The following is a 72,089-nucleotide window of genomic DNA, read 5'->3' as shown; positions in this document are numbered from 1 at the left end:
AGGAAAGAAGGAAGGGAGGAAGGGAGGAGAGAGGGAGGAAAGGAGGAAGGAGGGAGAGAGGGAGGAAAAGGAGGAAGGACAGAAGGAAGGAAGAAAGGGGGATGGAGGGAGGAAAGAGAGAGGAAGGAAAGAAAGAGAGAAGGAGGGAGGGAGGAAGAACAGACGGAAGGAAAGAAGGGAGAAAAGAAGGAACAGTCAAAACAGACGGGGTCAATTTGACCCGAGAGGACGACACGAAGGTTAATGGACTGTATATGGAGCACGTTGTTAGCAAAAGTCATATTCAGTTGCATCTTATTGTAAAAATGTTGCTGTACTTTTCTCGACCTCAATAACATCTGTTCAATTTTCAAATGTCTATTTACGCTTTGCTTTGATTTATTTAGTTTTTCTCAGATTTACGACATTTTAGTTTCTTTAATGTAGTTCAGCTTTGTTTGCTTGTCATCTTAACCTTCATTAGTTTGTTGTTATTGAGATGAGAGCATTTAATATTCCCTTCACACTTTTCATTCTATTATTCTCGTTATTTAACATAAATGAACCTAAACTCAGCTTTAAACTCTCTTATTTGTCCTTTACAAAAACTTTGAGGCAAACAACTTTGAAACATTTATTTCAGCTAACTCCAGTACTTCCCCTCTTCACAGATGTCATTCTCTTTCCCCCCCCCCCTTGTTGTCTAGTCTTTTATAGATCGTCAGATTGCTCTCAAAAATACTCAGCCGCCTGCGGTAGTGGAGTGGAGTGGTGTTGTGTTGTGTGAAGAACCAGTCAGGTGTCCATTGTGCTGTGGATAACAGGCTAGGATCTAAAGCATTACCTTACTGGGCTGAACTACTCCACATCTCCGCCACAATGCGACTGCTTCAGTTGTTTCACCTTCTGCTGAGAAAATTATATTTTGTGTCTGTTTTTTTAGCTGTAGGTTCCTTCAAAATAGCGGTACAACATTTTGTTATGCACATCCCTTCAGCACAGAGGGTAAATACAATATGCTGCAAGAGTGTGTGAAAATGGGGATTTGTTGTGAGGTGTTGTTTTTCTATCCCTGTGAGAAATAGTTGGTAGGTTCTCAGTTTGAAATATTTTAAAATAACATTATATTTCATTGCAGTTTCTTCTTGCTCTGGTTGGTTGTGACAGTGGTTTGTGAGTAAACAGTCACATACCAGCACTTAATGGAGGTAATTGAGACCAAATCAAAGCTTCTGGGTGGCCAGAAACAAGACTCCAAATATATGCTAATGATGGTCTTTATCTTTTTGGATAGGCATCTGGCAGAAATCTGCTCCGATCTTTGTCATTATGACTTTATAAGGCAATAATGACAGGGGTGTGTTGGCTTGTTTTTGAGTTGTTCTTCTGCCAAGTAGCCAAAAAGCTATTAACGTTAGAATTTGGGGGAAAACAGCACATCATGGCCTTGTTGATGCTGTTTTCTGCTCCCTTTGGTGATTTTGGAAACAACAAAACACTCCAATTGTCGCTGTCCTGTGGAACTGTGTATCTCCAAAAGATCAACTTTTCATGAGATACGAAAAACAGCTCTGTCTACAGCTTTGTGGAAATGCATTTTACAGAAAATCTGATGCTTTTTGAATGCTCTATTTAGGTTAAGAAGTAGGAGAATTTTCCCAATCCTTAAAGGATGTGTGCCAGTGCAAAAGCTGTTCTGCTGATGGGAAATAAATCATCAATAACTAAGATATTAAAATGTGCACTTGTACATGTACAATAGATTTAAAAATATAGATGCTCACCTATGTTATAGCATGGTTTCTCTGTGTTTCTCCATTCTCAGAGATGGTGCACACACCACAAAAATGCTGAGCTAAACTCAATTCCAACCATAACTTTACAGCCAATTATTAAAGGAGCAGTGTGTAGGATTTAATGGGATCTAGAAACAAGGTTAAAGATTGCAACAGACTCAATATCTCTCCCCTTCCCTCTCCTCTCCTTCTAAGTGTGCAGGAGAACCTACAGTGGATGCAAAACTGGCAAATAGCACAAAAAAGGCCCTCTCTATAGCTGGTGTTTACTTCTTACTTGTCCATTTTGGGTTACTGCAGAAACATGGCAATGCAACATGGTGGGCTCCATGGAAGAGGACCTGCTCCATCTGTAGATATAAAGGGCTCATTCTGAACACTATTCTTATTTCAGGTGATTATACACTAATTAAAACATACTCTGTATATACTCTATTTCTGCCAAGTGCGTTCTGCTAGATGCCACTAAATTCTACACACTGCACCTTTAAACGTCGTTAACAGCCTCAGCAAACAAAGTGTGCTCACTTTACAAAACTGTCTTCACACTTAAAAGGTAAAAGTTCAAAGATATTCACACTCACAAACACTCACTCTAACATCTCAGCGAACGTTGTCTTCTAACAAGTCCTTACTGATTCACACTCTTACACAAGTAACTTCAAGGTTGAAATACAATGACAGTAATTGTAACAGATCACCTGCCAATGTGAGCAGTATTTCAGCAGGTGGTGGCAGCTGAAATGGCTGGAGAGTGTGTGTCTGTGAGAGAGAGGGGGAGGGGGGGGGTCTACGTGGTCTCTCTCCATTCGTCTCCATTCGTCTCATGTTTGCTCAAGTCACATGCACGTCCAACTCAACTATAAGTCCAGTGAAGACAAATGAACTCAGCATTTACTTCCACTCAGTCTACCTGATGAATGAGCTGACAGATGGCTGTTGATTGATGGCTGATCAGTGATTCCAGTATAGACCCATCCATTTCTAGCGTCCCTCAGTGATAAGCTTCACTGTTCCAAGGATAACCTTGAGAACGATCAATTCGGGTGACTAAATCCCCAAATTTCAACAGAAATCTGCACACAAACACAGTCAAATGTGTGATACAACCCCTTGTTTAGGCTGCATTAATGTCATTTTGCCCCTTAAGGAGTATATTTAAGTGATCAACAAGCGACTTAAAACATCAGAGGACTTGCACATTATGTTCTGTGGTGTTTTTTTCACTACAACACAGATATTTTAAGTTTTTCTGCAAGTATTATCTTATAATTTTGTTGTGAAATCCTACTGTAGAGACTCTAAAGAATATAACTACAGTATCTGGGTTTCATGGTAATTTAATGCATAAGTCAAGTTAACTTATAGAAGCAAATGCAAGTATAGCACAAATTATCTGAACTGTTGGAAAAGGTAATTCACAGTAAGCAAAGCATTGTTGTTATGTAAGACCCAATTCAAAAACTTTATGCTAACATAGCAGAACCCAAAAAGTAGAAAGATAACAAAAACAAAAAAGGCTATTGCCACAAAGGATGAAATTTTCTTCCGAAAACTGACATTCACATCAGTCAGGAACGCCCCAGAATCAGCACCATGGACAGCGGTCGTGACACTGCTATGTTTCACTAACAGCTAGCATCTCTGGAAGCCACATGCACCCCACGACAAATGTTATACTTTAAAATGATTTAGCCTCATAAGCCTTCCTTATCCAAAATAATGTTCAGTACTAGTTGGAGATCAACAGTAAAGTGTTTTCAGCTTTTTGTGTACTCGTGCTCTGCGTCACACTGATCCCATTACATTGATTTATAACATTGAGTTTCTCAGTGCCGCTGCAGCTTCACACTGAGCAGCCAGATATTGCTTGTTTTGGAAAGAAACAGTCTGCATTATGCGTTCACTCTCTTTTCCCATAGCTTCCCAGCATGCTTCAGAGTCCAACCAACGTCATAAGGCCGTAATTCTAACCACTCAGCTTCTGCTGCCCCCTCAACTTTTTTCCGCTTGACCTAACATGTTCCTAATAATGAACAACATGATGCTGTTTCTCTAAATGTCACAGGATACTTTCAAGCCTTATGAGCTGAAGAAAGATCCATGTGGTCGTGCTGGCAGATTTTTTTTTATTTTTATGGTGCCAATGTGATATCCTGCTTGTGTTTTTCTGCTTTGTTCCTCCATGTTCAGTTTGTCCAGCTGCTTCATTTCCTACTTTAGTTCTTTATGATGTAGACAAATGTACCAATCAGGTGCAGTCTCTCCTAATTATTCTCCACTCACTGTTCGGTGTCAGGCTGGGACCTACCCCTTTCTTTCGTTGATGGCACCGATTGTAAATTCAACTTGTTCTTTTTTGTTTGCTTTTCTGTTTATTGCAGGCTTTCATCATTGACTACTGGCAGACGATCTGAGGACGAACTCACGGTAATTATTCACATTGTCTCTGTAGAGGCACAGACTGATGCATGGAGATGACACACACCTGCATTACACAGAGGCGCACCTCAGGACCTTAGTTTCTCCACCATAATGAGCATATTGTGACATCTATAGGAGTTTTTCCTTTAGAGTGACATCATGTCGCCATTAGTCACACTAATGCTACAGAAAGAAATTTGCTACGGCCGCTAAAGTGACCGTCCTGCAGACTCGGAGATCATCAGGTCAGTTCCCATAGCAGCCAGAGGATCCATCTTTGTCAGTGTGTCCTTGACCAAGACATATGGGACCATTTCTGCTGTGAGGGTGCTGATCCTTCAGTCTCTTGGGTGACGTTAATAACACGTTTATGAGAGCTGAAACCTACGGCCGCATTATGCAACCTTTTGCACATTAACATAACATGTACATACATATTCATACATCAGGCAATATGGTGGCACAATGTTAGTTATGTTGCAGTGTTTTCTCCTTGAGAAAGAGTTTGTTTTTTCCTTCAAAAATTGTCCTTACAATCTTGTAATTGTGAATTAATGTCAGCTGGGAGCAAATATTCTGCCTTTATTTCTGAATAGGTCCTGTTGGGAGAGACACTAAAGTTTATATTTTGACAGGATGAGAATTACAATTACACATCCTGCAGATGTTACAGTATCTGCATGCCTCAGTGTCACCATATCTTACTCAGTGGATTTTACTGAAATGCACAGAATTTCAATCTGGAATTAGCACATTTTGATCAGGTAGATCCCGCAATTACTATTGTGGGATGAAATGAATGGCATGTGCAGTGCATGTGCTATGTCTGCTGTGTGTAACAGCTGATAATACTCCGAGATACTGATTAAAATGATGTGAAGAATTATGCTCTCAGGCATGAACAGAATGGTGAAATTGTTTTGAGGCTTACAATTTCATAGAAGATAAAATAACAGACAGGTGGGGAAAAAAATCTGTGATTACTTTAATGTGAGTCTGAGTGGACATCTGTAGCACTAGAGCACTTCAAGAGCATATTTTCCTGAGCGTGCAAAAACAAAACAAACAAACAAACAAACAAACAAACAAAACGACTTTTAGATTAATTCCAAAGACGAGAACACAACATTGATTTTAGCCTACTGATATACTGTAGTGATACATTACATTTACTTATGTATAGTGCAGATACTGTATATTTGAACTCTTGCACCCAATCTCAGTGAATACCAGCATCAATTTGATTAATACTCTGCAATAGGTTTTTGTAAATATGTATTTGATTTTCTTAACTAAATCCATATTGATGCATGTAAATGGTGATTTGATGTGACAAGTGTCAGGTGATGTGTTCTAAACTAAAAGAGTCACACATGCGGCTCTGTACAGCTGTACTTCAGTGTCCCTTGAGCTAAATGTTAACGTCAGTGTGCTGACATGGTCACAGGGACAGTGCTGATATTTAGCAGGTTTAATGTCTGTCTGCCATGTTAACTATAATAGTTCATGGTGTCAGCTTACTTACATTTGCTAACTGGTACTTTACACAAAGTATTGCACTGCTGAGGCTGATGTAAATGTCATTACCTTTGCAGTTGTTTGGTGACAAACTAAATTATTACAATTCGTACCGTGGAGAATATGAATGTCTGAATCGATTTTCATAACAACACGTCACCTAGGTGTTAAGATATTTCACTTACGATGGCACGGCAGGGAAAGTCAGGGGTTCATCAAAGTCAATAGAATTCATGATTTGGGCACCACAGACACATGGGCAATAAAGTTCATGACAATCCATCCAATACAGGACCAAAGTGGACCACCAACAGGCTGATACTGCCATCCCTTCAGCCATGTCAGTAGTATGGCTAAAAATAGAGCGGCTGGTCCATCACAACCACCGAGGCTGAACAAACACATTGCTGAAGACAAATTCAAAGAGAAAAGAGATAAAAAGATAAAGTCCATAGTGGCCTTAGTATTTGATTGACAAGTGATCTTTAAGGAGTTAAGTATAATGTTGCCTAAATGAAAGAAGTGAGAACCTCTCAGATTACTACTCTAAATGTCAAAAGCAGAAATACAAATGACATTTAATGACCCCCTGTCCTGCCTATAATAGATATGTAGCATTTTGGAATGAGTCGACTTCATACATTGATCTCTATAATTTTCTTTCTCCTTGAAGCAGTGACAGCATTTGTCACCTGCGTTGACAGGCCCTCTGTTGTGTCATATTCCCTGGTGTGACAGATGTGTGTATCGGCCCCCAGTGTGTCGCTCCCAGTAGGCAGCTGAGCCCCATTGATCTGCTGCTATTGAGCTACAATTGCACTAATTAGTGAAGGTTTGAAACAGCATCCAAACTGAAAATAAAGAGAGAGGAAGCGGCAGATTTCAACCATCAGCCAGCAAAGGCAGATCAGGTGTCCCTACATGAGAGGAAGTGAAGTTATTCTAAACTGAGGGTGTCGGACTGAAAACCAAGAACATGCTTGAAGCAAATACAGACCTCGATATGCAGTTGAAATTTTTAATCTTTTTCAATGTATAAAAGATGCTCTCCTGCAGTGTTGTGGAAATCTTGGGGGACAGACGCGTCTGTTGGAGGGTTGGAAACCAGAACACGTTTCCGTCAAAGAGACAATAATGACCTTCCTCAGCTCTTTTTTTTGAGTTATTTTAACTCAAAAATATAACTTCCCCATACTGCCTTAAAATGGTGACTCGACTGAAGTAGTCCAGAGTTTTTCAAAGTTTGTTCATTTGTTGTTGTAATGAAATTCCCATTGAGAGTTAAGTTTAATAAAAATGCAAATGACAGAGGTGTTAAGGGCAAAGCCAGCGTAACAAGACTAAAAACAAAATAATAACTAGGGTTGGGTACCTGATAACTTTTAAAAAAGTATGTTGAAATAAAACAGTACCGAGTAGAAACTTCTCCAGTCAAACAACACATGCATTCAATCTTTTTTGTACTCAGATAAAGGGAAAAATATGGATTTGTATGGTTTTGCTCACAGCCAATCATCCCGAGTGATTAGTTTAATGCAATGTGTGATTGGCTGACCAGCGCAGCAGCTACAACCCATACAATATGTGGTGATAATAATTCATTTAACAATTTTGTAGCGTTATATAATGCATATTTCAATCATTTGAACAGAATGTATTCATGTAAAAATCATTAGGACGGGGAGGAGGGGAGAGATTTTATGCAACTGAATGCTTTCATTTGCATGGATGGGTATCTAATGAAGTAGAAAAAAAAGGTATTAAATAAAGTATTCTGTTGGTATCGGTTTATCACTTTAAGGGTAATGGTACTGGTAATGTAATGTAATTATTTTCAAACAATACCCACCCCTAAAAAAAAAAGTTAATAACAAATTGTGCAGTTTGTAAAGTGCAATGCCTTGTTGTATTTCTGTGTCATGAACACAGCAGGTGACGCATAATTCAGCAGCACTGCTTCAAAATACAATCATTGTTGACTGGTAGCCTAAATAGCTGACTTTTTTTTTGTATTATCCCTTCAGGATGCAATGAAGAAACTTTACAAACATCAAAATGGAAAAGACAGAGCTTGAGAAATACCTGTACTATTCTGCCTTGTTCAATTTGTGTGATAGGGATAAGCACATTTAAGGGAAATGCTATTTCAAAGTACTGAATGGAGTAGACCGATACAAAAGAGAGAGATATAAAACGTCTGTGTTTTTGGCCGACTGCACCAGTTTACTGACGTGAAATTGCAGGCCTTTCAGTTCAGTCAAGAGCTATTAAGATATATTGACAACTATTATGTAATCAGAAACCCTTACACAACTGAGGCAAGCAAGCAGATTGCTCATAAAAATGGAAATATGAAGAAATGGGGGGAAAAAAACTCTGAGATTAAAGAGTAAGGGCAGATAATCCAAACCTTCACATGGATAATATAGTTGTTGTTTTTTTTTTTTTTTTTTGGGGGGGGGGGGGGGGGGGGGGGGGTTATAAAAAAGTGGGATTTTGTATAATAAGAAATCTCCACGATGTAACTTTCTTTAAACTAATCAAAATAAGACTTTCCATAAAGGATTCATTTAAAACCAAGAAGCCAAGAAATATGCAATACGTTCAATGCTCAAACGTCAAGTCACAAGATTTAATGATAATGAGTTCTATAATAAGACATTCATCTGAAAATTGTAATTGGAAAGTTTAAGTTGACTACAATATGACAAACTTATGTATTTATAATAATTTATATAAGATAAAACTTTAGTACGATAAGTAAGTTTACTTGATATCGCTAAATTTCAAATATAAGTTTTATAGTGTAGAAATTGTAATTATTTAACCCTCCTGTTGTCCTCAAGTCAAGGAAGGAAGGAAGAAAGGGAGGAAGGAAGGGAGGAAGAAGGAAGGAAAGGAGGAGGAAGGAAGGAAGGAAGGAAAGGAGGGAGGAAGGATGGTAGGGAGCAAGGAAGGAAGGTAGGAGGGAGGGATGAAAGAAGGAAGGAGGGAGGGAGGAAGGTAGGAAGGTAATGTAGAAAGGAAGGAAAGAAGGAAGGAAGGGGGATGGAGGAAGGAAGGAAAGAAAGAGAGAAGGAGGGAGGGAAGAAGGAAGTAAGGAAAGAGGGGGATAGAGGAAGGGAAGAAGGAAGGAAGGAGGGAAGGAAGGACAGAAGGAGGGAGGGAGGAAGTAAAGAAGGAAGGGAGGAAAGAGAGAGGAAGGAAACAAAGAGGGAAGGAGGGAAGGAGGAAGGACAGAAGGAAGGAACCGTCAAAACAGCCGGGGTCAATTTGACCCGGGAGGACGACACAAAGGTTAAACACACATAATACATTTAAAGGAGAGAGACACACACTTTGGTTGTAAGACAGGTGAGCAAGATTTGAGTATGTTTAAGAGAACCAGGGGAGACAAAGAAGAAGAAGAAAGACATGAGGGAAGGTGGGAAGAGAAAGATGGAGGAGAAAGAGAAAGAAAGAGTCAAACAGCACACAGAGAAAGAGAGAGAAAGGGTAATTTGCTTGTCGTGCTGCTGTCATCCTGCCAAGGCAACTCGGAATATTGGCTTGTCTATTTTTAGCATCAAACGATAGCGAGAACCTCACGCACACACACACACACACACACACACACACACACACACACACACACACACACACACACACACACACACACACACCCACACACACACACACACACACCACACACACACATTTACACAAACACACTTACTAGGTAGAACAGTGATTTGCAGCAAGACCCGGGATCAAAACGGCATGGTCAGCTGTATCTTTTCCACGCACACACTGGCTGGTTGTTGACAGTTGGGTCTGAAGTGGATTGTGCTCATTAGGTGGGGTTGCAGATTGGTTTCTATTTATAGAGCCAGCAGGCAGCAGGCTCAGCAGTAGCAGCAGCAGCAGCAGCAGCATGAGGTGTTTGAAGTAGCACAGGCCTCCAGTGGGCCGTGCTAACGAGATGCATCCGGAGCTGAATCGCTCTCTGAGCTGCAGGAGTTAGGCTCTGATAGTTAGCATGGTGTGGATTAGCATGATTCAGGTCAGTTATTTATAGCCTAGTTTTTTTACATGATATGATTCTAGACGTGATATATGATATAGCATCCTACAGATAATCCATCTTGAGATCCGTCATGGTCTGGTACACTGTTGCAGATATCGCGATATGTTGTACTGTTGCTATGCTGAAGATTTCCCTTCTTTTCCTATAACAGACATTTGAACTCTGAACTTTTCTGCTCTCTGACAGTTCAGATTTTTGCCAGTTTGACATTTACATGAAGGAATATGTGCACATGTTGCTTTTGTTTTGAAAGGCTTGTTTCCTTCCACTTTGGGGTTTAACAGATGGTGTGATGTATGGATTTCTGTAAGATGGATGGCAAAGAAAAGAAAAAAAAAGAAACAAACAGAAAAGCATTAAGTGTCTCAACCATGAGCCGCCGGATCAGCTTCAGTACTTCTTGGCATAGCTTCTCAAAGTCTATGAATAATAAAAGATATTCCATCCATTTTTTTTGTCTTTATGGCAGAGAGAGCTGTCCTACACAATGCTTCACAATCTCACAGTTGGGTTTTAAAAGTGCAAAATCAGAGTATTTGCTCTCTTCTGGTCCTTTTGGTTTGTACCTTGGTTGAAGTGTTTAAACAACACCCAGAGAACACAATTTCCATCTTTTGTCATATTTATTTTCCATACTCATTTAAACACCTCTATGTTACGTTTAACAAAGGAATTGTTGTCACTGGTTGATGTAAGATGAGCTGACATCAGGACATCAAATTAAAAGGACATCAGAATTAACTTAAAGTTACCGTATTTCAGCGGTCAAAAACCATGTGGCCACAAAATTAAAAGAGCGCCTGCAACTTCCACCTCCACACATACATACCAGCTGATAAAAGGGAGTTTTTTCTTGCCATTGTCGCCAAGTGCTTGCTCATGTGGGAATGTTGGGTCTCTTTAAAATTAAACCTGAATAGTACGGTTTATACCTGCTCTATGTGTAAAGTGCCTTGAGATGACTTTGTTGTGATTTGGCGCTATACAAATAAAGATTGATTGATTGATTGACTGATACTACCTGCAATTAGTTGCCACTTCAATCAGCTGGCTGATTATCAAAGGGAGACTCAATCAGCTGATTGTCAAAGTGCCTGACAGACAGGGAGCGCCCACCCTAAAACTTTACGACAGCAATTGACAAGAACAATAACTCTGTGAATCCCTTCATTTATTTATTTTTCTTTTGTTGTTGTTTTTAAAAGCATAATTCATCAAATTACAATTTTGGCTCCAATAGGTTTAAATCTGGTGACTATGAAGACCATAATGTAAAATTGACGATATTAAGTGATGCTTGTATCAAAACTTTTGGAATTGTCATGTTTTACGGTTCATTTATTCAGGTTTGTCCTTTAAGTTGTCACTAGCCTGTCAGACATTGCTTATATTATCATACCATCAATATCTGTAGTACACTATCATTTAATGTGGATATGTGTCAAGTGGCTGAGAGTGAAATGATTGAAGCTAATGGCATGTGCCATCAATGTGTGAATGTGTGTCAATGATTGGATCCTCCTGATGAGCAGGTTGGCACTTTGCATGGCAGCCTGCCATCAGTGTGTGTGTGTGTGTATGTGTGTGTTTTTGTGTGGATGCTTATGACAAAAATGACAAAAACACTATATAAATACAGTCCATGTACCATAAAAAGAATATAAGGAGGGGTGAACACATGAATCAGAAAATAATGTATGAATGCAAGCAATGTGGCATACAAATGTGTTTGGACCATAACGTATAACTACACAAAGGCTAATAATCATGGCTGTTGAATATGAACCTTTGTCTAGATGACTGTATAATTACTTTTCAAATGTCATTAATCATGAAAAGCAGAGACTGCGGATTAATTCAATCATTAACTGTGTGATCTCTACATAACATTAGATTTGGTGAATGAATAAGGCTTTAAAGCTCACAGTCTGAGGAGATTGCATTGAACACTTGTCAAAGACTATACTGAGCCTGCACTTTTCACACTCTTCGTGCCAGGATTTTGGCATTCACTTTGTTGGCAGTGTTGACACCCAGAGGCGACATGCCTCCATGGTATTACCTGTTGACAGGAACATCAATTGCACAAGCCAGGAAACATAGTTTTTACTCTTAAGTTCACAGTTGTGAATCAGTCCAAAAAAATGAAGAAAAAGTTTGTGATACCAAAGTTGTTACACCCTTACACTGGTGGTGTGTTTTTGGGCTCTGATTCTTTTTAAAGCTGCATGTATGCATAAATCATCTATGCCACCCACCCAAACACATTATTTCCTCCGATTAGAGACCCGTACCCAGTCAAACATTACCATTACTTCTCAGTGGAATATATGTAAGCCTGATATATGGTAGTATATTACGCTGAAGTAGGCTGGTTTTCGAATAAATAAACATTTATTTAAAGGAAAAGAGCTGCTTATGACAAATTGATTCCGCAATTGGTGCAATGAGCGTCTAGTCTGGTAATGCCTGATGAAAAATGAAGCTTTAAATATGTTCATTTTTATAAAGTGTAATTAATATTTTCCTCATTAATTATGTATTATTATTTCATCCACCCACCACCCATCTGCTATTAATAATTCATCATATTTTATGACTCAGCCCACCCGATCCACATATTAACTACTACTAACTACTACTTGACAGCTATCGAAAAAAGTGTGCTAAATGAAGCCAAATGCAAATATGTGCCTTTAACCCTCCTGTTGTCCTCGAGTCAAGGAAAGAAGGAAGGAAAGGAGGGGGGGAAGGAAGGAGGGAAGGGAGGGAGGAAGGAAGGATGGAAGGGAGGAAGAAGGAAGGAAAAGGAGGAAGGAAGGGAGCAAGGAAGGGAGGAAGAAGGAAGGGAGGAAAGGAAAGAAGGAAGGGAGGAAGGAAAGGAAGGATGGACGGAGGAAAGAAGGAAGGATGGACGGAGGAAAGAAGGAAGGAAGGTAGGAGGGAGGGAAGGAGAAAGGAAAAGAGGAAGGGAGGAAGGAAGGAAAGAAGGACAGAGGAAAGAAGGAAGGGAGGAAGGTAGGGGGGAGGAAAGAAAGAGAGAAGGAGGGAGGGAGGAAAAAGGGAAGGAAGGGAGGAGGGAAGGAAAGAAGGAGGGAGGGAGGAAGGAAGGACAGAAGGATGGAAGAAAGGGGGATGGAGGAAGGAAAGAAGGAAGGGTGGAAGGAAGGAAAGGAAGGTAGGAGGGGGGAAGGAAAGAAGGAGGGAGGGAGGGAGGAAGGAAGGACAGTAGGATGGAAGAAAGGTGGAAGGGAGGAAAGAGAGAGGAAGGAAAGAAAGAGAGAAGGAGGGAGGGAGGAAGGACAGACGGAAGGAAGGAAGGAAGGGAGGAAAGAAGGAACAGTCAAAACAGACAGGGTCAATTTGACCCGGGAGGACGACACAAAGGTTAATCTAGTGACATTTAAAAGAAAATAATAATCTTATCATATTAAGATTTTAGCACAATGCAAAATACAACAAAACAGGAAAAAAAACTGCTACTTTTTCTCTCCCTAGGAATCACAGTAAACCTTTCTCATGCGTCAAAAAAAAGGTTGTCAGATTTCATCATTTACATGTGCTCTTTGTGAGAATTCAATTCGAGAGCAGTCTACCTGTTTGCCCCGTGGCTTGTCTGCTCTATTCAAACTTCACCATTACCTGCCATCTTTTGTCTGTCTGTCATTCCCCCATCTTACCGAAATGATTACAAAGCCATCCCACTTTCCTTCTCCATTGTCTTCAGTGCTCAGGTATTCTGAAAGCATTTGCACTACAATGTGTATAACTTTAGTTACAACACCGAGTTTGAAAGGTACTCCCTCCCTCTCTCTCTCTGTGTGTGAATGCATATATTCACTTGCTTGAGTAGCTGCATTCTCACTTCTCGGTAGCAGTGCCAACAGCTGTTCTGTAAAGCTGCTAATTGGCTTGTTTTCAGAAAGGTGAAAAAAAAAAGACACTGACTACTCTCAGTGTTGGTTTATAGAATAAGTATATAAGTCCAAATATTTCTATAATCATTATGTCCTTAATATCTATTTTATCTCCTATAAAAAGTGTGACATAATTGATGGTAGTGTATAGATTTCAGATCTCAACAACCAACCACAGTGAAGCTACTTGGTGTCAAACATTAACCCTCCTGTTGTCCTCGAGTCAAGGAAAGAAGGAAGGAAAGGAGGGAGGAAGGAAGGAGGGAAGGGAGGGAGGAAGGAAGGATGGAAGGGAGGAAGAAGGAAGGAAAATGAGGAAGGAAGGGAGGAAGAAGTAAGGGAGGAAAGGAAAGAAGAAAGGGAGGAAGGAAAGGAATGAAGGAAGGATGGAGGAAAGAAGGAAGGAAGGTAAGAGGGAGGGAAGGAGAAAGGAAAGAGGAAAGGAGGAAGGAAGGAAAGAAGGACAGAGGAAAGAAGGAAGGGATGAAGGTAGGGGGGAGGAAAGAAAGAGAGAAGGAGGAAAGAAGGGAGGAAGGAAGGAGGGAAGGAAAGAAGGACAGAAGGATGGAAGAAAGGAAAGGAAGGTAGGAGGGGGGAAGGAAAGAAGGAGGGAGGGAGGGAGGAAGGAAGGACAGTAGAATGGAAGAAAGGTGGAAGGAGGAAGGAAAGAAGGAAGGGAGGAAAGAGAGAGGAAGGAAAGAAAGAGAGAAGGAGGGAGGGAGAAAGGACAGACGGAAGGAAGGAAGGAACGAAGGGAGGAAAGAAGGAACAGTCAAAACAGACGGGGTCAATTTGACCCGGGAGGACGACACAAAGGTTAAAACAATAGTCTGTGGGTGTGTTGGGTAACCGCCAATTTACTATTTAACAAACTGTTAGGGTCGATTAGGGTAATATGGGACACTGACTAATGTGGGACAAATAAGCTCTATAGTGCATTCATCTCTTTTTCAATTCAATTCAATTACTTTAAAACTAGCTAGTATATGCGTACTGTGTAATTATTTAAAATAACACGTGAACATACAGGCTACTAGTTTTTTAGCTTAAAAACTGCGGGTACGCACATTTCAAAAATGTATGTCCCAGATTACAAAATCTACAAATTCAGAAACAATTTGGCACAAGAATATGTACAATATACAAAAATTGTGTTCTAATTTAACAAGGAAACATCTCAGGGATTTCATAATGATATAAGGTGTTGATATAATGTATTGTATTTATATTTAAATAAGGTAGAAAAGTCAGAATTGCAAAACGTGTCCCACATCAGATTTTGGATTGAAACAATAAATTACCAATAATTTTTTTTTTTTTTTTTTTGATTTGTACTGCTGTTAAGAAATGAAAAAGAGGATCAAACTATGAGCCAAATATATAAAATAGGTTTAATTCCCAGTCAGACCACAACCTCACAGACCTGAGGATACATAGATGATCATTTTCCAGGCAGTTGAAATTTAGCATAGTTGCATATTATGCTGTGAACGTGAACTAAAAGGTTGAATTTTTCTTTTTTTTTTTTTCCCTATGTCACTTTAACCCAACTGGTGTTTAAGTGGTAATGACCATTTCCCATTTCAATGACTCACTTGCACCGGAGCATTTGAGCTTGAGTGGTCTTATTTTTGGACCCATCATGAGGTCTGCCAGGGCTTTCTGGGTGAGGGCCCTTTGTTTGCTCAGCGCTATTTTGTTAGAGCATTGTGAGTCTGCCTAAAAGGCCTGAGAGTGAAAAAGAAAAAGCCTGCGGTAGACTGATGTCAGTATAAGAGTCAGGGTCCAGCGAAAGAAACGCTTGACATCTTAACCATCACAATCATTTTTTCATCATCATTTTTTCCCGTTTCTGTAATTCTTCTTGCCCTCTCGACGTTGCTATTTTATCTTCTCCTTCACCCCTTGCCTTTTCCCCATCTCTCTACATCCACTTCACTCAACTTTTAAGGGATCTTAAACTGTCCCTCTCCACCCAACCCAGTCATCGTTTTTTTTTATCACATCACTTTAGGGTCTCCTCCTCTGTCACCACTCTCCCTCTCAACCTAGTTGGTATCAAAATAAATCACCCACAGTGTGCAAACTCTCCATCTGATACAAAGCTAGAAAACCTGATAAGAGTGTGGAATTTACAAGGTATTAAAGTTTCCCCTTCTCCTTCTACTGCACATAACCTCTTCTCTACAGGACTTGCTAATCCCTGCTCTGCCTCAGGGGCCGATAAGGGATGAGATAGGAGAGGGGATAAGATGGGGATGAAGCTTTACACTGCACCTTTGCACACCAAACGCTCAGTACATATAGAACGAGCTGATAAGGTCAAATACTTTTCACTGAATCCTTGTACCGAAGAAGTGAGGACGAGTCAAGGTTGCTGAAAAAAAAAATTCTGAAAAAGGGAAGTAATTAGTTAATGTTGTATTATTATTTCAAATAGTCGTGTACTTGCAATTTCTTACAACTCCTGCTTTTAAAATAATTAGAAACACAAGTCATTAGACACAATTTTCTTTACTCAACTTTCACACAAACTTTTTAATTAGCTTTGAGCCACATTTCACAGTCTTTATCTGTGAATTGAAGTCGGATCAACTGCTCAGAGCTGTTTTACACCAATGTGTTTGAAATAAAAAAAGAACTGTCAGATGCATTTGAAAAGTCTGGAAAAAGTTACCTTAAGTTCAGATACTTTTGTTAAACTACTATTCCCAAAGTCAAGAATGAATTTTGACGCTTAAAAAGGAAAATATGTTGAACTCTTATATTATTATGCAGCTGCCAATATATAAAAAAGACACATATGTTCTCAGTCTATAATGCACGGCATGTCAAATGATCTCGAAAATGTGTATGATAAAACACAAACTGCTTTGGTATCCTACAGCTGTTGTGAACAGCAGGACATTGTAGCTCCAAAGTAAAAGCTGGTCCATCATTCACGGCTGTCCTGAGCTGATGCAAAGTATTGTGAAACTGAATATTAGTTTTTAAGATATTTAACTAGTTTTTTCTTGCTTCCTCTGAGGACCTTGACTCTCCTGCATGCCATTATACATCACAGGCTTGCTTGAGAGCTTCTGTATGTTTGCCAACAATTGAGTTTGTATTGAGAAGTCAATGCCATGCTTTAAGTGTTTGTCACACTGTGCATACAGGTACTAGACTGCATTGCACAAAGGTTTTTAAATGGCAAGCTCTTACATCAACCTAGCTTGGGGACTTTTTATGTTGAATTTGGTTTGTTGCAAGATACACACTTTTGATATAGTGCCTGTAGTAAATCCTACAAATCTGGCTCACTGTAGAGATTTTCAACTCAATACCTTCCTAAAGGTTTAGCACATCAACCATGAAATTAAGGGGTTTAGAGTCTTTAATGGGCAATTTAATAAAATCAAAGTATGAAGGTTGTGCTTTTGCTTCCTTTTTTACAAACAATGAATATCTACATATTTATTCTGCATCTACTATAGCAACTGTTCATCGCACCATGACAAAATACAATAGTTTTGGAGCTAGCTATTTCTTTCAGTTTATCATCCAATCAAATTTCCAAGCTTCCCTGTTGTCATACAGTATATACATCCATACTTCCACTGCACTGGCATCAGTAGAGCACACTCAGTCAGCTCTGTGGCTTCCAGCAACTCCGAATTTGTCCTGGTTCGTGGTGCTGCCACTGCCAAAGGGGGGTAGCCAAGGGATTTCTGGGTGGTATCAGTGGCAGCTTGAGTCTCTGCCTCAATTTGTTATATTTTCTCAGAATTGGACTCCGGTTCACACACATGTGCCCAGAGAAGAGTCTGCAAATATAGTAGAAGTAATCCATAATATCTGAAGTGTGTGCTTATACTGGGGTACTGCTTGGTTTTCCAACAGTCATTTCTTAACTGCAGTGGCATACTGAGCTGTAGCCATGACCACAGCAGGAGAGAGGAAAACAAAATCTCAGCCAAGAAATGAATATTTAAGCCTCATTCTGCCTGAGCGTTTTCCATCACCCACTGATGTCAGCGTGTCAGCGGACAGCAAAAATAAAACTGACGTGGAGAAGTGTGTAGTGTGCATGTTTTACACACACCCTTTGACCGATAAATGGCTGTTTTATTTTAAATTCATCCAAGTGAAATTGCTGTATCGTTATGTAAGGAGGAGTAGAGGAGCCTCTGAGGAGAGATCAGATCAAAAAACAAGATCTACATAACTGTAAATGCAAGTGTACACCATCCATATTTTCTCTCTTATAGTCCACCTTTCTGTTCCCTGCTTTCCATCATCTCAGCACTGCCTGCAGACACACACTGGCCTAGTTTGGTACAAGTCGTATCCCTGCTCCAGATATACAGCCACCACGGGTGCCACAGGGCAGAAGAAAGTACACCGCTTGGCAGTTGCCTCACGGCGCTGTGTTTAGACAAAGAGTCAGGCAGAAGATCTATTCTGTGTCACCAGTGCTGCTGGAAGGATTTGGGCCTATTTGCTATGTAAACATGCCTCTGGTCTTTCAGTGTCGCCACATCACTTCGTAAAGTTATAGCTCGGTAGGCGTACTGCAATATAAACTTCAACAAGTTAATTAGCTATCAAACAAAAGTACTTATATCTTAGAAATCATAGCATTTCTGTAGGTGTTTTTTTTTTTTTAATCAATGTAGCCACTATAAAAAACACTTTTAGAAATTGATGTGGGAAGGAATCAAGGATGAAGAATAAAAAAAGAAAAAACCCAAACATAAGAAAGGGAAGAAAAGAACAAAGTAAGGTCAAACTGTTAAATTAATCAAGAGTAGGGATAAGAATGGAAACAGGGGAAAACATTTTTGGAGGAGGGAGAAAAGAAAAAAAATATCAAATGATGGTTATAAATAATGGTAAGATTGGCCGTATGCACACAGGGAGTGAGAAGCCAAGGACAAGGAGTATCAAAAAGAGATAAAATGTAAAATTGTGAACCAGAAAAAGCCAGAGGGAAAACCAAAGGTTCCCTCCTGTGAGATGAGTCCAGTGGGAGAGACAACTAAATGGAAGAAAGAGGAATGAGTGATGGACCGAAAAAAAGAGGATGTAAAAAGGGTGCGATGGGGGGGCTCAAAAGGTGGCATACAAGGCCACTAGGAAGAAGAAGGCAGTCTCAGCCAGAAAATGTCAGTTGCCATTATGTAAAATACCAAAAGGGAGGAAATAAGGAGGGATGGACAGAGAGAAAAGGATGTGTGCTGAAAGAGAAGAGAGGAAAAATACTAGAAGAGATATAGGCAATTAAAATGTTAAGATTGTTAGATTGATAGATGGAAAAAAATAAATACTGACAATAATAGGATGATGAAAACATTAGAAAGGAAGAGGATGTTTGATAGACGGAAAGAAGAGAGCAAAGGGACAGACTGAAAAAGAGATTAAAGGAGAAAGGGAATGGAGAGAGAGAAAGTAAAAAGAAAAAAGGTGGATAGAAAAAAAAAAAGGTCAGTAAGCGACTGAGAAGAAGATTAAAATGTCAGGGAGGAGAGAGTAGAAAGGAGAGGGCACCTCTCTGAAAACCTGAAATCCAAAATCACCTTCATTCACTCGAGAGAGAGAGAAAGAGAGAAAAAGAGAGGAGGGAGGGTGCACGGAGGAAGGACCGGCAAGCAAAGAAATAGAGGACAAAAGATTGAAACGAGTGGAATGACAGAGCGGCGAAGGCGAGAAATAGGAAAGACCATGAGAAAGTGAGTGTATGTGTGTATTTTCATGAAAACTGCCATTTTAAGCCTGGTATAAATCATCCTGGCACCATTACAGCCGATTCTCAGAGAGCAGGCCACCAACCCAATCAGGCCTGCGCAGCGTCCCTGTAGGCACATTGGCCATCGCACACTCACGAACATACAACCCAATTACCAACACACAATGTTCTTGCAGAGAGTGATAAATACTCACAGTGTTGCTTAAGCTACTTGGAAAGTCTAGTTTTACAAGCTACCCAGTTACTTCACATCGGAAGATACTGAACAGCTATGAGAGCGATACACACTACAAATATGAAAGAGAAACAGAGGAGGAAAAAAACAAAACAATATCCGTGGCTTATGACTGTTCCTTCTTTCTTCCCTTCCTTCCTCCCTCCTTCTCTCTTTCCTCCATGCCCCTTTCTTCCTTCCTTCCTTACGTCCTTCTTTCCTCCATCCTTCATTCCTTCCTTTCCTTCATCCCTTCCTTCTTTCCTTTCCTATCTTCCTTCCTCCCTCCTGTCCTTACTTCCTTCCTCCTTTCCTTCCTTATTCCTTCCTCCCTCCCTCCTTTCCTTCCTCCCTTCCTTATTTCCTTTCCTACCTTCCTTCCTCCCTCCTGTCCTTCCTTCCTCCTTTCCTTCCTTCTTCCTTCCTTCCTCCATCCCTCCTTTCTTTCCTTCTTCCTCCCTTCCTCCCTCCTTTCCTTCCTTCTTCCTCTCTTCCATCTTTCCTTCCTTCTTCCTCCCTTCCTTCCTTTTTCCTTATACATCCAATATTGACTAAGAAGAGCAAATTGGCAGTTTATGGGGAAAAAAGGGAACGGAAATGATGCACTAATTAAAGGATATTACCCCCTGCTTGTCAAAATCTGGCGTCTGAATTACCCACAATGCAACTCGACTGATGACAGTTCAGTCAGAGTTGCAGGTGTGTTATGCTAGCAGCATCAAATATAGCCTTGATCCGCTGGCCATTTTCCTTTTTCTCCTTTCTACCTCGTAGTCTTCAGACACATAATATCGTCTCAAGTGGCATCACAAAGACGTTTTATCAGATTAAACCAAAGTCTTTGTATAACATTTATCATATATGCAGAAGAACTCCAAAGGACCTGTAAACAGACTTTGATGAACTTTAAAGCGTCATGCAAAAAGGCTGCTAGGTTTGTAAATCTGAGATGAAACACTGCTTCTTGGTACGATTCTTCTAAGTCTTACTCTTAATTGATAAACTCCATTAACCTTAAATGAAAAAAAAAAAGTGTTTTGTCACTATTTCCCACTGCTCGATTACATTTCATCAGCTCTGTTGATTATAATATATCAGAGTGGATTTAAACACAGATGCATCATAATCTCTCTTTGTCTCCTTTAATTATGCTCTTTAATCTCCCCAGCTGCTTTCTGCACAGTAATCTAATTGTTGCATCTGACTGGTTGTATTGACGTTGTGTCTCTCCGTCTGTCTTACGGCTCACTACAAGTTCTAGTTGAACGGAGGGTTAGGGTTAGGGTTAGGGTTAGACTGAAAAACAGAATCCAAACACAAAGCCAATGTTATGAAAAATAACTTATTGCAGAAGAGAAACTGTGTTCAGGTCACTGCATAAAATGAGTACTATTAGCACCAAAGTGCCCATAATTGTAGGAAATTGCATTCTCTCATTGCGTACAGCAGCAAATACAGTTCAGCTTTAAAAAAAAGAGAATTCAAGAAACACGGAAAGCTTAATAATACAAGAAGGTAACTCTTGGAAGGGTTAGAGGAAAACATTAAAGGGGGCAAACCATGCAAATTTACAGGTGTATTGTTGTTTTGTTCTGGGGCTTTACTGGAATATGTCAAAAAACTCCTTATTTATCTTATACTGACCCTCAGTTACGCCTCTGTATGAATCAGGTTGTTTTAGCTCCTGTCTATTTAAGACCCCCACTCCTTTCTGAATGGCCAACTTGTGAAAGCTAACTTTGACCATGTTTTACATTGATATCCTTAACCATATAAATAAGAATATATCCCCTTTAACCAAAGACGGTGATGAGTTACATTTTATGTTGTGACATTAAAATGCCAACACCCTTTTCCAATGCTTGAGTTCTTAGGATTTGTATATAAATAACATAACAAAATAGATCTACCACTTTTGCTTCATGTATTACCTTTCTATACCATTAGTGAGTAACTGTTAGTATTTCATGTCAAAAGCTATCCTCAATTTACCCTCAATTCTTCTGTCGTAGAACTAACAATACTTTGATTATGAATGACGTTGAGGCATTAATTAATGCAAAGAGCAGCTTTAAAGCTTCCCGAATCAGACTTACCACAACCGTGCTATCACAACTACAGTATGTGCCACAGAGGCCACATACAGCTGCCAACAACCCATAACTCACTTTCAACACCCTTCTTAGTCCATTCATTATGAACGATATTGTTTTTAACACATTCTCCATAATAGCACAGCCATTTACATAATTGACTTTCATGGTGATTTTTCACTAAGTTTCAACCATTAGATAATCAGTTGATGCTGTTTGCCAGTAGGATTTACATTTATATGCTTGAGTCACTCCGTCTGACTTAAAGACGACCTATATGAAGCATTGGTCTACAGCGTTTTGCCATTTTTTGTTCCAACAATTAAACCAAAACCCACCAAAGTTGTCACAAGATAACACAGGGTTACAGAATCTGTTATATAATGTGCTGTAGCTAAGGTTGTGACTTCAAGTAGCCCTCGACACATACATACATCTGGGTTCTTACCTTTGATAAGATTTGGTTTATTGCTACAAAAATATTTTATTTCAATACGTTTTTACAAATATTGTATTTCCAAGCGCTTTGTGAAGATTATGTCTCTCTTCCCTGTTTCTTTTTCTCCCAATTCCATCTGTTGCTACTTTTTCTCTCTACCTCTCTCACTTTCTCAAGGTTAGCTAACAAACACAGGTAAACACATGTACTGTGAGCAAACTACAAGGTTTGGGCTGCTCCCGCCATCCATTCTCGCTATTCCCAGATGGCACACAGTAGAAATTTATAGACAAACATGTTAGACTCCAAAGCTTTTCTCACTTCTTCCACTTTGTCCAAGGTGAGAGATAGAATGAGAGGAGAGAAGTCGAGTAGTGATTTGAAGAAGGGCAACAAAGCAGTGTGTGAATGTAGCAAAGGCCAGAAACGTTAAATATCTCCTTTTAGACACAGACCAAAATTGTATAACAGAGAGTGCAAATTGCTACCTTATGGAAACAAATCTAATTATATACACACAAAGGGAACTTGGTGGGGTGGAAGCAAACCCTCATGGACCTCAAACCATAGACTGTATATAAAATGGACGTAACATCCGTGACGTCACTCATTGGTTTGTGGACTGCTGCTTGGAAGCGAATAGTTTCGGATCTGAGCAGCGCCATCTTGAATAATTTCCGGTGCATGCTGGGTAAAAAAAAACACACAGATTCTACTTATATGGGCATCAGGAGGAGCATGAGGCGCCCTCCTGAACCTGTGAACCAATCAACCTGTCAATCACGACGTAGCAACGCCCTAATGCATACCCTGCTTTATCGTCAAATATAAAATCAGGGAGGCCAAAATGTCCCAAATGAACATCATACTGCATTGAAGAAGGCTTTAAACTAGCGATTGAGACCATAAACACATTTTGAAAACGTTTACTGAGGTTAGAAATCAAGTGAGAAGTTGGTGAATTCTCCATTGACTTGTATAGAGACGGAAGTCCTTTTGACACCAAAACGGTCGCCCCCTGGTGGCCTTTTTATAGAATGCAGTTTTACGTTACTTCCGCGTTGGCATCATTTCAGAGGACCGGAACTCCCCGCCTGCCTCAAACAAGCATTTGATACTGAAATCATAGCATTCCGTAACTCCAAACTTTCGAAGTGTAGTTTTTCCGAAATAACCCTGTAATGGTCTGAATCATAACATCTGAACCCTGAACACTGTGTCATCATCAGTAATAAAAAAAAATAAAAAAAAATCTTCTGGTATCAGTCCTAGCAACAATCCCACCGTCTATACATAATAGTCAGATATACGCAGATGATGCAGTCGTATATGCTTATAGAAAAACAACTATTGCAGTTACAGACCAATTATCAAAGCACCTGGAGGCAATATCCAGAGACATTGCAGTACTATTTCTACTTGGATTCATCCACAACAATCTGTGTAAAATATGTGTTTATTTGTCTGTTTTGGCATTTTGGATGTACGTGTCGCACAGAGAAACTGAAACTAATCAGTGAAATTACCTGAATGCCCATACCTCCCTTTCTCATTTCAATTTGCATCTATCTATGCAGTTAGTTTAATTTATTTCTGTCGAGGTTTTAAAATATATTTTCTGCAAGACGTCTGTTGCCACCGCTAATTAAATAAGAATCCTTTGTCTTTGTTTTGTGCTACAGCTTCATTTTGCATGGAATAACCATTGTTGAGCTTGTGTCTGTTCTATTATTCAAGTTTTAAAGTTCATATCCTGCATCCTGTTGCCTTGAAATTACATTTACAGTAGCACTAATACTAATTGACACTAGCAAAAACACTTAAAAACACAAACCTAAGGTCACCGGGATTATACTTTTAATCAACACAATAAATAAACACTTTTAATTAATGTATCTGCAAAGTTGCAAAATGTTCATACTTAATATATCTGCAAAACATTCACTGACAAAAATATTTAATTTGTTTTTCTTACAATATTCTTGGTTAAATATAAAAGTGTTTTAGTTGCCCAAACCAAACCACACACATCATACCACTTTCTGGACTGGGAACAAAATATTACCACTGAGAATAACTGCAGAGGAATCATGTTTCATCCAAAACATATATTTTGACAAACGTTCTTGCAGGAAGGTGGATCGGCACAACGTCAACAGTGAATAATCCACAGACTTTGCTGCTGGCGGTGTTCATTGGAAGTGATTTTTTTTAACTTAAGAAATAGCCCCATAAAAAGAATGAGAAATCTCTGACATTGCTTAAAGAAGAATCTCATTTCTGTTAAGCTTGGCATTTTTCTCTATGCTTGTAAAAACATATTTTATTAAGCTCCATTATACTGGAGAGTAAGTAAAGAGAGAGATATCTCAAAATCCCAGCAACCCAAACCCCATACTGCCTTCCGAATGTTGTTTTTTTATAGTGTTTTCTTCTTTGTTTCAAATGCGGGTGAATTAACACTTTAACTAATGCACAACTCAAATGGAATTCATGTACAGAGATTTTTAATTGGATGTCTTTATCCTCTGAATACAGGTGTGTTGCAGGCTGTGTTCCTCCCTGATTGTTAATATGCCACACCTGCTCAGGCCAGCACAAAAAAACACCCTACAAAGGGAGGAAGCAGCTTGTGACACCACACATATGCTCACAGATGTAAAATGAGCCAGTTGGAAAGGGTTCATAGCTCTTTCAAATGACACTCTATCTGAATACATGTTTGATCAGAGAGCAGTAGCTGCACTAGATTCATCCACTTCTCTCCCATCAGTTTGTCTGAGAACCTCGTTAATGACTGAGGCCCTCATTAGCAGACACTTGTGTGCAGGCCTGCCGTTACCATTGAAGACAAAGAGGTCATGCATATGATATTTTGTATGCCTCTTTTTAATATTCTTTTAATATACAGTATATATTTCTTATAATGTTAAATGAAAGTGACAAGTTGATAAAAGTTGTGTGGTGCTTTGTGGACATGGTTTAGCTTCATTTGCTGTGACTGAAGCCAAGAGTGGAAAAGTAGTTAATGACTAATGAGGTCTATCAGACCCAAATGTTGCATTTATAATCATGGGAGCCAGAAGTATGTGTGGATTATTTTTTTTTTTAGCTTTTGTGTTTATTTGCAATATCATCACATTGTTGTCTGAGCTGCAGAGTATGAAATCATTCACACTGCTGTCAGCTGTCACTCCAGGGATAAAATAAAGTTTGCATTTAAAACGCAGCTAAAATCAGAATCTGTCTGGTTTGTTAGGAAGGGAAAAAGAGTGGAAATAGAAAGCCTGGAACAATAAATCATTTCTAATCACCTATAATAATATATATTCTTTGTTTATGCCACTTTATTGTAAACTCAGGTGTTTTGCCGATGCCAGGATCCTGCAGACATCATGACTCCTTTTTTTCCAGTGATCTAATTTGTCAGTAGTTGTGATCCGACTCTGTACTTAACCTGCTCTAGAGTTGGCTTCTCAGCATAAGTTACCATGGTGATAATTGTGATTAAACCTTAAGTCACCTGACTAACAGCTCTGCATGCACAACTTGTTACATTATGTGACATCAGGCACAGACTCACAATCTGGCAAATCTGGCAAATGACAGATGGGCTGGCCCAACTAGTTATTTTATGAAACCCTGTTACTAGGCTACACCTGTTGTTAGGGTGTCAACATGATATCTATTGCTCAGCCTTTATCTTATAAATAGCTTGATATTGATTTATGTAACTCATAAGTGTGTGTGTGTGTGTGTTTGGGGGAAAAATTGGGCCAGTCCAGGCAAAAATTACCAGGGAGGGAAGAAGCTGTAACCTACATACAAGAAACACTTACTAAAAGATCAGTCAACACTATTTATTTGAATACAAGTTGCACTTTACGTCCAATATGGTATTGGTAATATGGATGATATAAATCAGCTTAGACTTTAAGATTTTAAGAAAGTGGGTGAAAGTCAATGAGTTTGGTGTTCTTCAAAAGAGGAAACCAGTTAAATCAGATACACTGAGAGCACAAATTATTTATTAATTAATTAATTTTATCCATAGCCCCTCTCCTCTGAGGCTCCGTCCTCCTCCATCCATAAATGTACAGATAAGTTTCCCCTATAGCCTTCCAGAGACTATATTCCTTCTGACCTAAACAAGTTAGACAGGAGCAGAAGCAGCAACTGAGTTAAAGATCAGAGCTCTCAAACTATTAATCTAATTGCTTTTAAAATGTGAACAAATACCAAACTTTTATACACAGAGTTAGACATTTCTGCTCTGACATTTTCAGTGGCAAAAATAATTATGGTGGTGAAAATAAAGTTCAAAACAACTTTGAATAAACACTTAGCCTACTTTGCTGCAATCACACTGTCTGTTATTGCATACTCCAAAAATGGCCCTTGTTAGGCCTTTGTGTGAGGTTCGTGGTGATGACGGATCGCACCAGGGCATATATAAAATAAATAGGTGAAGGAAATAGGTTTGCAAGTATGAGAGAGAAATCAGTCTTTTCTGGGCCATTGTGCTGCTAAAGACTTTGGAATAACAAGATTTCCTAATTCCTTTAGCTCTCTAAACGTACCTGAATCTTTGCAGACAGGAAATGAGGCACAGATAGATGTGTGCCCAGTGATTATTTCTAAAATGTTGCAGTGATACCTCATTTATCACTATAATTGATATCTCAATAATGAGAAACACCTGTTCTTTTTCTACTTATTCTTACTTATTTATTTGTATTTAATTTAAAGTCATATTACACCCATGTATCATTTCATAACTATATACAACTTCCTTGAATCAGTGTTCTTCTTTTTATTATTTTGTGCAAAGATATAACCCATCCATCCATCCATCCATTTTCTATACTGCTTATCCTCTAGAGAGTTGCATGGGGGTTGGAGCCAATCTCAGCTGACATTGGGCAATAGGCGGGGTAAACCCTGGGCAGGTTGCCAGTTCATCACAGGGCGAACAGCAGAGAAACAAGTTTGAATAAAATAAGTAAAGTCATTTTCCAAGTCAAAAGTTTTCCAACACTTCTTTCTTCCCTTGCATTGAACTCACCATTTTTTTGGTGGGGGTGGAGCAACAACCAATTTAAAATGAATTCTGTTCCTGCCTTTATCCAAGAGTGTAATCACCTTACTATTTCTAAAATCCTGGCTCCAGCCCTGCTCGTGTGCAGTGTACAGGAAACGGCAAAATCATTCATTTTAGCCTCATTAAACAAAGGTCAAAGACTGTTATCTCAAATATGATTATCCTGCCATCCCTGCTGATGATTAAAAAAAAATAGGTAATCAGGTGAAGTAATAAAAAAGATCAGACTTATTTTCACATCTTTTATCAAATCTACAGTGATGCAGGTGTTTACTACAGCTATTAAAAAACTTTTTTGTCCTGTCGTCCTGCCATGTTTCATGAATACTGAGCTTTCAAGAGAAATAAAGATTTGACACCTTTCTAATTGCATTACCTGAGATTGCTAGGAGAACAGCTTCACATAAAATGTTTGACATGCCATACATTCATTTCTGAAAAAGACATTTTAATAACTCCACTGAGTATATTTCAAAACACTCTGACCTCAGTCCTCAGTATGATTTTTGATTCGTAAATAGAGGCCTGAATGCCCAAAACTCACTAAATGCAACCTCTGACGCACGTCGGCTGACAAGCTTATTTAAAGCCTCTGTGGCTCACTGTGGGTGAGAGATTTGAGGACTCAAAGGAAGTGCACTCACTGAGGAAAGCAATATCCTGAATCCTTTACCTTTCATTCAACTTTTATTTGAATCCAGTGTGACAATTTTTGACTAGCGCTGGAAAATTCAAATGCTTTGAGTGCACTCAAGTCCGCATTTCTGCATGTATTGAGTATTTTGAGTTTTCCAACAATGTCCTCTCAAGCCCCTAAGGCTGGACACTCTAACCAGATGTGTGTATCAAGTGTAAGCACATTTATTATTCATTATCCTCTCAAAATAGTAGGCTATTTGCTATATACAGCTCATGTTTAATTAAATATAGTTTTTTTTTCTTTATTTAATCACACTACTTAGGCTACTATGTTGACAGTGCATGTAAAATAAATTAAAATATAGACTCATATTTGGATCATGACAAAATTGTTAGTGTAAATGTTAAATTGTTAACATACACTGAGGTTGTCTTAGCTGGTATTAGTATCAGCAAGTCAAGTCTAGTATGCAGGTTTTTGTGACTTGACGGTCTCAGCCAGTGTTTGGTTTGTCCGTTCTGGGCTACTGTAGAAACATGGTGCACTCTGTGGAAGAGGACCCACTCCCTATGTAGATATAAAGTCCTAATTCTAAGGTTATAAAAACACAGCAATTCTCAGTTTCATACTTAAAACATACTGATGAATATTATATTCCATTTCTGCCAGTTTCGTTCCACTAGATGCCAATACATTGTACACACTGGACATTTCTGTGCCAGTAAATGGCTACTTACCAGATGCAGCACATACTGTAGCAGCACACATGCAATATATATTGAATCCACAAATGAATTGGCACTTTAGGATTGTTTATTTAATGCCCACACCACTTTTCATGCATCTGATGATTGAGCTCCAAGCATTCTGTTGTATAACTCTGGCTCATCATGTCCCACACTGCTTTTTTTTTTTTGTCTGTTCCCTAATAGGCTATGATTTATAGTTGTTGGATGTCATCACAAATGGGAGGCAATGCATCAAAAACAGTGAGCCTCCACAGGACACCCCTCAGTATGGATTTTACCGCTGCGTAAAACACAAAACTCTTCACTTTGCTGAATGTTTTTGCTGTATTGATGTGAGACGTAATCTAGCTGGTATCTCATTCTATCCAACACCCCTCTGGTTTCCCCTCAGCCGCTCTGCAAGGGTGAACTGAGACACCTGCGAAGGAAACTCATTTCAGCTGATTGTATCTCATTCTTTTGGTCAATACCCAGAGATCATTTGAGGGGGGGCCTAACATGGACTGACTAGTAAATTGAGAACTGTGTAAAGGCAAAGCTCTCAGTTGAGCAATGAAATCTCACTTGAACAGTTTGTGTATTTGTCCATTCTTACTGTATCTGCTTTACTTTTCTAAACCCATTTCACCTAATTTATTTCATTCAAATATGATTCTTTAATAGTCTATTTCCTTAAAAGTCTCTAAAAAAGGAATATTTCATAATCTGCATTTCATTGGTGTCGCTTGTGTCTTTTGTGCTTGATTTATATATACATGCATGTTACTGCCACTGAGTATAGGGCACATCCTTTGGGTGTTTGTGTGTGCCTTACCGGTGACTATGAGGATTTTTGTGCGAGCCAAGGAGTGTTTTTATGGTCCCCAGATGTGGACGTGTCGACCACATTTTAAGGCAGAAGTGTTAACACCAGTTCTGAGTTGCCCAATGCAAAAGGTGGGGTAATAAACCCACTACCAAAGCTCCTCCTAGCTGCATCTCACTCCCTCGCCAATCTCGTCAACTTTTTGCTTTTCTTTGCAGACTTGACGCAATGGATTGTACAAATGGCGATATTGTCACTGTTTCGGACAGTCTCTCTTAAAGGGAGTTTGTCGTGTTGGCACTAAAAATGTTTTTGACACTGTTAAACCATCTGACAAGCACTTCTTTGGAAGAACACTGAAGACACTTTCAGACAGGAGGACAAGCACTACCATTTATTTTTATGGGAGGATCTGAAAAGTAAAGTGCAGTAAAAAGTTGAAAATGGTTGAGGATATAACATGGATCACCTGCCAAAATGCCATGGGGCCATCCATTAGTGACTAGATTTTTATATTGTCAACCACACCCAGCCTTTCTCCTGCACTTTGCATTTATCTTCTATTTTGCTCCTTTGTGCATTGAAATACACATATATATAGAGCCACTGTATTGTATTTATTTTACGCAGGTCAACAGAAAACATAATCCACAAGTAAAACATTTGGAATACTTTCCCATTGATTTGAATGAGAAAGTTTGTCTGCACATCACTGAGATTTTGAAATTTAGTGGCAAAACACAATGTAGGGCATCAATAACTACACTTATAGATACATGAATGCTTATAAGTGGCTGAGTGAGTGTTGGATATTATCAATCTTACCTTTTTGAGCAGTTGTTTTCATGTAACTTCAATTTCACTGAATTTGATATACACCTCTGTGGAAGTATCAGCATATGTAAGGAATTTACTGAGAGTAAATAAATGTAGATGTGCGCACAGGCAGGCAAGCCCCTTGAAGGGTGGCTGAATGGACGGATGTGTGGGTGACTGATGAATTGCAAATACGGAAAATGACAGAGATACATGAGGATTTAATAGGCTACTGAGATGGATGGATAAACAGATGTTTATCTCACCGCAGGGATGGATGGATGGATGGATGGAGGAACCGTTAGATAGATGAGTGATAGTGCTGAGACAGATGCATATTGTGTTATTATTGTTGTTGTTGTTTTTGTTGTTGTTGTTACAGTAGTGGAGACATATTCAATCAAATCATGAAAAAGGAGTATGCATGTTGGTGAATGAAAACGCGAGGAGCAGATGGGGGAGAGAGATGAAAGTGTCGAAAGAGACGACCAAGAAGGAAAAACTGTCAGGAGGAAGAGAGCAAAATGAGACCTATGCTAAAGGAAGACAATCCAGGCCAGTGATTGGATGTGAAAGTAGTAGTAGTACTACTGACTAGACTTTTTAGGGTTAGGGTAAGGGAAAGAGCAAGGGTTGGGATCAGGAATGGGAGATGGTTGGGGTTAGGTAGAGGGTTGGGAGCAGGGTAGGGGGACTGGCCCAAGCCCGAGGACCTGGGGCGGAGGAGGGGGGTTGGGGGAAGAGCGAGAGGCCAGGGTGTCAGATTTAATTGAACGAAGGAAACGTTTTGAATAGCCTCTAGATCTGAGGCTGTGAAAGAGGGTGCTGGTGGCTGAATGGAAATCTTAGATGTCTGTACAAATGCGGTAAAAGCGGATGAGTTGAGATTTAATAATTCCTCTGAATGAATGTTTGGGATGATAGCTGGATTTATGGAGAAACGCATGTGTATCCGTTGGTTTGAAATAGACTTTTGTCTGCAGAGTTTTTTGGGTTATGTTGGATGGCCTGGAAAATACTGTGGTGTCGAGGAAGTTGATATGTGTTGCGTTAAATGTGTACTTAACTGTAATGGAAGGGTGGTGGTTATTTAACATGTTTATGAAGTCTGGAAATGTGGAGGGGTCGTGGGGCCAAATACCAAAAATATCATCTAAAAACCTGAGGTAGAGGATGGGTTGTAGGGGGCATTTTTTTTTTAGGGCTTCTCGCTCCCACTCGCTCATGTAGAAGTTAGCATAGGAGGGGGCAAATCTTTGGCCCATGGCTGTCCTATTGACCTGGAGGTAGAACTGGTTATTAAAGAAAAAAATCATTATTGTTGAGGCAAAGTTCGATGAGTTGTAAAAGTTCTATTGGGGTCTGGATGGTTTTTGAAAATGGTAGTGAGTATTTGAAGGCCTAATTGGGTGGTAATGTTGGTGTAAAGGCTATCAATATCTATGGTAAACAGGTGTGCTGAGTGAGGGATAGCCATGGAACCAATGATCTGTAGGAAATGATAGGTATCTTTGATATAACTGGGATGTTGGGTAGAGAGGGGACCTAGAAAGTGATCGATGTATTGAGAGATGTGATATGTGGCGCTGTTGCAATCCGAGACTATTGGTCTGCCGAGAGGAACCTCAAATGGGATAGTCCAGGTCTGTGGTTCTTAATAGATTTTTGGTAGTAAAAATATCGGGGTCGTGGGTTGTCTGGTCCAAATAAAAAGTATTTTTGTCCTCAAATGTTCCGGAGTCTGATCTGAGTTTGTGGTTGAATTGAATTTTCTAGTGGTCTGTAATATATATTGTTGTTGAGCTGTCTGTTAGCTTCTGTGAGGTATTGGTGTCTGTCCGAGACATCTATTGGGGGTCGATAACACTGTAGGGCCCATCTGTTAGTCTTGATGGTTGTTTGGGTCTGATGGGGGAGTCTGTCGTTGTCTGGTTCCCAGTGTGATCGATGAGTGAATGGGGTATGTTGGTATTCTGTGTCAAGGTGAAAGTAGTCAATGAGCTTGAGTCGTCTATGGAAATTATGTAGGTCCCTTTTTGAAGTTCCCGATCCAGTTTGTTGGGGTGTGGAATAAAAGAGAGTCCCCTCTCTAGGAGAGATACCTGTGGGGCGGATGGGGTAAACAGGGTAGCAAGGTTAAGGATATTTGAGGGGGAGTCCCACACCAGGTCCTGATTTTGTGAGGGGGTGGTTGGTTGTCCAGGTTGGGTTTATTGATTGATGTAAATTTAGGATGCAACACCAGTTCGGTACGGAAAAGGGTTTTCAATTGTTTAATGGTGGTCTGCCTGGGGTCCTGATCCTTGTTGTTGATGCCAACTGAGAAAATGACAATCTTGTCATTGGGCTGGGGGTGGAGTGTTCTCACAAATCTTCAGAAAGTGGTAAGCATTGGCTCTTGGATAACTGTCGAGCCGTATTTGGGAGTTGTTATGGCCAGGGATACGGTTGATGTTTGAGTCTCCAAGTATGACGATGGGTTTGCAACATTTGAAGGACCAGTCTTGAACTTTCCTACTGGGTCGGGCAAGATGGCAATTGGGTTTGTAAATGGGTATCTGGATGGTAGAAGTGGAAGTCAGACTTAAATACCATCAATACTGGCATCTTACCTATCCTCTAATAAATAAATTAATAAAGCAAAGTGAGTTAATGGCACTGAAAGTCACTCTTATTTTGGCGGTCTGAACAGTGTCCCATAAATTTAATGAAAGAACAAATTTCAACACTGTGGTCCTGCTGACTGGTCAGAGCAGAATGACCCATTAATGATCCTGATGGCTCAAATGTTTACCAATGCGTCTACAACAAGGCCATCTTACAACATTATTTTCTACAAACTGAATGACTTTGAGACTGAGGGCCAGGTTACAGGTTACAGAAATATGTGCAACTTGACGAAAAGCTGGCTGTTATAGAGAGGAGCATGCTTTGATATTCCTTTTTTGAATATCGGATTAGGGTGCAAATTTCCAAAAAGTCCTGGATGGCTTGGTTTTGTAGTATTGAACTGAATTCTACACACAAAGTGATGGATATAGCTCTGTAAAGCACAGTTTATAACTGATCTTTTTATATTCGACATGTGGGAAATCGGACCATGGAGCTTTCCAAACTGTAATTTCTGACATGCCAGATTAGTTGGGGATGACCAATTTGAGGTTAAACTCCATGCAGTGTCTTCCCAGTTTTAAAGTAAAAGCAAAGTTAGCTGCTGAGTTAAAAAAACAAACAAAAAACAAACGTTATGGCTGCATAGAACATTAATGTTGGAATAATGTGAGGAAGAGAGTAAGAGCGTTAGAAGGCTGTAGAAGACTAACACCTCTTCTCCCTCCTGACTCATATTCATGCAAAATAAATTTAATGTTTCAGGCTTAACTGGGGGAAAAATAAATTGGCAGCGAGTGGTAATTGAATGCACAGCATGCTCATTTTTACAAACCTGGAATCTAAATCACTCAATACTCACAGGTATTATTTGATTCGTCACTTATTGATTTTAACTGGGTAACATATGGCAAATCTTTAGCATCTCAAGGAGAAGACAGGACTGTGTGATTTCATCCGACAGAATGGTATTGAGAAGAAAATGTTGCCTCCTGTGTTTCTAAACATCGTCATTTAGTGTGTATATATGCCCATGTGTATCTATTATAACGTGGACAAATCTGCATACACGCAGCCTCCCAGTCAGTCATTCACAACTCTTTTTAATGAGCTCAATACAACGACACACCGAACATCATTATTTTGTCTCTCCAACCACATCAGACTCTTCATGAAAATACAGTATTACAGGGTCACTGTGTGGTTAGATGTCAGAGTGGTTGTATTGGCATGCAATGCTAAGCATAAGTGCATCTGAAGTTCAGCCATCATATCCTATTACTCAACATGGAGAGAGCATTCATGGGTAAAATTCTGCAGGATTTCTGCATTCTGCTTGAAGCAGCATTTTTCTTTTTATCTTTATGAATCCAGGGAGTGCTAGGCTTTTTTTTGGAACCATTGTTTGTTTCATACCTTTTTTTTGGATGCACACTGAAGCTGCCCAGGTCTTCTGTCACGGGATGATTATTTATCAAAGTATGACTGACTGGCTAACTGGCTGGCTCGCTCATTCACTGACAGACATTTATTTGGCCACGGTACAAGTTGTTAATTTAATTTGATATCTCCAAGAATATGCAGCTGAGGATATTTAATATATATTTAATATTCTTAATATATTCAATAATGAATATCACCATTCTTTCAGCATAGAATCTTCCTCAATTAATATTGAATCACCTCATCCAAAAAAGCACACCGAAGTTTGTGTGTGTGTGAGAGAGAGAGACAAAAATCTTAATCAGTCTGAAATAACTTCAGTAATTATGATTTTGTAATGGGTAACAAAGTAGACTGTCTTATCTCCACAGCAACAGTGGCTGAGGATCATCAATAATTTAGCCTTTCACTATCCAAAACTGAGAAGAAAAAAAAAAAAGGTTCTCAGAATTGAAGGAGTAATAATTAGAACTGATGGCCATAAAATTAACCGTATAGTATAGTTGAGTTATCAAAACATGCATGTTTGTGTTGAGAAATGATAAGGTTTTATTTTAATAATATCTTTAACATTGAATCTGATGGTGAAGAAAATGCTTTCTGACAGTTTCCATAGTTACATAAGTATGCATTGATTCATACAAAACCAATAAACACACAAAGAAACGAATGCCCACAAATACTGATGAACAAATTCCCCCTCCCAGCTGGTAATTGGCTAGCAAGATGGTGATGAGCACTTGAAGTGGAGGAGGTTTTGTCCTAATTAGCTTGATACCCAAATCAAAACAACACTTTACTCATTAATTAATTTGTGCCAGGCTCCCAAATATGTCGAAAGCAGGATGTGGGGAAAAAGAGAAAGCAAGGGAGGAGAGTGAGCCCTTCACAAAGCACATACGATTGCTTTTAGCTTATTTTTGTGGCATGAGTGTGTTCCCTTTTATTTTATGACAAAAATATTGGTTGAATGGTATTTTTAATGTTGTGTTAATGTCATATGTTGGATGGCAGAGAAGGAAAAGAGTACCGCTGCACTGTGCATTGACAATATAACACCAGAGGCATTAATGACTGTGTTTGGCTGATGTGAGTTGTATATATTTGTTAAACAGGAAATACACTCTTGAAAATGTAATTATTGCTCATAGCTAGGTCACCTATGAACTAGAAATGTGCTTTTATTATGATACCAGTACCAAATCTAAGTACCCTTAAAGTGATACCGATACCAATTGAGTACTTCATTAGATACCCATTCCACATTTTGTGATCTTGCACAGCTGCTGAACTGCTAAGCGCGTGTTCTGGCAAGTTTATATTAAGAAGCACAAAGTCATTCGTTGTCTTTCTGAGAGTTTATTCGGTCGCCTGCAGACGGACTCTTTGCTGTCTCAAGTGTGAGATGACAAGAATGAGCCCAGAGCCGGAGAAGTTGTTAGATTATATATACAATACATTATCTTGTGAAAAGGATGATCTTGTTCTACCATCAGAACAATGTAAGCACAATAGTCACGTCATAATGTATGTACAATCAAGACAATGGTTAATCAGTAAATTTTAACATACTCACCCAATGTTCAATGATGTTCACTCAATCAGCAGACTATGACACACACATACACCTGTGGCAGTGGGCCAATCACATGTCAAATTAAATCGAAGAAGTGCTGCAAAGCAACTCTGACCGCAGCGCATCTCTTTCAACTATGGTTGTAACCTAGCTAGGGTGGTCACTTCCTCCTCCATATTCTGTTGTGTCCGATTCCTCAACACGATGCATGGCCTCATAAGTTATAACAGCACCATATCTCTGATCCAGCTAGATGGTTTTTTTGTGTGTGTTAGATTCAGATTTTCTGTCCACCAGAAGCTCGCACTGCTTTGGCTCAATGTCGGCAGAATCACTGAGTTTATCCAAAGGAAACTCAGTACCATGAAGTTATTTGCAGTTTTCAAGTCTTCCACAGATATCACACCAGCTATCACCAGATACCGATCAATGCTGCAAAGCCTTTCTTTCAGCTGTGATAGTAATGTAGCTCTGGTATTTGCTTTATGTTGGAATTACTCTAGGAAAAGGAACAAGTAGTAGAGACAAGAGAAGCAATTGCACCAACCAATAGCTCTCTAAGTGTTCAGCACCTTTTTAAATGAGAACAATCATGTTTTACTACACCTGTGTTATCCAGTACTGCTGAAGGAATTAAGTCTTCACCAATCTTATCTAGAATCAGAAAAGAGTACTGCTCCTTTGGGTATTATTGCTGCAGAAAAAAAAAGAAAAGCACAAGGGAGCAAACCAAAATCACAAGACACCAGACCACTAAGACTGGCATCATTCACTAATTGGATATTATGTTGCATATGTATAAATAAATGGAACATGACATTTTATCGACTGCTAGATTTTAGTTATTTTAAAAGGTTAGCTGTACCTGGAAAAAATCAGACGATGATGGAAAGATGAAGGGAACAAAAGTGCGGCATCAAGGGAAAAAGTTGAATCTATTTTTCTTTATTAGTCTTCTGTACTACTTGTCATTCTGTGTCTTGGGAAAACCATATAAGTGTCCTCTCTGTCTGCCCTTTCTTTCTTTACTAAAAAAAAAATCCATCCACTACAATAGACACAACGCTTTCACCCCAACTCGTTCATCTTGCCCAATAATGAGACAAGGGGAGTGCCGTCACGCACCAAGCCCAAAGTCAGAGACCTTGACTGGGAATAGCATTCCCACTGGTGCCCCCTTTTTTTTTTCTTTTGTCTTCATTAAAAGAGAGTCCATTTCTCTGCCATCCTCCCAAGTGTATGTCATGTCCACCTTAGTAACATTTACTGTTAAATATGGAGAAAAACTAAGGTCTTATTGATTATGGCAACTTAAGATATTTCCTTAAAAGTTAGGCAATTTCAAAGTTCTTGCATTGTGTTTTTTTCCTTATATCAGGCTCTATAATTAGCTCATGTCTCTTGTTCCTTTCCTCTCTAGAATCCTTAACTTGACTTCATGGTATATCTTTATTGTATCACTTGCTACCAAAGCTGGTTAATAGCTTATATTTCTCTCTTACCCGTCATCAACCTCTTATACTCTCATTTTCCTTTCTCTTCCATTCTCATTATCGTTCTCTGAGACTAATCTCTTGCACTTCTCTTTTTCCACAACGGCCTCTTTCACTGCACTTTCTCTCCCTGCCTTTTTCCCCCTAGCTTTTTCATTCTGGAGCCATTTGATTACTTGTTCCTATACCTCTCGCCTTCTTACAGCCTCTTTACCCTCATTCTCCTTCTCCCTCCTTCTTTCTCTGTCACTCTTTCCATTAGTTTGGTGTGACAGAGATGGCCCTGGCTATTCAAGTGTTCAGTCAATCTCAACTTGCTGAAGGCAGACCACACCCCAGGGGATTTGGAGAAAGGGGGCCGAGGGGTGGTTACTTTAAATGAAGCCGTCATGGAACAGCTAAATTTAAGCACTGTGCCGTCAATATGCTCTGAATTTAATAACTCTCCTAGAGCCAGGAAACAAATGGTCAATACTCTTGTCTGAAGTAAAGCTCTTGAAAGCACATTTACAATTCACAATGTGCATATACTCCAGACAATTATTCCACATTCCTACAGCTTTGTACGGATCATTGCAGTGAATTTGATTGCGGATAAGAGATCTTAATGTCACAATTGCACAATTCCTTTCAACATGAAAGTGAACATTTTAGATAGGCTGTATTAGAGTGAATAAAGGCACTTGTTCATGTGTGTGTGTGTGCACCATTTCTGCTGTAATATATTCATCTGTAGTTGACTTAAGTTTGATAGGGGCCAGGAAAGCCAGCAAGATTAATTCCCATCGTATGTTATGTGGTAGATGAAATCAAAAGTTAGCGAGTAAACAGTATTTCAATATTTTTATGTTGCAGTTTATTCCGTTTTCATTGGATAGAAAGATGTCAGGTAATGAACGAAGAGCGAGATTGGGGATTACATGCTACCAAGATCCCCAAATTGAGGAAGTTATCTTAACTCATAGGTGAAAAGTTTTGATCTGATTTGAACAAGAGCAATGGCTTCTTAGGACTGAGCCAAGTAGTGCTGCACTATCCACCTGCTGAATACAGACACACAAATATGAAATAATACACAAAACACTGCCAGGTTGAAGATTTAACAATTATCATTGTATAGTAACGAGACAGCATACACACAAAGTGACATCAGCTCATCTCAACGAGCAAAAGAGAAAGCCTAGACTGTTATAGTTTCTAAGAGAACAAAGAAATCATCTGTGATTGGTCAAACTTATCAACGTATATGATTTTACCCAATAGAAGACCACGTAGCACAACATATATGAATATGCCCATCCTTCACTGGCCATACAACCCCAAACCAAGAGCCTTAGGTCATACACGATAACTTGACACTTCACTATGATCACCACACCCAAGACTCTGAGCTTCTACCTCATTTGGATATAGGCCAAGATAGAAGAAGAGCAATGGGCCTCCTAACATAACAAAACACAGTCCACAAGACACACAGTGATGAGTCAAAAGCAGTGATCCTACATCCACAACCTTAGACTAAAATTATGAAATAAAATATTGATTCTTCTTGACTTCTACAGTATTAGATTAATTGAAAAGGATGGCACAAAACATTATGGTATCATCTGCATATACAGTTATCCATCTGTTCTTAACAGTAAAAGTCAATCTATTGTTTGATACTTAATAGAAAAAAACACTTTCTTTGTAGAACAGAAGAGAGCATAAGTAAGAATTGGGACAATTTATAAGTTGTTTAGGTCTTCATGATGCTTTAATTCTGCCATGCCGACATTACACTCACATTCAAAAGCATGGTCACAACATAATATGTCAATTGTTAAGACGAAATGGGTAAGACTTTATTGATTCCAGAGTCAAAATTCACATGCAACCATTACCTTTTTTAAAGCATTTCCATTAAAATGACAATCAGCATATCCACAACTATATATTTCCCAAACTTTGAGTGTAAAAAAACTTATTAACACAGTTGTTGTTGCTTGTGTAAGTTTTTTTTTTAAAACAGTTATCAGCAGTAAAAGTAATAAACCACTCATTAACAGCACAGTGTGTGGTACATTACAAGTAATTTACTGGAACTCTTGATTGTTTACTTATGTATTATGGTTCATTTAAGCAGCTATAACAATGCCATTTATATCAAAAGGCAGCACTAGAACGGGCTATCTCAGTCCCCCCATCAGATTAATTGCAGTGCTGTTCATAAGGTTATGTGGGTATAAGGAGATGTTATGTAAGATCCAGCAGTTGTGCTCGAGGAGGCTAATGTAACAAAATGAACAGCGGTCTGGACTGATGCTTAAACTCTCTTTATTTCATGCTAATCTAAAGTTAAAGAAAAGCATAAATCAAGTTTGCTTTAAAATCCATGTCAGTCCCCTATCAATCTCCATAACATTTGGAAACCTGAGCATTAACACAAAACTTTCAATACTGTATTAAATAGATTAAATGTCTCCATAAATTCCATATAAGACAAAACCCAAATTGTCAAAAACTTGTATTACAGTATATGTCATCTCCCCATTGTGACTTCAGTCTTAGGTCTTTTGTCCTTTTTCATTGATGTGGCTTAGGCTATGTTCACACTGCAAGCTTCAGTGCTCAATTTATTGCAACAATTTGTTTGGCTGTTCACCTTTTTTTTTTTTTTTTTTTATTCGGCCAATATCAATTTTCCAGTTAGGTCACAGTCCTGAACATACCCACATCATTTGGGTATGTTCATGTTCAAGGCTGCAAATTCATAAGCAGATGATAATGAGGATGAAGGGAATGAAAGTGAAATTTGTATTAATGGAGTGAGTCCTTCCAGCACAGAAAAAGTGACAGAAAAAATTCTGATATGACTGTTCATACTGATTTGGTCTACTTTTGCCTGCAGTCTGAACGTTGTGATTTCGATGACTGCTAATGAGCGTCATTTGAGCTGCTGTCTGTTTATCGCTCGAAGAATATTCATTATACCGGCATGAATATTCAACACTGTCCTCTATCCTTGGAGCACTTGGATTATTGATAGGCTGCTCATTGGGTTTTCTCTTTCTAATGTGACAGCTTCATAACAGCCTTATCTGAGCTTTCTGATTGACGGAATAAAAAAAACTGTGGTTCAGTTTGTCAGACTTGTGATGAAGTATACAACAGGAAGGTGTGTAATCTGTGCACAGATCATTCTGTAAACTAAATGTCACAGGTCCTGTCCCTCCTCTACAGCAATTGCATCAACAGTCACATTTTTTTATGTAAATTCTGACCCTTTTCGTTCTTTATTTTTAGATTTGCTAAATGTTGCCTCTGTAAAAAAATTCATCCTTACTTTTGGTGTGTAATTGATCCCCCTCAGGAGACATTCTCGCTGCAGTATTTAGCTCACATGATAAATTATGAATCAGCCGAGTGAAATGCCCTTTAAACAGTCTAATGATCTTTTATGAATATAAGAATTAACCTCATTCACTGCCAGTATGAATGAATTTGGAGTATTGTCCACCTGTTGCCTCAGGCAGTGTCTAAACATGAACCATTTGCTCATACGTTCAGTAGCACGTTGACTTTGAAGATTTCATGCTAGCTGGATAAGATTTTAAATCTATGACTGTTCCAGCTATGATTCACTTTCCGAGCTCTAGGGCATTTGAGTGGAAGCTGCGCATATGTTTTCTGAGGGGTTGGTGTGTGCATGCATGTGTGTGTGTGTGTAACTAACTCCTGTGTTTATGCATGTGCGTGTGATCATGTGTGTGTGGGTGCATGCTTATGAATAGATTTGTGTGTATGTGTTTTTGTGTTGATGTAAACCTAAACAAGATCGTCTGTCACACAGCTTACGTCTCACTCTGTAATGCACACAAGCAGTGAATCATTGCTATAGTAATGATGGTGCTTGGTATGATAGCTTGTCTCTTGTATAAAAGCACATCCAATGAAAAAGAAATTCAGATCACACATTCACTCACACCGTGTGTTTGGCAGAGATGAGTATATCGCTGAGATTGCTATTTGTTTATAACACTGGAAACAAAGATTGCCTCTAGACATGTTAAGTATAGCCCATCCTGTGGTAAGTGCATGTCTTGGACTCGAAAAGCAGCGCACATGCATACAGAAACGCCAACCTTATAGATGCATACACCTTGTAGGACTGGTGTTTGGTGTGTGAGTACATCTGAGGGAATGTAACATATTCGGATCTTGCATTGTAGAGAGGGTTAGATATAAATATGGATGGATGCCTTATGTTCTGTCATGGGGTTAACACGTTTGGATGGTCCCCATTTCAAAACAAAATTGGAAAATGATCCAGTTTAAAGGTTGTTTAATGGCATCTATACACAAGAGAAAAAGTCAGTGCATATGTGACCTTATTGAGCATGCCCTCGGATATGGCTTTATATTTTCATCTCCTTCCTGTAAAAAAAACTAACGTAGGTGTGTTTAAAGATGATTTGGATATACTTTTCTTTTTTTTTTTTACTGGACAGTAAGATTTTCATAGCTTGACAAGATGAAAATAATTCCAGTTTTCATTGTAATGAAGGCAGTGTCCAATGCAATGTAATGTCTCTTTTACTACTGTTAATAGTTATCAGACAGCCCATTCCTCTATTCAGTGCACAGAGGCATAAGCTGAACAAGCTTTATCAGAGTACATATTATAGATAATATTTGCCGACAGCAGGCGGGTTTTGCTTTTTCATAGGATTTGTTTAAAGTAGTAAAAACATAAATTATCCTTTAAGTGCCACCCCAGGGATACACAGGAAAAGTACATTTCTTTAGCATACAAATCACTGTTAAAAAGTAATTATATTTTATGGTGTGACAGTTTTCTGGTTAAGGTCTGGTTAGGTTTAGGCACAAAAACCACTTGGTTTGGGTTAAGGAAAGATTATGCTTTAGGTTAAAAGTATCACTTGTGCCGTGGTTACTACTTTCTGAAAGTTAGGCAACATTCGTCGTCATGCCAACAGTAAACATGACGTTACGGTTTAAAACAATGTCTTGCCTCACGGTTGAAAACATAACCCTTGCAGGTGGAAATGGGAAGTTAACAGAGGTTGAAATATGAAGCGCACAGTGGTCTCCTGCAGCTAAGTCCACCAATAAAGTAAAAGTCTAAATAAGGCAGTCACCTTATATTGACATCATCTGAACTTCGTCACTTCCTGGTTCATAATTACTAAGATGTTGTCTGTCACTGAAATATACCTACACGTTGTTTTTGGTCACAGTTGGGATGGGGAATATTGCACAATTACCAGATTGGATAGCTTGGCCTGATATACTGTATAACCTCATTTAAGAACATCACAAGAACCCAAATGTGTAGTTTGTGTGATGCGTATATGAGGAATGATACATTGTACAGAATGAATGTCAAATATGTTATGTAATGTAGCTTATTAATGCTATTTCAGTGATCACCAGAAATCAGAAAGCCTCCCTATATGCACAATTGTGGTATTGCTTAATTAAAATAAGGGTCTAAATGGGTCAAGTGTAAAAAAGATGTAGCTGCAAGTAAAGTATATTGTTAGAAAATAGCATTGGCACAGTCCTTGGTTGGTGTGTCACAGTGTGCTGCCTACTCAACCCTCAGCAGTGATATTTCCAGTAATCAGATGTGTGGGGAAAAACTTCCCCCAGTGCTCTGACATTTGAATGGCTGGTTTTATACAGAGAAATCCCACCTCAGGCTATCCAGGCAGCCCTTCAGCTAGTATGTCCTAGAATACAAACTCACACTGGTAGGCACACATGTACACACACTTGTCCTGTTGATGCAAATACGTAAAAATGCACACAAACCCCACTCATACACATCGCCTTTGTATATGGGAAACACTGACAGAAAAAGATGCATAATCAAGCACAACTCATGCACAGACATACATAGTTGACAGCTTATCATAAAAACACACATATTTGACCATTAATATATGTATTAATGCAGGCACAGTGTGCAAAACACACTGATACATACAAGCGCGTGCACAGAATACTGTTTAGAGTAATTGACCTCAGAATTACAACCACTACGCTAAGGGACTCAACAAATCAGGTGATCTGCATTTTCTGGAAACAAACACAACTGCATTGCAAATCACTCTGAAACCACTACTCAGACAACTGCAAATAAACATAATAATAGACATTCTAGTCTTATACAAGATACACAAACCCCCCAGCTTTATGGATACTGATATAAGCTAAAATAATGATTATGTATGCATTACATTATTTTCAGGATAAAGAGTCTGACTTGATACAAGATTACATGTATGCATGAAATCCACCTTATGCACATGATCTCCTAGCTAATATTTAAAAAAAGCAAAGCATTTAATATAAATGGAAACAATAATGAAGAGAAAACAGTTGGCTGAAGCTCTTGCACAGCTCCTCCACCCATAGGAGTTATTAAGACTACAAATCACTGTTCTGAATTGGAGTATTTGCACAAATGACAGAAAAAGACTGCAACACATGCATTGACATTCTCTGTGCATTTGCATACTGTATGTGTGATACATCAGACATGCATTCACACACATGCTGTAAACAAACACACAAGAATAAATATGCACACACATTTTAAATTCTCACACATATGCATCTTTCCCTAACCCACGCCCCCTTCCTACCCACAGTGTTGATGGTGCAGTTCACGCATGGCTTGGAGATAAATCAATAACCTTCAAACACACATACATGTTTACATACAGTGAACACATACACAAATTCATTCATACAACTCCTCAAATACACATAGACACAACTGATGTGCACACATAAATACAATATATTATTTTACCAGTTGACTGCATATGACCTGCTTGAAACACTACTGCAGTAATTCTTATTATGTCTCATTGAATTAAATTGGAAGTAGGCCTGTGCTCTGTGTTAGTTTCTGGACAGATTGCAGGGCATCTGTTACATTTTCCTTAACTTGAGTTCAAATGTAGAAGCTTTGCTGTTTCCTCAGTGGACACATGCAAGGTTCAGCAAAACTTTGTTGAGGTAAAAAGATGCGCTTTTGTTCTCCAGATAAAGATAAACAATTATGATCAATCAAACCCACATGTTTTTGGGATAGGATAATTAGGGTTGTCCTGATTTTTATTTATTTTTGGATCTCATCCTTACTTGAGTCATTTAATACCTGAGTATCTTATAATAGCTACAGTTTTCCGCTTATCCCAAAGTGGGCCTTAGGGATGTCAGTTTTGACAAAATTTACTTTTGATTGACTGACATCCATTAACTAGTAACTAACTACTTATTTAAGAAAAGTTGTGATGTGGCCTTCTGTCCAGCAGTTGGTGGTCAGCACCAGCTTGGCGTTTAACTCATCCTTCTTTACCTCAAAGTGTTTTCAATGCGTTCAGTCACAGTAGCTCTCAATGGCATAACATACTCTGGCTTTAAGGTTCTGAACTAACCCTTTCAATCCCTCATACTCTATCACACTGATTGGCAGCATATTGGTCTTAGCATTGGTATTAGCATTCTTGGCTAACAGTCCATCAGTTGTATGACTTTTTATCCACGCAGTGAACTTTTTCAGAGCACACAAACACTGTAAACACATCTGCCACCTGCCCAGCATGGTGCTGTTGAACTGGAACCACCTCAGCTACACCTAATTTTTATAAAGTCTATTGGCTACACACAACACGGTGCATGTTATCTAGCTTCTAGCTGCCATGAAGGTTAGTAAAATGGATCCATCCATCTTTGTATCTGCAGGTTGGCTCTCCTGCCAGTGCTCAGCCTCTGTGTAAGATGGAGTCAGTCCTGCAATGTATACTGAAATTTGGCACTGATTGAACTAAGATGAATAATGTGAAGTATTGAGTTCAGTACACCAACATGTGTAACGGGTCAGAAATGTTGTCAATGGTTAACGTTTTAACCGCTGACACCTCTAGTGGGCCTACATTAGTAATGCAATTTGGACTTATGGCTAAATAACTCTCTAAGAAAACATAACCTGCTTATAGGATATCCTTTTATAGTGTTTTTTTTTTATGTCTGCGGCAAGATATCCAAGTCTGGATCTGTTGTGACAAGGTTTCGACCGGATTTGGACAACTTCTCATCCACCTGAGAGTGAACAAAATATTGAATTTAAGTGATGTTTTTAATCAGAAGCATGTACTGTGTGTTACACTGGGGAGAAGTTGTTGAAATATCATAGCAGGGAGGGATTGTAAAGTATCTCTCGCCACTTTCCTGGTTAGTGTGGATCGTTAGCGGGAACTGCTTATTACTAATTTGGTGATAATGTGTGTTGGCAACAGAATTCAGTGTTTTTAAAGGAGTTTTTGACAGCTTGTGTACCTAGAGCAAAATAGTTTACAAGACCTTGAAATGGATATCCATGTCTCTATATACAGAGATAGGTGTCTGTGTATAGTAGACAGTCATATCCTCTTCATCACATTGTCCTCAATGTATGAGAGTAATTATTGTGTGAAATGTTCTGTATGATAGTCTTAATCTTGTGTAAAAAAGTTGAATGTGTCAGTGCATGCCTGACATGCTGTAGGAACCAATATTAACACTGTAAACCTTGAGTGTTTGTGGTGAGAAGCAAATGTACTTGTTTGACTTCTTATGCATTATATAAATGTCAATGTTTTGTCAAGTCCTAATTTACTTGACTTTAAATTCTAAGTTATGTAGCATGTAAGAAGTGTCTGTGTATTTAAAAATAGGTAGGTTGAAAGCACATAATGTTTTACATACTGCTTCTGTACTTATTTGCATGCAGAGCAGAATACACATCCACTAATACATGAACTCTCACTCAACCATGGGCGTAGCAAAATTACAATAATTTCAGATTCAGAATACATTAATGTGTGGTACACATTCATATACCGTTTTATATATTGGTGTCTGACTTGTGAGCTGGTTTATTTTACCGAGCAAAACAAACCTCAAAAGGTGGAGAAGGGAGGCAGAGGGAAGGACAAGATAAAAGAGGATCAACATAGGAAGAAAGCAGCAGGTGAAGTAGAGTGAGAAGTAAAGGATAAAGGTAGAAAAGACAGCAGGAAAGTTTAAAAAAAATGGGTAAAGGGATGTAGGGGAGTGGAGAGATGTGTCAGGGTAAGTAATCTTCAGGACCACTTCAGCTTTTCAGCTGCACTTGTTTGCTGTCATCTCTTTCTGTTGTTCAGTCCCTCTTTCCATCATTCCCATCCTCACACACAAACTATCTCCTCTGTCTCTCCACTGGGCTCTATACTTTTCCTTCTGTAGACAGCTCTCTATTGTCAAGCCTGGCAACTCTCCCTTTTTCACCCTCTCTCTCTCTACTATCCATATACCCTCCACCTCACCAGCCAGTCAACCTACCTGCACACACACACACACATAGATAACAAGCCAATCAAACATCAAAGAGTCAATCAGAAGCTGAAGCCTCCAATTCCCCACACAACCATGAAGGTCTCCAGGTTATCAGTCAGTTTATAATAAGCATGTTCCACCATGGAGCCGAGCAGCCAGCAGCCCCTTCATGTTCAGGGTGTCCTCCCGTAGCCTTCTATCTGTTTTTAATCTATCTCTTTTAAACTGTTTGTAATAGAAAATGAATCAATCCTAAACTGATTGGAACTGTGTTTTCGACCCAAATTGAAGAAGGCGATTAAATGTTTCCATATGTTCAAAATGCTCAATAGGAGGAAAATGTAGTCATCCTACTAGTCATCATCGTAGTGGTCAACCAAAGCAGGATTCTACACAAAAACTATGAGTGGTGCAGGCAGGGACTCATTGACAATCCTGGACAGCTGCCTGGAGTACCTGATGTTGGTGACATCCTTCAGCATGTCTTATTACAGCCAGCCTGTCAGTGCCACTGATGGTCTCCAGGAAACTGTTGTAAAGCAGTGGCTCCTCAAAAGAGCTCCATCCTGAGATTGATGTCAGATGCATGTGTGGCCTTCACAGTCTGCCAGGCCCCTCAGTAACAGACTAATAAAAAGGTACAAGTCCAGTCAGGTCCGTCTCCTGTGACTGAAAGAGGAACAGCTGCTCGTTCAGTCTCTGGTGGTCAGCTTTCCTCAAGATTAGAAGAGCTGTATCCAAATAGAAAAGAGAACAACATGATTAAAAATTCACACAAGATCCACTGCCACGCGGGGGAAGACATTGGTATAAGTTATATTTGGGCTCCATTAAACAGTCATAAATTATATTTTGTGAGTTGACAATCTTTTAACATATTTGGACCAAACATCCTCTTATCTTCGTCAGCAATCAGGCAACATTAGTACAGGTAGCAAACATTTTATTCCCCAGATCTGCAATGTTTTAAATATTGCAGCTTGGATCAGTTAAATTATAACTCCATGAGCTGATGAGATGAGGAAGCACATGTGACTGTGTGAAGTCTTGTGGTCATCACACTTTTAAGGAATATCTTGAGCTTACAACACAGTTTGTAAATGGACCAAATACCAAAACCAACCAATTTCTTTGGAGGCACAACAACCGGCATAGCCAGATGTTTGGTATTTTCTTGACCCTGAAACTCACATTTTGGTTATAATTTGATCACACTAATAACAAATGTATCAGAATCATGTATATATGTGGCACAGTGTCAATCCACTGCTGCTTTGGTGATTGTATCAACAGAATCAAACTAAGTACTTACTGCAGACATGCTGCAAAAACAGATACATGCTTAATATATACATTTATTTCAGTTAAACACTGTCCAACCAAAATCAACATAGAACATAACTTTTAATGTGGTTAAAGCTGGACAGTCATCAAATCAGTCTGCATTCATCTACAAATGAACAATATCTGCTGTCCACAGCTGCTTTATACTGTATGAAATGCTTCTCCTTCAGTCCATTAAAAACCCTGCAGTGTCTGAAGGCAACAGGACTGACATGTTGATAAATCTGCAGCCTCTTAGAAGTGCTGCACCAGAGCGCAGTGCAGCTATGCATGACCGTTCACTGTGTTTACTTTCATTAAATCACTTGATGTCACCAGGCTGCTACAGTATAACCACACACACCTCTACACACACATCAGACCGGTTGGTAAGGAGACAACAGGTTAGCAGGGCTCATCAAAGCTTCCTTTACTAATTTCTATTGAGCAAAAAACAACGTCTTGTGTTTTGTCCTTGGGACACATTACAGTGCAAACGCTGTTGTGTAACGTTAATTACTAAACTACGTGACCGTGTACGAAGTGAGATCCATTAGTATTATTGCTGAAATAGTGTCAGCTGGATATAATCATGTAAACAGCCTTACCAAATCAATTTCTTACATTTTTATTGATATTTTTATTGTTATTATAGTGAATAACTGATATAAAAAAACAAACTAAAAAAACTACTCCATCTGTCTTTGGTTGCAGATTTGAGATGTGTATTCATGTCGTGAGACTCCAGACATTTCGTAGGTTTCATCGGTTTTTATTTTTCTAAAAATCCTTTGTACTCACTACCCACGTGAATTCCCAGAACTTTCATACATCTCTTGCCCCATCTGAGACTGCTCAGCAGAGTGGGAACTGTTCCTACAACTGCTGCTGCAGTAACAAGCTCTCAGTCTTTCTCCAGGTACACTTTGGCGGATCAAGCTTTTTTTATGCATGCCTAGACTATCAATCAAACCCTGGGGTGTGTGAAAAGGAAAGGGAGAGAGGAGCCAAGAAAAGAACCTTAGCAAATTGTACCTGTGTGCTAAAGCCTGTGTGTGAAAGAGAAAAGGGAAAGCAAGAGGAATGCTCTTCAGCGTGACTATGTGTAACAGACAAACTGAGAGAGCTAAGTGTATGATATGTATGGGCAGCCGTGCAGAAAGGGTGGATATGGGTTTTTGGAGATGAATTTAACATGAGGTGTGTACAAGAGGAAAGGGACAAGAATGCAAAAAACTTCAGACACAAGAGTAGTTGTTGTTGGACAGCATAGCAGCTCAGCTACTGATGGTCAAATGAGAGAGAAAGTGAAGGGAGAATAGAGAAGGATACATTTTAATGCCAAGGCAAAGAAAATATTTTTTTTTAATGTGTAGCTATGGTGAAAAATAATTATAATCAGAAAGATGAGGAGGAACAGCAGAGCAGAGGAGGTGTCATGAATTGCAGGCTGAAAAAGTGAGGGAAGAGGCTTTCATGGAAGCTGTAGAGGGATGAAAGAAAGAAGAGGAAAAGAGAAGGCGTCATGAATCACAGGGTCAGGATGTGAGGAGAGACGGAGGTGCTAGATTAGTGCAAAAAAAGGAAAGTGAAGGAGAGATAGAGTCACCTAAAATTGAGGGGTGATTTCCTCCAAAGTGTCCAAAACACCAAAGAAAGAGAAGAGAGGAGGAGAAAAGAGAGTCATGAATTGTGAGGTTGAGATGCAGACAGGGTGGTAATTATGGACGCTGTAGAGGGTTGAGAAAAAAGTAATAAGGAGGAGAAGCGAAAAAAGTCTTCAGGCCAGGATGAAGGATGCTGCAGAGAACTAAATATATACATATAAAAAAATAAGAACAATCATTTTTTAGGCCAAGATGAAGAGTAGGGTGTTTATGGAAGAATACAGAGGAATAAAGAGTAGAGAAAAACTGAGGACTAAAATGAACTAACAACACTAGAAACTTACTTTTCTAAAGGCAAGGGTATATTTGAGAAGAATAAGTTCTTACAGCATATCGTCCAACCATGTCAGGAGGCAAAAGTGTATATATATGAGTTGAAAAGCCTGACATCATAGAGAAGAGCATTGACACAATATGTTTGGGAATTATGCCACTCACTTTGAAAATATCTCTCGCTGAAGGCGTTCAAAGTGTCAAACTTGTTCTTTACATTCCAGCAGGGACAGGAGTTGTGTAAAGGATGAAGAAAAGAGAACTTTGTGACTATGTTTGGGGCATTTTTGTGAGATTTTCTGAAAGTTGGTGACAGGTGGAAGGTTTTTCAGTCCTTATTTAACCATCTGTCACTGTTCAGCAATGTGACACGGCATCCCGGTAGAATTATACTAAGGTCCTCTAGTGCCAGACTCACTTGGGACCACTGTGCACCGTGCTGCTCTATTCAATATCTACTTTGACTTCTTTAACTGACAGCTTAAGAAGGACAGGTTCACAATTTTTCAAGGGTTGTGCCTTATGAACATTGAGGTGTTCTTGCTGTAATCATTCCTATGTTCTGTGTCTCTATTCCTATGTGACAAGAGCGTAATGGCAACTAAAAAACTAAATTAAAAAAACTGTTCTCCTGTTCCATCACAATTTCAGTTTCAATTAGTTTCAACTCCCTACACGACAATGTTCTTCTTTTTTAAAGGTCTTTGGGTTCTTTGTTTAAAGACTTAATAGTAGTTTCTTATTACTACTTGTAAGTTTTCATTTTGAATTGTAATGATTAAAGAATCATTATATTCTTGTAAGTGTCTCAAGTTTCACCATTCAGACAGATTTCTGTGCATTTCATATCATAGACAGAATCGGAGAGGATTAGTAGTATAACGTGGATCAGATATGGATCATTAAAAGTTCAACTTTATCATCTGCTGCCATCTTTTTTTCGTTTTTTCATCACTTTCATTAGTAATGTTCAAACAAAAATAGTCAGATTTTTTCAGCTGCTTTGATTATTTTAGTTTGCCAAACTTGTCTTCAAGTCAGTTTCTGTAAGCTTTCATAAGTTTAAATTTGCTTTCTTTTTTTCCCTCTCTCATTTAAATACACTTCAGTTCAAAGCTGCTACATTGACTACGCAATGCTGAAATAGGTTTTGCAATCACTAAAACATCAGAGCATGAAGATTTCTTTTTCTTTCCAGCTGTCAATATGCATAGCCTCTAGTCAAATGTGACCTATGTCACCACATTGAGGCCTTGACTTGTGCTTTTCTACGCACTTCACACATGGATATACAATCTCCTGCAACCTTCAGGTTATGAATCTGTAAATCAGAGCTTGTCCATTTTCCCATTACATACTGAACTGCCTCTGGGACATTGCTATCCTTTTATAGTCATGCACCTAAAGCCCTGCAACATATACTGCTATGTGCTTATGTTTCACTGATATGAAACAAATGCAATTCTTTTTTTGTAGCATGCTAAAAGCGTTGTACTGAAAATGAAGTGCTGATTTAGAAGAATTTAAAGAAGACGTCATGGACTGATTTTTGATTACACCCTGAAGATTGGTGCTGCAACCGAGAGAAGTTCACAACAAAATAATAAAGGATTCCTGCTGACATGGTGTGGAGGGATCATCAAAGCAGATGGCACAGCCAGGGCTTGGCAAAGAGCAATAAGAAATCATTTGAATGCGCTAAGTTTAGACATCAAGTGCTTCCATCATCCCTCGTGTGTAGAAGGATGACGCAGTGGAGCATGCATCACCATAAATGCCAGAATGCCAGTAGGACACTGATGGTGTAGTTATTATATGCAATGAAAAAAACAAACCAAGAAATACAGCATATCAACACAACATCACTTACAACATGCACAGAGACTCCATGATGTTGCTGTGTGTGTGGATGTGACCATCTGGGAGTTGAGTACACAATATCTTATTCAAACAAATCTTCATGATTCAGATGTTAACAGAAACTTTCAATAAAATGAGAAACACAGTCATGGATGTCCTTCATCAGTGAGTAGAAAGCTTTACTCAAAGCCGTTTCTGATACAAACATTTTCATTGACTACTCACTGGCAAAAAGAGAAATAGTCTAGCCATTTTCAGATCTTGTATTCTTTGGAAGTGCCAAAGGTATTTTCCCCATTCATGTTCTAAATAAAGCGAAATAAAAGCTAGCATTTAAAAGCAGTGAGTCAGTAAGAAGACATTAAATACAGCTAAGACCATGGCCTGATTTAGTGAAGGCCACAGAAAAAAAAAAGTGTGTTGAAATTGTTTTTGTGAAGAAGGAAGCGTGCCATAAACCATCGCTGTGCACCTGAAATTGCTCCAACTGTGAATAGGAAACTAAAAGGCTCATTTCAGGAAAAAAAAATCTGCCAAAGTATTTCCATGCTGGTTGACAATCACTTTGAAACACCTGACAGTGGAGATGTACCCCACGAGCAAGCATTTGAACACACATGCTGTTGGATTGCTTCAGTCGGAGTCATTTCTCTAACTGTGAAAGAGACAGTCCAGCATCCGTAATTCCTTTTTGTGCTGTTGTAGAAGGGAATCTGATGGGAAAAATGCATCTAAATAGAAGCTGCCAGTGTCCTCAAAGACATTTCTAGTAACACCAGAGCTCACAGCACAGCTTCTGACTGACATAAAAAGACCAGCAGTGAAGTAAAAGACAACAGAGAATGTGCAGGTCCTGTTGGCTTCCACAGTCCTCTGCTGATTTGTCTCGGTTCCTCTATCTGCCTCTCTTCATCTTTTGCATGTGTTGTTCACACATGCACACATACTCTTATCCCTCGCACTAAAGCTGTGCAATAACATGGAATCAAAGCATGAGTTATTGGTATTTCCATGTTTACACAGTTCTAAGCTCTCTCTTGTTCACTCTTTATTATTCCTCTTAAATGTAGTACTTCTACTAATCAAAGGAAATTCAACCAAGCACTGACAAAGCATTCATAAGCTTCCAAGTGCTACAACATCCTCGAACTGCATCTTATGACATCAGCACATAGGAGTGATAAAGGTCATGGGAAGGTACAGGAACATCCTACAACAATTTGAGCTTTTGAAAATACCATCAAAACAATTTTCTTTTTCTTCAGTGCTCACTTCCCTCTTGGCAAGTTTGTCCTTGATATTTTTTTTAAGAAAAAGATGGGTCTTTATATCATACCGAAAGACCATTTCACCTCATCACATGTTAATAAGAATTTTGCAGTATTTTCACAGCCTAGTCGTACTTTAGTGAAGGTTGTCTGGGCTCCTGTACTGCTTTAATAGGTCAGAGATTTCAGTACATGGAAGATAAAGACGGAGTAAGTGATTTACTCCATCTTTAAGAAGGAAGGAGTTCATAAAGGAGTATGTCCCATCTAATAAAATGTTAACAAAATGTTAGATGGGAAGAGATAAAAGCATATATCTAAATGAGAGAAGATTTTAATTTTGCAATAGTGTCAAGATAGGAAAACCTAGTAATTGTTTCTCTTTGTTTGTTTGTTTTTTTTGGTCTAGAATTAGGGCTATATTGGCGATGATATCTAGATATTTGAGTATGTACATTAAGGCTGCGTTCACACTGCAAGCCAAAATCCGATTTTTAGCCAATCTAGATTGGAACCAGATGGCTCTTATGAAGTCTGAACAGTAATAAATCACAAGAAATCAGATTTTTGCAAACCAGATCGAAACCACCTTTGGGAGGTAGTTTCAAATCGCATTTGGACAGATGTGTCTGAGTCTGAACAGCTCCAAACACTCAAATCGGATTTGACTGTCCGTGGCGTCTCTCTACGTCTCTACGCTACTCTATGTCACTGTATGCGCCACCAGACACGCGCTTATTCGAGTTGTTGTTGCTATTGATATCAATGGAGCCAATGGAGGACGTAGAAAACATCAGTCCTTGGACAGAGGACGAAACCAAATTCTTAATCTTTGGGGAGATGGCTCCATTCAAGCGAAGCTCGAGGGGTTGTTGTTGCTGTCGCAATTATATGACATCACACAATACATGCTAGATGACGCCTCTGCTCAGACAACGTTGCCACAGCAACCTGTCAAATTGGTCATTAATGTGGCCCAGTGTGAACAGAGCCAAATCCGATTTGGACACTTGCTAAAAACAGTGTGGACAGTCAGGCCTAAAAATCGGATTTGAGAAGGAATCAGATTTGCCTGCAGTCTGAACGCAGCCTTAGACAACAGATGAAGGAATTATATCTTTCCTTTAGCTGAAAGACTTCCAACACATCCAATATGTAAAATCCTATAGATAGATATAGGGCATAGACATGAGATCTAAAAGGACAAGGCATCACCACATCTCAAGGTTTTCTATAAATAGAACAACAGGAGCTTATATAGAGAGAGGATCAAATAAAGCCTAAACACACCTTAACCCCCACTCCGTCTTTGTAAAACCTCTCCCTCGCGCGCTCTCTAATCCATCTCAGACGGACGCGGTCTTGTGAAGAATGATGTGTTTGCGTTCGTCCCTGCCACACGTTTAGCAGGACAAGACGAAACACCTCAGTCTGTTTAAATGCAATTACAGTGACTGATGACTCTCAACTTGGACCCCATCGTGTCTCTGTGTGTATCAGTGTGTCCCAATATATCTACATGTGCCTGCACGTCTTCTTTTTGTGCACTGCGCTTGTGCGTCTGAAGGAGTGGAATCGCATCTCTGTATATGTACCTGCTGATTTGATTGTGTGTTTCGACTTCTTGATGTTTTTTAAGTATTATCTGTGACGGTGCAACAGATCAAAGCTATGACTTCACTTCTTCTATCCCTTGACGACTTGATTTGTGACAGTTTGACAGCAAACGAGAGGCTTGCATTGTATGACTGTCTATGAGTGTTCTCTAAAAGGTCATGTTTTTTTCTGATAGGTGATTGTGTACAACTGGCAGAATACTGTATTTACATAGAAGGAAGTCAGCTGACAATGGAGCAAACCTTGACTAGTTTATCTTGTCTTTCCCCTTTCCCATCTATGATGCTTCAAAATATAGTTTGTTACAGATATTTTATAGGAAAGCAATGCATGGCTGGACAACAAATAGACTTAACTCCTAGATGACGAAATAGTTTGTTAGTACCTTTTTTAAATGATCAAGTCATATGAACTTCTTCTGATATGCCGACTCTGTATTAGGAGTCTGGTTAAGTTTAGATTGCTCAAGGCATGTGGTTAATGTTAAGGTTGCCTTCAAGGTAATAAGACACCAATGATGACAAATAGTGTCCTAACTAAATGACAGCATGGTTTTACACCACCATCCACTACTGTGACACCATGATAGTTAAGTTCAAGGCATGAATATAGGGGTTAGGTAGAGAAAGAAACTTGACCAATTGACTATTGGTATAGGAAACAGGAAGCCAACAGCGGTCTCTTATTCAGCGGTATTCTATATTCACCCATCCGATCTCCCTTGACCTCCTCTCGCTTGCTGTGGACTTTGTGGCACCATAACATCCCCCCCGAGAGACGAGTCATAATTCCTACCGCCTACTAGAGGGCTTTCTCACTTGCACATAAACATATGTCATTTGGGGCATTTGCCAAAATGACTTATGCTGTCGTTTTTTCTTGAGAGGACAATCTTGAACATGAATCATTGCTTTCAGTGCTAAATTCAAGAACCTTATATACCCAATTATCCAACCTAAACCCCAATTTGTTGCAGTGATATAACAGCATCAAACTACTTCCAGGTTCCTTGATGAGGAACATGTAAATATCAGTTATCCTTGTATTTGTTTTTGTGGTGAGGACAAGAATGTGGCACATGGTATTTTGTGTTTTCAAGTGAAATGGGCCGTATAATTGGCAGCCACCGAGGAAATTCAACAGGAAGTCAACACCAGACAATATTTCAATAAAGTCTCTTTGGTTAAGTTACTCTTTAGTCAGGCACTGAGCCCTCAGCCACCCCATTTGCCAAAACAGGAGTGGACAACACTTCCTCTGGACAGATTTCATGTGTGAAATTGTGCATATGTGCTACCATTCCTTCCTTCTGCTAACACTGTAAAAACATAGAATCCCAATTCACAATGGATTAGTTATTAACCCTTACATATTGTTCCTGGTCAAATTTTACCCATTTTTTTTTTTTACATTTGAGAGTTTAAAAACACCCTATACACATTTATTTTCGCTGGACTTTCGCTAATGTGACCCAGATTATACAAATATCGCAATTGTTTTATTTATTTTTTTGTGGCGCTGAACCAAAAATCACCATTCAGACACATTGTTGTATTCATCATATCCTATAAAATATTCTCCTGGGCCATAAAATAGTGAATGTGAATGTATTTTTACATTATATACGATACGATTAATCAAACAGTATGTATGGGTTAACAGTGACACTTCCTAGGAAAATGTGTTTTTATTTTAACTTTTCTGGTTGAATAAAAATACATCAAATTAAAAAAACAGAACCTTTCTCTCATTTCAATGTGAAGGCCAACCTTGAAAAAGATATTCACCTGTTAGTATCACTGAAAGGAAGAATTAAATAGAATAATTAATTCAAGCTACAATCCCTCTTCCATCCTTCCTTATTCTCAATCTAACTCACTTTCTCTTTCTGTATTCTTCTCTATTCTTTCTTCTCTCTGCCTTCATTTCGGGCAAAAGGAAGCACTGCTCCCATAGAGGGCTGTTACCTCAACATACCTGCTGAGTAGAACTGGAGGGGGGGAGCTTCTGCATGGGTTGTAAAAGTAATTAAGACACAGAGGTATAGCACACATACGCACATACACACACACACACACACACACACACACACACACACACACACACACACACACACACAAAAGCACAGAAGCTCGCTATAACACAGGCTGTTGTGTAATTTGCTTCTCTTTCATACACACACACACCAGTGATAGTAAGCTACCATGGAAAGCACTGGTCTTAATTATTAGCGTAATTGGGCAATTAGGGTACAGTATCTTGCTAAAGAAGCCTTCTACCTGTGGACAGAATCTAAAATAGATTAATGAAGTCTTGCTATGATTTGGTACAACTAGTTTACTGTTGTAGTGTAATTTTTTAATTAGATGTTTTCTGAAGAATCACTGACAAAGGTGTATTGAATCTTTATCTTTAATCATGCCTGCACCGAGAAGGACACACAGTCGTTCTGACGCTCTAAGGGACAGGCCCAATATTTATACTGTAACTCCTTGTAGAAATTTGAAGAAGAGAGGTTATATTAATGAAGTAATAAAGTACATAAACCAACCAACAAACACTGCTAAACCAATGCTGATCTCCTCACAAATTAGACACAATCAATTCTACTACCAGGTGCGTTTAAAAAAACTCCTGATAGCATAGACGTTCACAGAAGTTAAGGCACACACACCAAATTCCTGACATTATTTATTACAATCTGCTATGATCAGTGATCACAAAGGTGGTGGCAACGCTTGATTTCGCAGTTCCCATGGACACCACCAAATCAAATCATTCCTCTACATTGCATAAGAGCATCACATAATGTCTTGTAGAGGTTGCCCAAAATTGGCAAAAGAAGGAAATAAACATGGTTTTATTCTTTGTCAGGGAGTTGTGAGGCATCTCAAATGGTTTATTGGTTGCCTCCCTCTATGAGACAGGATGAAATTAACCATCACCCCAATTGCTTGTTTCTTTTCTTTATGCCCTGTGTTTGTGTTTACGCAATATCATAAATATAATGTGTAGTCTGAGTCTGGTTAAAATAGTTAAAACTAAAAAACTATACTTAGCTGGATGCTAATTGGTGTAGGTGAATCCACCCTTTAACTAGAAAACCTAAATCATACATTAACCCTCCTGTTGTCCTCGAGTCAAGGAAGGAAGGGAGGAAGAAGGAAGGAAAGGAGGGAAGGATAGGAGGGAGGGAGGGAGGAAGGAAGAAGGAAGGAAAATAGGGGAAGAGGGAAGGACAAAAGGAAGGAAGGAGGGAGGGAGTAAGGAAAAGAGGAAGGGAGGAAAGAAGGAAAAAAAGGACAGAGGAAAGAAGGAAGGGAGGAAGGTAGGGGGGAGGAAAGAAAGAGAGTAACAAATGTTACAAAAGTAGAGAGAAAGTAGGGAGGAAGCAGAGGAAGGAGGGAAGGAAAGAAGGACAAAGGGGAGGAACAAAGGGGGATGGAAGAAGGAAAGAAGGAAGGGGGAAAGACAGAGGAAGGAAAGAAAGAGAGAAGGAGGGAGGAAGGACAGACGGAAGGAAGGAAGGAAGGAAGGGAGGAAAGAAGGAACAGTCAAAACAGACGGGGTCAATTTGACCCGGGAGGACGACACAAAGGTTAAATAAAGTTGTAAATCTCAACAGCGCTTTGAAGAATGGATGTTGTTGGGGGCTTGAAGATGGGCAGAAATCCTCACAAAGATAGCACTAAAAGAAGAGAAAACACACATATATCACAGCAGGATGAAACTGTGCATGTGTGAAGCATTCCCTCTCAGCAATATCAGCACACACTCATATAATCAGACAGAAGTTATAGAGGAGAAAAGGCCTCGGGGGCGCCTGTGGGTTGGGTTTATGCAAGCTGAGCATCACACAGGAATATATTCAAGCCGGGACCAAAACAACATCCATGTTTCTGATTCACTGTGAGGAAGCAGCTGGAGAACCTGCAGCATGTAGCTCTGGTTTGGGCGTGGCCTCAAGAGTTCAGATCCCAGCTAAAATCTTACATTTCTTTACTTGAATGAACTGTGTAAAGATAGATTAATTGAACTCCTGCTCTCTCTCAGCTCATGTGTTTATAACCCAGTGCTCAATGTTCATGCCTGGTCTCTAGAGGCTGTGAGTTGGTTTAGTACATTTAGAAAATCACTCAGTGGAGTAGATGTAAATGAGGCAGGTTGAGTTTGAGTGGGTAAGTAAATTATATAAATTGGACATCATTGCAGACGTGGTGATGTTTAATAGTCCATCCAAAAGACTTTAAAGGGTCAGTCAAGTGGGACTATTTTTTTTTTTTGCAGCTTGCATGACATCATCCAGAGTAACGGGGACAGTTTGTGGAGATTTGTGGCAGGAATCTCAGTCTGATATCTCTAAATCTCAGCGATTTAAGATATTTAGTGAGGAAAATGTTTTTGTTTTTTCTGATTTGACTATAAAACTGACTGTAAAAGACTTCACCACTTTAATATTTGTAGCTCTGTTCTGATTGTAAAACTATATGTGGATTCATGTGACTGTGTGTGGGGAAGAAAGTATTTTTTTTTTTTTAAAGGGAAAAAAAAACATTTGTTAAACAGACTCCTACACATTTAAAACATCACAATGTGTGGGTCGCATTTTGTTCTTGTCTTCCTACCTTAAAAGCCTGCTTTGCCATCCCATGATGCTTCACTTGTCTAGCAGTTTATGTTGGCGAAATCCACCCAGCTTTCACAGAACAAGCGTGTCTGAAAGCCCCTCAGCAGATGAAAACTTCCCTATCTGGTCTGCTTTCCCTGTGGGAGTTTGTGTGGTAGACGGCAACAGATGTTCTATACTGTCTAAACAAAAGTGGAGGGAACTGGTTGTATAGAATATAAGCTGAAAGGGAGGAAAGATTGGGCTGTGGAGAGCAAAAATGAAATAAAAGTAAAGTATCATTTGTAAACATCAATGTAATGATGTTAATTATTCACAACACTTAGATTTAATTATAAAAAAAGACACCTTGGTTAAAAAGATGACATCATTTTTATTTAGTTGTATTGTTAGAGCGTGTGTGTCTTCAAAAATGAATTTGGAAGATTTATTTTTTTCAATGCAGCCACCGTTTACTTCTGTTTATACCAATTACAGCAAAAATGGAATTGATATAAACAAACACTGACAAAGTTTTGAGTTTTCTGAATAACCTACAATACCTACAATTATATAATGATTACCTCTTACCATGGAGGTGAATAATTGTTGTTTCTGCAAACCAATGTGTTTAATCCAGAACAGGACAGTAAGAAAGTAAAGTAAGAAAAACAATTTTAATGAGAAAATAAGAGAAGAGTGAAGAGAAATGCAAGCTGGAGACTGACAGAAGGAAATGACATAAAATTAACCTAAGAAAAAAGTGAACAAGACATGGTGAAGAGAGGGAATACGTGTTCAGATTCAAGAAGGGCTGAAAGAGGGGGGGAAGAAAGGGAGAGGAGAAAGGAGCGAGAAATTGGATTTGAAGCAACAGTACGACAGCTTTTTGAAGGTAAAGAAGGAAGGCTGGCTGGTTGGCAGGCTGGGGCTCACAGATAATGCTAATAGGCATAATTCTCTGCTCAGTTCACATGGTACCTCCAAAATGCTACCTGGCTTGGATGACTGACCGGTCGATCGGTCCACAGTTTGACCTGCTGTCTGGCCGGGTGAGTCGGCTGGTGGTTATTTGATTGGTTAGCTATCGGGTTGGATGGCTGCTTGACCTGCTGACTTGCCAGCTGACAGACTGAATGGACTGATTGACTGGATGGCTGGTTGTTTGATGACACATTGTCTGGATGACTGACTCCGTGACTGAAGTGGTCTGTTGGATTTCTGAATCACTGGCTGATCGCTTGAATGGTTCACTGTCAAACTGTGGAGGAAAAAAAAACAAAAAGGTTTTGGTGCCATGTGCCTTTGTACTTCCCGCTGACTGTACCGTCTCTGTTTCCTGCTGTCCATCTGTCTGTCTTCTTGTCTTTCTCACTCAGTGGAAAGGTTCATGACCTCATCTCCAGGGTGGCTGTGCTACTCTTGTATGTCTTTTTTATTCTCTTCTCCTCAGGTCTGCTGCTCAGACTTTGAGGAATGAATTTCAGGCAACATACTTGCACTGACTTATTTCCCCTTAAGCTTAACTTAACATCAACCATACCTGCACCTCTTATTCTAAGCCCAACTCTTAACCATAAATGTAAAACCAAGTATTAAAAATTAAAAAATATAAGATAAGGCTAAAATATAAGTTTAAACTTTTAGGAACCATATTTTTCTTCCCAGATGTTTTTAACAGGTTTATGTCGCAGCAATACTGGTGTAGACACATTGTCTCTGCTACTGTCTATCTCACACTTACAGCAGTACTTTAACACTAGCCTATTTAATCACTGTTGTAACTTTCACTTCATCCTAAACTCCCTCAGGAAACTTAATGAAGTCATTTCTGTTTTGTTCTTCTGTGCTGTCAGTCAGGTCTACACTAGTCCTGGAAGTGAACATGTTAAACTATATATCTCTCACAAAGGTTTGCACATCATAGAATACATATAGTGAAAGTCTGTCTTGTTATTCTGGATTTTACTCATCAATGCTTTGCTAATAGCTGATTGATCTCCTTCACAGTTATTTGGATGAAAATGGAGAATCCAGTCATTTAAATATTTAACGCAATCGATGTGCGATTCTTTACTTATTTGGACAGTTATTGTGGCTCATAAACTACAGTATATGACTTGTGTCTTGAAAATTGCTGCTTTGAATCACACGAAATGCAAAAACACAATACATAGGAGACAATGAGACCCATTCTACGATGAATTAGTAAATCGTTGCTGTCCTGGTAATTTCCCTGAAAGTTAATCTTTAATCTTAAAACAAATCACTAAATGCAGGTGACCTCATTGCTCCATTCATGGATTTTTTTTTATTTAAAGAAATTAAAATATTGCAGTTAAACCCACTTTTATTTAAAGACTTCACATGATTTTTTTCTGGAGCTTTCAACCACACAGTACTCAACATTAAATTGAGTTTTCTCAGTTGCCATTCAACTATAGATATCTTAATGCTACTCATTTTAAAGTATGTGGACCTTCAGGTAACTTCGAGTGTTCATCAAGTGTTACAAATATATTTTTTAAAGGTGGTTAAACGACTGTACTTCTACTTCAGTACAATTAAGTTGGGTGGCAAACTGTATCATCAGTTTGGTGAATTCATGGAACTTTAGACTGCACACTTTTATATGTTTTAACCCTCCTGTTGTCCTCGAGTCAAGGAAGGAAGGGAGGAAGAAGGAAGGAATGGAGGAAGAAAGGGACAAAGAAGGAAGGAAAGGAGGAAGGAAGGGAGAAATAAGGAAGGAAAGGAGGGAGGAAGGAAGGAAGGAAGGAAGGAAGGGAGGAAGAAGGAAGGAACGAAAGGAGTGAGGAAGGGAGGAAGAAGGAAGGAAAGGAGGGAGGGAGGAATGAGGGAAGGAAGGAAGGAAAGGAGGGAGGACGGTAGGGAGGAAAGAAGGAAGGAGGGAGGGAAGGAAGGAAGGAAAGAGGGAGGGAGGGAGGGAGGGAGGGAAGGAACGGAGGAAGGTAGGAAGGAAGGAGGGAGGGAGGAAAGAAGGACAGAAGGAAGGGAGGAAGGAATGGAAGGAAGTCCTCCCGGGTCAAATTGACCCGAGAGGATGACACGAAGGTTAAGCTACTTTATTGTTATTGAAGAAGGAAGAAACTTTAACACTTAACTGACATAATGTTTTTACCCTGACTGACTTACTAACACTAATCAAACATGTATTATTCTCTGTAATATGGTAAGTTTTACAAATGAATGACATCATCATTTCACTGTTATAAAACATGGGAGATGTTACAGTCTTAAAAAGTTATTGATTATTACTTTCAACATCTCCCAGAGCTCTTTGAAAGCAACAAGAGGCCCTCCTCCATTCCCTGTCTTACTTTGGGAACTTTCCATTCGCTTCTGTGACCTGACATCATTAGTGTTGTTTGTCAGATGCAAAATTTTAATTAAAGCCTAGCTATCAGGGACAATAATTAAACACAAAGAGAGCCTCGTTTGGAGAAGAAAGGGAGGGGGGGGAAATAAGGCTGTCTCTTCCTCTGGCTTCTTGTCAAAATAAAACCAACGGCAAGAATGTGATAAAAGCAGCGAGGAGGGGATGTGATAGCACACAAAAGGTGTCAGGTTGTGTTTTGGCGATGAAGCATATTCATTTGTGTTCCTAGATGAAAGGCAGCAAGAGATAAGCAGGATTAAACAATGCAAGCAGGGGTAAAGAGAGGCACAGAAAAGTGGAGAAAGGAGTAGACGGACAGATAAAAAGAAATAGAGATTCAGGCAGAGATTGAGCGAGAGACAGGAGACAGACCCACATGATAAAATAGACTGGAGTAGTGTGGTCCGGATCATTACAGTGTTATAAATAAAAAATATTGTGCTGATCCTAGCAGTTGTGACTGGAGTCGACAGTGAACAACTAGCTTTCAACTGAGACTTGACTGACTTGTCTTTTATGTTTGTAGATCATAGTAAATACGTGCAGAGAATCCTGTATTTGCTGAACCAGCAAAATGACTTGTGTGTATTTGTATTTGAATAAAAGTGGAAATCGGCGTAAAAATCCTATTTTTGTTTTTATTAACCCTTACATATTGTTCATATTCTGACCCATCTTAAGTTTTCCTTTATAATTAATGCCTATACCAAATTTTGAACCAAAAATTTAGGTTTTCTTTACATTTGAAGCTATTATAGTGAAAATACATTCATAATCCCACTATATTATGTATAGTATGCCATGCTGTGCTGTCTCGTTGCTATAGTAACAATGACAAATAAATTACCTTGAACTTTGAATTTATGTTATCTAAAATTAGAAAATAATTATTTATGTTAATTTATTCAAAGTGACAATATTTGAATATTAAGCTTCATGATAACCTTTAATATCCTCTATGTTTTCTCAACATGTTTTTTTTATGTGTTTCTTTTGTTTTCTTTATCTGATATTGTTTTTCCATTTTGTTGTGCTGCTGTAAATGTTTCTCGACACCATTGTAAATGAGGACTCCTCCTCAAAGGTCTTTCGAAGTAAATTAAAGGTTAATAATTTTAAAAATATTTCCATTTTTTTGTCATTGTAGGCCACTATAGGAAAAGTCATAAAGAATGTATTTTCATGTGGATTTCAAATGTCAAAATGGGTCGAATTTAACTCAAAAAGTATGTAAGGGTTAAACTTCTAATTTTAGGCTAATAAAGAGTTGTACTATGTTTTCTTCAATAAACTATTGTAGTGGAGGAACGTTGTCACACTGGATATCAAACTTCATTTTCCAAGATCACAGACAACTGTACTGACTGTGATGTTACCTCGCTAAGCTACCAGTCCCAACCTGCTCGCTGTTTTTTCTTCCTAAAAAAGAAAATGTTCAAAATATTTGTACATAATACACATTTGTAAAAACTAACTATTAATGCTTTTCTGAATACTGTGTTCAGATTTGGCTCCACCCCTAGTAAATACCATGTCAAGTTAGCAGTCATTTCATATCAGATGTGCTGTAAATATGTTTTTTGGTCTCTAAAATCTTGTCAAATTGCATAAGTGTGGCAAAAACTATATTGGTACATTCCCTCTAACACTCCCTCTAATGGAAACAAGAATAGTATCAGCTATTGTATCTCTACATTATCATGACACTATAGACTTGGAGTTGTCTTCAAAGAGTGAAAAGAGAAGGAATACTATAACAGGATGAAAGAATAAGGACATTGACGTTTCTGTGTCATTATGATCAATGGCCAAATTGCTGTTTGATAAATAATTCACTTTGCTTGCTTGTTTTCATCATTACGTGCAATGAGCCAACGCTCACATTCACATATGTGCTCTACTTAGAGGCAAATAAATCTGTGGAATCAATCAACTTCAATGGTTAATGAATGACTTAAGTAATTATTCATGTGCTCAAAGGGTTACTTGAGCATTTGTTCCAGTTGATCCAGCTGTTTTTCCACTATGCTTTTTTTGGCGGTTGTTTTATTTCACACACGTAAGGATGTCAATGGTGCTGGGTCAAAGGCAAATTGATGGTCTGTGGTAAAGGAATTGAATTGTCGATATCAATATCATGGAACAATTTGAAGAGAGGACTGAGAGCTGCTCAGGGTGTGGCATGACAGAAATGAGAAGTGACTGGGAGGCTAACTGAGGTGCAAGGCAGGACCGAGGACAAGAAGGAAAGAGGAGGAGGATGACGGCCTATTAGGGACGGGCTAGTATAACATACAGACATTCAAAATTGGCTTTCATTACGCCTGAGTAGCTTGTGTTGTACCATGTCGTTGTTTCATTTCTTGTAGCAAGTTATTCCTATCATCTAGTTGAGACATTGCCTAAAAAGTACAAGAAGAAGAGAGAGAGAGAGAGAGAGAGAGAGAGAGAGAGAGAGAGAGAGAGAGAGAGAGAGAGAGAGAGGGAGAGAAAGTACTTAAAAGAGTCGATTACTCAGTTGTTCTCACTATCTATTCCCTGTCATTCATGTTGTGGCTAGATAACTTTTCTCAGGGAGGGAATCAAAACTTTGGAAACAAATTAAAAGAGTCGGAACTGTGGTGATGAGATACATAATATTTTACGCTGGATTAGTGCCTAATCCACGGTTAATCCCCCGAGAAAGGTAAATAGCTAAATGTCAGCTAGTATCCTGTTAAAACATGCAAATTACAACAGCCCTCCTCTGTTTTCCACTTAGCCCATCTCCCTGTTCCTCCCCCCTTTATAACTGCAGCTATTAAATTTTTATTGTTTCATTATGTACCACAAAGTTGAAATAATAGAGCTGCATCTGCACACTGGCAAACCTTGTAAACAATGACAAACAACACAAAGGAAAGTGGCATTGCTTTCACAGTCTTGAACATTTCCATTTTTATTGGTGCATCATATGCTAATGTCTGAACAGAAGAGCTGCAATTTATTCTCATCCGGGGCCGTTATTTTCATGAACATGAATAATTACGGAGCATAAAAAGCCTAGTTTCATTTGAAAAGTCAAAATATATTTCTCTGGGCTTTATTAAGACTCAATGAAATAATCATGCCAGTTAATGGATTTATTACTGTGGTGCATTACCTTGAAGGGATTGGGTACCATGGGTATTAGATTCATATACCTTTTTTTTTTTTTTTTTTTTTTTTTTTAACACAGTGCTTTTAGAAATGAGACCTAAACGCAATTACTTCAAAATCATCTGGGGGATATGTGAACTGTATTACAATTTTCTGCCTACTCTTAATCATTTTGTCATTATCACTATTAATGTTAATATTCCCCTCCCCCCCCCCTCCCTTTCTCTCTTTCTCTCTGTGCTATATAGGCCTTCTGTCATTCTCGGAGAGATTACTTACTCATCTGTCCTGTCAAGACGTACGGTTGTCAGTGGCCATGAGTAGCTGCTGTGGTGACAGTCTCCAAAACCCTTTGACGTGGAACACCTAAAATGGGGACAGGACTTGGTGCCATGCTGCAAGCTCAACTCTAATCACCTTGAAGACGCCCTTCTGTTCACTTTTTTTTACTCTAAATTAGATTTGGCCTCCTCACCCCTGACCTGCAGCCCTTCCTGATTTGAAACTGCTTCCGCTGCGCTCCTCCCTTCAACTTTTTTTCTTTTCCTCCTTTCTACCGAGGCAACCTCAAACACTCCTAATCCAAATCATGGCTAGCAGACTCGGTTTCTCCTCTTTGTCTCCCACCCTATTTCTCTCCCTCATGTTCCCTGCATTGTTGCTCCTACACCTGCCTGGCACGGTGAAAGGGGACTGTTGGCTGATAGAGGGGGATAAAGGCTACGTTTGGCTGGCTATCTGCAGTCAGAACCAGCCTCCATATGAGACCATTCCCCAGCACATCAACAGCACGGTCAGTATGAATCTATCTATCAATAGGCCTTTTACATCAGCGCAGCCACCTCTATTAAACCTTATGCCTTCATGCACTCTGATCTATGAAGGTGTCAGTCTAAGAGCACATGCTATTAACTGTGATGGTTACTTTTGGAAAGGTGCAACTCAATGTAATCTTCTGTTCACTCTTTATCATGCATGTTGTTTACTGTGTGATGATCATTTGTTGGTTGTTGTAATAATTGACGATGATGGTAATATAATAACACTTGTGTTGTTTTAGACAGAAAATTGCATATGCATAATAAATTGTAGCTGCAAAGCTATATTCACATGCCCAATAATGGTGACAAAAGCAGTATAATTGTTATGGCTGTGGTTGTGGGCAGTGATGATAGTATTAAAGCTAATAAATCATTGCTAATTCTGTTAAATTAGTTGGGTAAAAAGACAATTAATCCAACAACGGTTGGGATTTATTTAGTTTTTTGTTTGTTTTTTTTCAAATCTTTGGCTGCCTAACTATGACTGCTTGTCACAGCCAACTGTATATATAATATAGTGCAGCATTTTTAGCAAAGAACAGAGTATCAGGGTCACAATTGGTCTTCCAAATAAGTCAGTGTAAGATAATCATACGAAAAGAAACTGTAAAAGAAATGTTTGATCCACCTTCTGCACATCTTTAATCTCCTCTGCCAATCAGCTAATGTGTTGTGCTCATGACAATGATTTATGTAGTGGCTTCTTGTTGTCTACATTTTTAAATATAAGTGCCAAGAATTTCATGTAGTGCAATCTGTAATTTGCTGCATTAATGATTAAAGCACAAAATCTTGAAAATAATTTATGACAGCACCCAAAGGTAATGTTAACATGTGACTACATTCATATCATCAACATTTACTTCAGCTACATATCTTTAGATGGGTGCTTGCATTGCTTGCAAACAGGTTCTCATTAACTAAACACAATTTTTCATCAGATGTATCAGTGGGGAAATCACTCATTAGACAGCATATTTGTATGTTTGAATGTTTAATAGGTCTAGGGGCAAGATTTTAGGTCCTCTTCTATAACTGCAAGAAGGTGCAACACATCACCTGAAAGTCATCTTTACTCTTGTCTCTCGTAGGTCCATGACCTGAGGCTGAATGAGAACAAACTTAAGGCTGTGCTCTTCACCTCCATGTACCGCTTCACAAACCTTACTGACCTCAATCTAACCAAGAACGAGATCAGCTACATCGAGGATGGGGCCTTTGCTGGACAGGCCAACCTACAGGTTTGCAGCCTTGTAACATAACTCTGTTTTTATTTCGTTGTTCATGTCTGATTTAATTTTTTTTTTATTTCATTATATGTTTAAAGAACAAAGCTAAAAAGGGTAAGGGATTCAGCAAAAGGTCCTTAAGACATCAGAGGAGTCCATACCACTTCATAATCTGTCTCTGTCACCATATTTACACATTGGTTGGCTTAATTGTTATCTGGCTGTTTCAGGTTGTTTGTAACAAGCTGCTGTAAATATCCTACATTCATACAAAGTTTAAATGATTTGTTTTGGCTTCATAATGCGAATCCCATTTAGGAGACCATTGTGAATAACTTTGGTCACAGTAATGTAATCTGATCTGGATAAGGGCACTCCCCAAATAATTTACTCTGTGTATTGTTGTATTAAGAGTTTGGACTTATTTCCAAAATCATCCAGCCAAAAACGTCAGTTCTCATATCCTGTTGATGATAGTTGAAAACTTTCCAAGCTGGCACAGTTTGTGAGGATATCTTAAAAATATCCACTAAATGATTAACAATTAGTTTTGTTGTGTTATTTTATCTCAAACATTTCAAAAGGTTACGTTCTGTTTCTTTCTCAGGTTCTTCAGTTGGGCTACAACAAGCTGACCAACCTGACTGAGGGCATGTTGAGAGGTCTGGGTCGAATGCAGTGCCTCTTCCTGCAACACAACCTCATCGAGATCATCGCCACCAATACCTTCTGGGAGTGCCCCAGCCTGAGCAGCCTGGACTTATCCTCCAACAAGTTGGCCCGTGTTGACCCATCTACCTTCACTGTCCTCAACAGACTGTTAGTGTGTGAACTAGCAGGAAACCCATTCCACTGTGGCTGTGAGCTGTATAGCTTTCTCACCTGGCTGGAGGCATTTAACAACGTCACCCACACCTATGACCGCCTCCAGTGCGAAACCCCTCGTGAACTGACTGGTTACCCTCTCCTGAGTCCGGTGCCTGGACATGGAAGAAATGCCCGTGCAATACTTTCATCCGGGTGTCAGGATGGCGTGATAGTTACAGGGATGTCCTACACAGGACCAGATGCAGATGGTTCAGGGACAGGTTTAGAGACCTCAGACCAAGGTCTGTACCACCAGCCACCCGTATCGTCCACCACTGATCCTACCTATAGCCATCAGATTTCTATGACGCTTCAAACAGTCTCTCTCTACACAGCTTCTCTAATGGTGCAGATCCCACGACCATACAGTAAGATGTACATCCTCTCCCAGTACAACTACACTTTTGTTGCAGATATCATGCCCCTTAAGAACAAGAAGGAAATAATCAATTTGGATAAGCTGAAACCACACACCAACTTCACCTTCTGTGTGGCTTCTGTAAGCAAATCTCAGCGCTACAACCACACTTGTCTGTCCTTTACTACAAGAGCTATTGGAACAGAGAACACCCGAGCCAATCCGTCTACAACTACCCACTACATCATGACCATCCTAGGATGTCTGTTTGGTATGGTCATTGTGCTTGGAATTGTCTATTACTGTCTCAGACGACGACGCATCGCGGAAGAGAAGGAGAAAGCTATAAGTGTGAAGAAAACTATTTTGGAGATGAGGTACGAGAAGCTATAGGCCATGCTATTTTTCACAATATATTTGAGCTTCAATTAAATTAAGGATTATGTCAATCACTGAGAGGCAAATTGAATTGTTAAATTAACTTAAAATATAATGTAAAGTTTGTAGTTTAAACTCAATTTAGCAATTATGCTTTTTGCAGTTTTAGGATACTATGCAGGATGTTATGACTAGATCAGATAATGAAACTACTTGTCATCAGATAATAATAAAAAAATGATAATAAATGTTACATATGTTTGTTTGTTTGTTTGTCGAATCTTTTATCCTTCAGGTATGGCCCAGAGGCAGCTGCGGCAGTGGCAAATGACCCAGGAGCCATGCAGCGTCTCCAGGAGCAGGCCCACCACCAGCACCACCATGCAGGAGCAGCAGGCAAACTGCCCCCATCTGCCTCCTCTAGTACAGGCATGCTCCACAGCTCAGCCAACACCAGTTCTTCCCGCCTCTCCACCTTGCCACAGGTGGAAAAAATGGCCTCTGCCTTCTCTGAGGCAATGGGCGGCAAAAGCAACTACATGGATGTGAGGACTGCAGGATTGGTAGGGGAAGGTAGGGAGGGAGGGGTAGCAGTTGGGGGATCAGGGGTAGGAGGAGAAGTAGTTGTGGATATGCGAGGTGGGGCTGAAAATGGGACCGAGGCTGGGGAGGATTCGGATGATGATGGCCGTGGCTCAGCATCAGAGATCTCCACCATAGCCAAGGAGGTGGACAAGGTGAACCAGATCATCAACAACTGCATTGATGCCCTAAAGCTGGATGCCTCTGCTAATGTTGTGACCACGGCTGACAATGCCAACTCTGTGTCCTCCTCCCAGCCTCCAGCCTGCATCACGTCCCTTCCCCGCAACCTCCTGCCCCTCTCTCCAGGCCACCCTGGAGATCAGATCATGGCCTCCTCTCCAAAGGTGCATCCTAAGTCTCACCCTCAGCCTCAACCCCAATCGCATCCTCAGCCACATCCTCAGCCTCATCCTCAGTTACATCAGCAGCCTCATCCACCCTCTATGGCCCCGGTGCCCCTGGTCATGCCCCTGTCTGAGCGGCCGGGTATCAGTGGTGGGGGGTTCCTCTCTCCTCCTTACCGTGACCCACCCCCAGCCAATGCAGTACGGCCCCTTCAGAGGCAGTTGAGCGCTGACACTGCTGTGAAGAGCCGTTGTGGTGCCAATGCTGGGGGATCTGTAAAGAGCACCAGGTTGTTCAGTGTGGATGTCCCTGAGCAGCGCAGTGATCCTCCCAAGTACCCAACAGAAAAAGGCAGCCCTGTCGGCTGTGGTGGAAGTGGAGGAAGTAGTGGAGTAGGTGGCTGCAATGGAAATGGAATGGGAAACATAAATGGTGGTGGGGTTAGCATAAATGGAGGTGGGATGCGGTGTAATAATGGAGGAGGAGGTGGAGGTGGCATGGTTGGCCCTGGACAGCAGCAGCAGCAGCAGCAACACCACTTGGAGGTTCAGCCGGACTTCCACAGCTCTGAGCATCGCCACTCCTTTCCTGCACTCTACTACGAGGGTGGTAACGACTCACCCTCACCAGCCCAAAAGGCCTCATTCCTCAAGCCTCTGGGGCGCAACAAGAGAGATGCCACAGCCGCCTACTCCCAGCTCTCACCTTCTCGTCACCACAACTACAACTCTGGCTACTCCTCCAGTCCAGAGTATTCTTCTGAGAGCACACTGCGGATCTGGGAGCGATTCCGGCCTTATAAGAAAAGCCCCCGAGAAGAAGCATCCTATATAGCAGCAGGCCATGCCCTGCGTAAGAAGGTGCAGTTTGCCAAGGACGAGGACCTTCATGATATTTTGGACTACTGGAAGGGGGTTTCTGCCCAGCAGAAGCTGTGAGCTGAAGATGCAGAGTTAAATACCGTGAGGGGAATTGTGAGGTTGGACGCCAACAGCAGACTAAAAAGGGGATAGATATCAATGTAGCAAGACAGATAATGTGTGTCCTCTGAAGTGTCCAGGGACATGGGTCATTCTGCTGGATCCAGAGTTAAAGAGGTATAGTCTCTGGGTGTTTCCTTTTTGAATTGATTCTATTGTAATCCACTGACGTTTTAAGAGATTGTTTAAGAATTTGATTGATTTCACCACAATACAGAGCGATAATCTACAAAAATTAAGTTGTTCACCAGACTGCCTCATACTGGGCATTTTGGTCCTTGCAGGCTTCCATAGACTGGCTGAATCCCCACTAATGAGCAAAGGAAAGGTGGTGACAAGCAAGTGTCTTCTACCTCATTATTTGCACAGTGTAGCTCAGCTATCTCACCACAAGCAGCCCCATTCATGACTTAAACCCCATCCCTCTTTTCTCTAATCCCATCAAACCACCATTCACAAAACAAACATTCCAAGGCACCGCCAGCACCTGCTCTCCTATAGAAGCATCATTTAGGGAGATAATGAGGGAGCAGGATGAGGAATTAAGGGCGTTTGTTTTAGAATAGCCTGAAACTCAGTCTTTGGGGGAGGACAT

At 39.5% G+C, this 72,089-nt stretch overlaps 1 protein-coding gene across 1 annotated transcript; it reads left to right on the top strand.

Moving 5' to 3' along the window:
* The first annotated feature begins 66,520 nt into the window (after nt 1-66,520).
* On the top strand, nt 66,521-71,452 carry LOC133997535 (protein phosphatase 1 regulatory subunit 29-like). The gene is made up of 4 exons (XM_062437159.1): nt 66,521-66,724; nt 67,844-67,993; nt 68,589-69,583; nt 69,880-71,452. The coding sequence occupies exons 1-4, from the start codon at nt 66,521-66,523 to the stop codon at nt 71,450-71,452; spliced, it is 2,922 nt and encodes a 973-aa protein (XP_062293143.1).
* Nucleotides 71,453-72,089: the final 637 nt, after the last annotated feature.

Source organism: Scomber scombrus, chromosome 2, assembly GCF_963691925.1.
Source record: "Scomber scombrus chromosome 2, fScoSco1.1, whole genome shotgun sequence".
Taxonomy (NCBI): Eukaryota; Metazoa; Chordata; class Actinopteri; order Scombriformes; family Scombridae; genus Scomber; species Scomber scombrus.
This window is presented reverse-complemented; position numbering and strand designations above follow the sequence as displayed.

Coding starts and splice junctions, on each gene's coding strand:
- LOC133997535 (XM_062437159.1), top strand. CDS start 66,521: ATGGCTAGCAGACTCGGTTTCTCCTCTTTGTCTCCCACCCTATTTCTC. Junction 67,994..68,588: donor CTGGACAGGCCAACCTACAG/GTTTGCAGCCTT, acceptor TTTCTTTCTCAG/GTTCTTCAGTTGGGCTACAA. Junction 69,584..69,879: donor AAAACTATTTTGGAGATGAG/GTACGAGAAGCT, acceptor TTTATCCTTCAG/GTATGGCCCAGAGGCAGCTG.